The sequence below is a fragment of the Mercenaria mercenaria genome, chromosome 14 (genome assembly GCF_021730395.1).
Source record: "Mercenaria mercenaria strain notata chromosome 14, MADL_Memer_1, whole genome shotgun sequence".
In the NCBI taxonomy this organism is placed as follows: Eukaryota; Metazoa; Mollusca; class Bivalvia; order Venerida; family Veneridae; genus Mercenaria; species Mercenaria mercenaria.
Window position 1 is genome coordinate 442,569 of NC_069374.1, and position 72,089 is coordinate 514,657.

Consider the following 72,089-nt stretch of genomic DNA (forward strand, 5'->3'; position numbering starts at 1 on the left):
CCAAGCCATTGATTAAACTGGGGACCATATGCCGCTTTATATGGAACTGCACTATGTACATCACTGAAGGCTCAATGTGCACGCCTTTGAATACAGTTTGATGCTTTTTTTTTTCGGTCTTAAAACATGTGTAAATGTTGATTTCTGCTAAACCTATGCGTTCCCATTACCCTATGAAAAGCCTCAATCAAAACCGAGCATGAAAATTTTTCTTTTATTCCTGTTGGGGACCTGATTTTTTTCACCTTTTTTAGATCACCAAACAAAAAGTCTCAAGGTGGCTATTGGCCCGTCATTGCCCAGGTGTGCGGCGTGGTCGGATCCCCCGCGCGTCACATTTGCGTTGTGAACACTCAGAGGCCACTTTGTGCCCCAATCTTATGAAATTTTGGTCAAAATTTTGTTTGATGGTTTTAGGTAAAGTTTGAACGGTTTTTTTGGGGGTCAGAAACTAGGTAAAATGGTCAGATCAAAGGAAAGCTTGTAACCCCGAAGCCACAATGGAGCCAATTTTTTGAAAGTTTTTACTTTTTTAAAGAATGATTCCCTTGATGATTTCTAGTTAAATTTTAAATCTGGGTCATTGGGGTCAAAACCCTGGTCAACCGTAAAATCAAAGAAAGCTTGTAAACACTCTAAACGTCACATTTAGCCAATCCTTATGATACTTGGTCAAATGTTCGTCTTGGTGATCTCTAGGTAAAATTAAAAAAAAGGGGTTTTATTCAGGATAAAAAACTAGGTCAGTAGGCCGACCCAAAAAAAATTTTATGAACCCTCAAGGGCCATATTTTTGTGACCCAATTTTATAAAATTTTCCCCAATAATTCCCTTGATGATTTCTAGGTAAAATTAAAAGTCGTGTCATTTAGATAAAAAAAGTGGCCAATAAAAGGAAAGCTTTTTAAACCTCTAGAGGCCACAGTTGAAACTCAATTTTTATGAATTTTTCAGATGTTTGTTTATAATCTCTAGGTAAAATTTTGAATTGTTTCATGTTAGATCAAAAAGTAGGCCGTCAAAGGAAAACTTGTGAACCCTCTCATGGCCATATTTTCCCCAATTTAATTAGTAAACTTTGTGGGAAATGTTTTTCTTGAGTTTTCTAGGTCAAATAAAAACTGGAAAAAGGGGGTCAAAAGCAATCAGTGGGCCAAGAAAAGGAAAAGGGGCGGAAACTTCTAAGGCCAAAGTTGACTCACTCTTTATAAAACTTGTCAGAATTTTGTTTTGAAATCTCAAGATCCGTATTAATCTGGGTCTTTTGGGAGTAAAAACCCCTAGGGCACTCGAAAAATAAAAGGAAAAGTTTGTTGTGATAATCCAATAAACTTGGTTAAATTTTGTCTTGATGATCTTTAGGTAAAATTCAAACTGGTCATTTGGGACAAAAATTAGGTGGGAAAACCCGATAACCCAAAGGTGACGATAAAGGGGCCATCCTGGCCCCTTTGTTTTTTTTATACGTTTAGGGCCTTTAAAAAAATTAAAAAAAAAAAATCTATCTTTGTAAAACGTTATGTTCATTTTCCATGAAAACAACTTTTTTGTTAACTTTTTTTTTTGATTTCCCACTTTGCTGAAAACAAATATAATGACTGCGCTGAAAACGTTAAGAATAAAACAAATACAGAAATTGTGGTAGTTAAGTTGCCTACTACTGACTTTCGGGATGACAACAGCAATAAAAAATTTACATCTGCCCCAAACGCCTACCTATTTTCAAGCCAACGGTTCTCAGTCCGAAAAAAAGTCAATATAATGACAATTTAGCCTTACATAAGTTGCGTGTTGAGAGTTCGCTTACCAAAAAGAATTCAAAATTAATGGGGAATCGATCCTATGGGTTTTTTCGTCGAAAAGGCACCCCTTACGTGTGACAAAAAGGGGCCGAAAGGGGCGACAGTAACCATCAGAACAAATAACACCCTTTACAATATTTACAAATTTTTTTTAATAAGATATTTTTAAAAAATGAATAATATAAAAGAAAAAAAACTGTTTAAAAGAAAGAAAAAAAAGAAATTCGAAACTCTAGATACAAAGTTTTTATATCCATTCTAATCTACGTGCACGGGTTTTTAAAGAAAATTGTGAACTTTAAGTGCAAAACAAAACAGTTCTAAATTCAAATACAGCCCCTTTTAAAAAACCCGTAAATAGTTGATTCCGTAGGCTCCCTATGGGGGTGGTGATTATCCTGACTGACTTCGAGGAAAAAAAATCATCGTCTTTGCGGTTTCGGCAAACCGGGACAAAAGCTCTGCGCGGGGATATCCATCCAGGCGAGTGGACAAGTAAACCTCGGGCTTTGCTTCCGGGTTTATGACTCCCCGGGAAAATCGTCTGCAAAAGCTAAAATATATACTATGGTAAGCACAAGAAAAACAAATAGTCAGGGCATAAAACTGCCCCTTTTGGGGTACACCATACCTCCGTAGGCCCCCAAAATAAACTGCTACTTATACAAAAACAAAATTTGTACTAAGTTCAGACGCAAATGATTAAAATACGTCACTTATTACTTCCATTTTTACAAAGATTACTTATTTAAAAAGCTAATTAAAAGTATGAAAAAGATAGAAAATTTTTGATAAAACTTATAGTAATGGAAATATAACTGAAACCCATTATTTACAACTCAAATTAAAAAAATTTTCAAGTAAATCAAATTTTAATAATTTGGGCACCAATAATATTAATGCCAACCAAAAAACGGACATTGATGTGTATGAATGACTGTCACACAATTTCATATTACATAAAATTACAGGTACTAGACTTGCCATATAAATTTATAAAAAACAATAAAAAGCTTTGGCGTTCCATAATAACGAAATGTTTGACATAATTTTTTAAAAACAAAGACTTTATAAATATCATGTTACAAATTTCAGTACAAATTTTACATTTTAATAAAGAAACATTTAGATCCTCTTCTAAATAATTTACAAAAGCTAAAAAAATTTTAATAAATTACCCGAAAACCCAAAACTAAAAAATCATGTCCCAAAAAAGTAAATTTTACAGATTTGTAAATGAAAAAAAATTTTACCAAAAAAAAACGTAATGCAAAAAAAATAACAAAAACCCTAACAAATAAAAATTTCATACCCCTCATCGGCATAAATTTCTAGCAGAAAATAATTCGGGACATAGATTCGTTATAATGTCGGAAGGTGGTGTGGGGGGGCAAGGGGCTTCTATCCAGTCTTTTTTTTTTTAAAGGAGAATTCCCGCCAAATCTAAATTTCATGGGATTCAGGCTAACCCGTGGCTCCGACTTTTTGCCCTTTTCACGGGTTACGTATACCCGGGGAAAATCTAACTCTTTGGCGCGAATTTAAATTGACAATTTGGGGCCTTTTGGTTTTGGGGATAAAAACAAAAATTTAACTGAAGTTTATAAAATACAATTTTCTTTTACTAAACAAAATTTAATGAAATTTCATGGAAATTTTAAATTATAAATACAGAAAATTGAGGGGTATTCATCTAAAATCTGCATTTACCTCAATAATAAAAAAATTTACAAAAAGATATCAATACCTGTTTTACACTACGATAAAAAAAGGCCCGAGTCAATTTGTGACACCTCCCCCCTTAAAAAAAAAATTTTTTAAAATTTTTCTTAATTAAAAACAAAAGACATACAAAAATAGAAAACCCAAAAAAAGAAAAACACACACTGTCACTATCTGTACCCCCATAAATTACCCACCTGTTCCCTCTACTCAAATAATCTCCCCTAATTTTCTCTACCGGGTTTTGCTCTGATCTGACCTATATGGTGCATGCCAATCCCATTATCACCCTGGAATTGCAAGTTTCGCTTTTCAAATAATAGCCTGATGATCTGTCTCTAATACAAAGTCTTTCCCGAACAAATCCCGTAAAACTTAGCTCTCCCCATATACGCAAAACACCCCTTCTCTACACTGGTACTTTTTTTCCCCCTGGGTCAATTTTCTACTAGCATACGCACAGGAATTTTCCCCCCACCTTTCTGAAGAAATACGATAACCAAAAATCTAAGCTTACTCTCAATAAAAATCTGATCTAATCTGGAAACTTAAAAATAGGGGGGACCCTTTAAAGCAGTTTTAAAAGTTGAAAAAGCCTTTTTCTTGCTTTTCACCCACTCTACAAGATTTGGTGACCCTTTTTCGAAAAAATTTTGAGTGGAACTGCAATGGCGCCGAAATTTGAGATAAACTTAAAAAATATAATAAAATACACATACAAAAAAATATCTTTAAAATAATTTGAGAAATTGCTAACAAATCTACTACTTCCTTTTTACATGCTACTGGTAACTTGGATTTACCTTACTCTTTGTACTTTTTCTGAAAACCCGCTTTTGGACAAAAAACAAATTCCTTTTACTCTATCGAAAACTCATCACTCTTTCATTTGGATTAAACTTCATAATCTCTCTGATCCTCCTCTACAATCTGCTCCAACCTTACTTAAAATCCCTTATCTGGTATAGACTTCTATCATCCTTCTTTCCAGTACGTTTTAGCATGTTTGATGAAACTTTTTAACTTTCCTCTACTCTATCCTGTAATCTATCTATTTTCTACCTTACTACTACGTAAGGACCCTTCCAATGTAACAAAACTTATTATGTTTCTAGGAACAAACAATACCTTTAACCCGCCTTTAAACCCCCTATCTCTAGCCTTCATTGTAATCTTTTTGTATCAGCCTACTTTTTGTAAATGTTCTGAGCTATCTTACCTACCTCCCCCTTTTCTTCAAATCCATAACATCTGTAAGTGGTTTTAACCTCATCTTTCTCCTCTTACCCCCCATACTCTCTTAGCACTTTTTCGGTCCCCCGGTTTTTCTACCATAAAGTAAATCAAAGGGAGAAAACCCCAAAATTTCTGGGAATTACGGTAAGCAAACAACATAGCTTCAAAAACCTATCCCAATCTTAGGCCCCACTCACATACGCTTCAAAAATCTGTTTAAACTACCGTTTAAAATTCTCTACTAAAAACCGTTACACATGGGTGAAAAGGTGTTTTTAGTTTTAAATGCCTTTTTGACAAAATCACTAAATTCTGCCCTAAGTTCTGACGTAAACTGCGATCCACAATCGGTAAGCATTTTCCCCTGGGGACTCCCAATTTTACTGTACAATCTACTAAACCTCTGCTACTCTCCAGTTTCAAAACAGGTATGCATAGCTTCTGGTATCTGTACATAATCTACCTTAGTCAAAAAGTCCTGTTTTTCCCATCAGTCCCCAGGGCGGACCAACGTATACAGCAAATCTCTTTAAACGGGGTACAACAAGGCTTTTTTTCCCAAAAGGGAACTTTACTTACTCTACCCTTGCTATTACGTGACAATACACATGACTGACAGTACCCCTAAACCCCTGCCTTATCCGGCCAGTAAAAAACGCCTAAAACCCCACACTAGTTTTCCCTTTCCAAAGGCCTGACAGTAAAAGAAAACTGGCAACTTCATCACAGTTTCTCTAAACTTTAGGGACAAACATGTCTACTTTTGTCTAAATTCTGGGGGGTATACTTATAAAATCTATTCCTTTCTCAAAACCCAACGAACCCTTTACCCCTACACTGTTAACTACCTTCCTCACCTCTTTTTACAAAAATCAAAATGCTATCTTTCTTGCTTTTCTAAGAATTCCTCTCAATATATCAAAAATTTAGACGGAACTTTAAGCTTTACTTTCTTCTTAAATTTTGGGTTGCGCCCTAGTATCTAGCACGCAAACTACTAAACTGAGGTTTACCTCCCCTACTTACCAATTATAACTTTGGTAGGATTATCTCAACCAAAGCCTCTCTGTACCCCTTTAAAACGGACAATCAAAACTTTTAGCTACATCTCCTATTTCATCCATCAATGTCTTACATCTAGGGTTTTTCTCTAAAAACTGACTTGTTTACTAATCCCCCTTTTACTAACACTTACAACCTGTATCCCCCATGCGAAAAATCCCTAACATTACAAGTACCGGGGTTTTTTTTGGACTGTCTTACACTAACATACCTAAATCCCCAACTCACTTAGTTTATAAACTATTCCCTCTCTGACCCTTTACTTTCTTACTCTACTCTATTTTTTTTTTTTCCTCACCCCTACTTAATCGGTCACGGCCCCACCCTATTTTTTACTTTCCTTACTTTTCTATTTTTCCCCTTTACTACTTTCCCGTTTCCCCGCTCTACTTCTAACTCTGCTGGCATTTGCACTGTTACCGCCGACTTTTTCCCTCCTACATAATATACTATGCCCCCATTTGACCCCACTTATACACTTCATACAACCAAGGGGTTTAAAACCTCCCCTCTATTGCAACATTTCTACACCTCTATTACAGTGCTACATTTCACAACAGGGTACTGTCTTGAGGTATTCAAAAGGTTTTTTAGCTCGGCCTTATTGGTTCGATTCACGAATACTTGGGACCCACGGTCTTTGCAAAAAAATCTGCTCTTCTGCTCACCCTACTTTTAAATAAATTTTTATACTCAAATTCTGGTATAGTTCCTATTACAACATCTAAAAATTTGGGCCCTAAGAAAAAAAATTTTTAAAAAATCCTTCGACTTTTTTTCTACCTTCGTTAACTTACTAAAACTGTCATTTTACACTACGAACACTATATAACATACGACCACTATAAAACAAAACCCGGGGGAAATAAATAAAAAAATCGGAGGGAATACTGACTACACTAGTTTACACAAGGTCTACGTTACCACTGAAGCCAAAAAAAAAATACATACTCTACTATAACTACACCCCAAAAGTCCCCCACTAAAATAAAATACCTAAGTTGCGCAACAGTCTATGTGTCAATCAAGGGTTTCATAGCAACAATCAAAAAGTAAGCGACATTTGGCTGAAAAAAAACCCAGCCTTATCAAATATAATCAACTGTAAATAGGTTAAAACTTTGTGTAACAAAAAAAACAAATAAATCAAAGTGTTTTTCCTAAATAAAGTATAGGTATAAAAAACAACTGTGTGCCTAAAACTTAAAAGTAGGTAAAATTATGCAAAGTAAACAATTGTAACACACACAAAGAAAATACTGTTCTAGTAGTGTCATACATAATACAAATTAGGATCACTGGGAAATAGGGCCGACAAGTAAAGGGGAGTAGGAAACTTCCCTTTTCAAGGGCGGTCACTCTCAGACAGATAATGGTGGCTTAATCATAGAGTGCACAAATAAAACCCCAAAAAAAAAATAAAAGGGGAAAGAACTCACCCCGAAACCAAGTGTCGTAAAAAACGTCTATCGTCTGTGAACAAAAGTGGGGTTTGCTGAAAACCGGTCTGTCCTTGTCTTGTCTGAGGTAAGCGTCACTTGAAAAAAAGAAATAAAACTATTATATTTTAAAAAATAAAACAAAAAAAGGGAACTTTACAAAATTTTTGCTGCAGTTAAATGGGTGTTAAAAATGTTTAATAGACTGTGTCTGGCGACCAAACCCCTTTTGACCCTTGTACGGAATGGCCGTCCGGCGACAGTAAAAAATCGAACATACCCGAAAATCGTCTGGGGAGAAGCTAAAAAATATAATATGGAACCCAACAAAAAAAATAAATCAGGGCATAAAAAATGCTCCTTTGGGTACCCATCCTCCGTGGCCCCCCTAAATAATACGGCTACTTAACAAAAAATGTCTATAAGTTCGCGTAATGATTAAAATACTCACTTATTTCTTCCATTATACAAAATTTTACTTAAAAGCTAAAGTTAAAGTATAAAAAAAAAATTTAAAAGAAAGATAAACATTATAGTAATGGAAAAGAAACGCAGCCCCTTATTTTCAACTCAAATTAAAAAAAATTCAATGTAAAACAATTTTAAAGGAAATTGGGATCCTATAATATCTAAATGCCATACACTAAAAAGGACATTGTAGTTATCAATAGACTGTCACACAATTTCATATTACAATAATATATACATGGTACAACTTTCCATATAAAATTTATACATAACAATACAATGCAGTAATGGCGTTCCCTAATAAAGAAATGTTTGACAAAGTTTTTGAAAAAAGACTTTTAATATCATGTTCCAAATTTCAGTACAAATTTTCATTTAAAAAATGAAACATTTAGACTCCTCTTTCTAAATATTTAAAAAGTTGAAAAATTTTAAAAAATTTCCTGACATACCGAAACTGCCAAAATCATGTGCCAAAAATAAATGTTACGAATTCTGTAGAATGACAAAAATTTTCCAAATAAAAATGTAATGCAAAAATCATACAAAAAACTAACAAATAAATTTTTACCTCGATCGAGCATAAATTTTCAAAAAAATAATTTTAGCATAATTCTCTTTAAAGCGGAAATGGTGGGCAAGGCTACTAGTCCAGTCTATTTAAGGATAAGTCCCGCCAAATACTAAATTTATGGGGTTCACGGGTAAGCCCTAGTCCCACTATTGCATTTTCACGGGGTTCACAATTTTGCCGGAAATCAACTTTCTTTTGGGGCCCAATTTAAATTGACAAATTTTAGGGCCCCTTAAAAGTGGTTTTGGGGGTAAAAAAATAAATTACTGAAGTTTATAAAATATCAACTTTTTTATTACCGAAAAGAATTTAATGAAAAATTTTCATGGAAATTAATTATGAAATAAAAAAAATGAGAGGTATTTTTATCGGAAATCTGCATTTACCCCAATAAAACCAAAAAATTTTCAAAAAAATGATGCAATACCTGCTTTACACTACGATAAAAAAAAGCCCGTAGGGCAAATTTTTTTACTCAACATCGATACGAAGGGGATAATTAAAAATACGGAATTAAAAAATGTGTCCTTCCAGCACATGCACATAATGTCAGCCTTTGATGTTTGGAAGAAAACGCACTTTTTATGTCTAATATAATAAGCGTCGACATAACTTGTCCGAACCGCAACGTCTTGCACATCAGTACAAATGTGGGCAGTGTTGTTTTTTTTTGGGGGGGGGGCTTAAAAATTCTTTGTTTCCGGTAACATGCTAAAAGAATTAGTAAAGGTAAGTCGGATCTTTTTACTTTTTCTTTTTTTAAGCTCACCTGAGCACGAAATGCTCCAAGGTGAGCTTTTGTGATCGCCCTGTGTCCGTCGTCCGTCGTCGTCCGTCCGTCGTCCGTCCGTCCGTCCATCCGTCAACAATTTGACTGTTAACACTCTAGAGGTCACATTTTTAGCCCAATCTTAATGAAACTTGGTCAGAATGTTACCTCTAATAAAATATTGGATGAGTTTGATATTGGGCCATCTGGGGTCAAAAACTAGGTCAAATCAAAGGAATAGCTTTTTAACACTTTAGAGGTCACAATCTTGGTCCAATCTTAATGAAACTTGGTCAGAATGTTACCCTTAATAAAATCTTAGACAAGTTTGAAATTGGGGTTATCTGGGGTCAAAAAGTAGGTCACCAGGTCAAATGAAAGGAAAAGCTTGTTAACACTCTAGAGGTCACATATTTGGCCGAATCTTAATGAAACTTGGTCAGAATATTACCCTTAATAAAATCTTGGACGAGTTTGATATTGGGTTATCTGGGGTCAAAAACTAGGTCACCAGGTCAAATCAAAGTACAAGCTTGTTAACAGTCTAGAGGTCACAATTTTGGCTCGATCTTAATGAAACTTGTTCAGAATGTTACCCTCAATAAAATCTTGGAAGATTTTGATATTGGGTTATCTGGGGTCAAAAACTAGGTCACCAGGTCAAATCAAAGGAAAAGCTTGTTTACACTTTAGAGGCCACATTTAAGACTGTATCTTCATGAAACTTGACCAGAATGTTAATATTGATGATCTCAAAATCCAGTTTGAATCTTGGTCATGTAGAATAAAAAAACTAGGTCACCGGGTCAAATCAAAGGAAAAGCTAGTTTACATTGTAGAGGCCACATTGATGACCATATCTTAATGAAACTTGGTCAAAATGTTAATCTTGATGATCTATAGGTCAAGTTTGAATCTGGATTATGTTGGGTCAAAAACTAGGTCACCGGGTCAAATCAAAGGAAAACGTAGTTAACACTTTAGAGGCCACATTTATGACCATATCGTAATGAAACTTGGTCAGAATGTTAATCTTGACGATCTATAGGTCAAGTTCAAATCTGGGTCAGATGGCGTCAAAACCTAGGTCACTAGGTCAAATCAAATGAAAAACTTGTTCACACTCTAGAGGCCACATTTATGACTGTATCTTCATGAAACTTAGTCAGAATGTTACACTTGATGATCTTTAGGTCAAGGTGAATCTGGGTCATGTCGGGTCAAAAACCAGGTCACGGGGTCGAATCTAAGGAAACGCTAGTTAAGACTTTAGAGGCCACATTTATGCCATATCTTAATGAAACTTGGTCACAATGTTAATCTTGATGATCTTTAGGTCAATAGGTCAGGTGAGCGATACAGGGCCTTCATGGCCCTCTTGTTTTTATTGTTAGACTTTTCGGAAATTATTTTTGCGTCAAAAATGATTACAAATAAGGAGGTTATACCTTTAGAGCATCAGTAAGTTGATTCTTAACATCACTGACCATATTTATGGCATAAAAAGTGCATTTTTGCAACTTTTTGTTAAAAAGTTAAAACAAATATACTCCAAGGCCATAAAACATTTAGGGTCGGGCCAAAAATATAGGGTAGGTCGGGAAACCGGAAACAAACCATTTTTACGCTTTATTCCAAAATCTACCTTTAAAATGATACAGAATCGATGCTGTCATAAGACTGTTCTTTTCAAATCTTATGTGATGAGTTACATTCGGATCGATTCCTGATTGAGGTAGTGCCTTATTTCATATTTCTCCTGCGGCATTTTATTAACGGTTACTTGGAAAGTGGAGCACTTTCTAGTGACATGATAATTAAATATATGAAATATTGCTGAAAGTTTTTCTTAAAGAACAAATACATTATGATTAATGATATTAGTCTAAGGAGTAAAATATCTCTCTTTTTTATTAAACCATAAAACAGCCATGTTTAACGACACATCCAGATACTTCCAGACCTATCATCTCTTGCATTCAGTTCCATTGACTTGGGGGATTTTTGGAGGAAATGGTCCCTTTTCAAACGGACACCCCCTTAACTGAATACACAAAAATATTCCTTTTAAGTATTCCCGAAGAGAGAAAGCAAATGAACAGAGTTAAAAAACATTGTCGTTTGAGCGAACTAAGTACTGTCACTATATCCTTCATGCTACTACTGGATACTTTTTATAGATTTCCAAAGTTCGAACTTTACTACCTGACTGATTCCTTTTTTTTTTATTAATTTTATTGTTGTTTTTTTCTTCAGCTATTATATTGAAAGATGTTTGAAGCGAAACGATTTGTTTCTCCAAAACTGGATTGCTATTCACAAAGAGGACAATTTTGATATTAATGAATGCACTAAATTTTACCAGTACATATTATAGGTTGTGTGCTCCAAGCAGTCATTCATGTGATAATGGGCAACTTTACCTGGTTAAGATTAACAATTTTTAAGTTTTATTAGACTAATTGATTAATTGATTACACAAAAAATATTAATCATTGTCTCTTATACCTATATATATGAAATATTCATTTATATAAACAAATAGTACACGACATCGGATGCACAATCAAGTAATTGTTTTAAAATCCACAGCAACCAGTAAACTGACGAGCCCAGAAAACGACATTTTTCTTGGACTTTACAAGCACTAAGTCAGATGTTCTCTTTTCCAGGTCTTTAACGATGATCAGTCATGGCTAGTAAAGACAAAGACTACAGGTTGATCACACTTATATCAGACATTTGTCCTTTGCCTTTGAGAAAGTATTTCTTAAACTTGGCACAATCAGACGCTAGTCCAGGCGTACCTTTTACTACACTTGATACTTACATGACATTTCGCAAATTAGATGTTGAGAAACTTGTGAAGCTTCCACCAAAATCCATACGGAAAGATCAATTTAACTTGATATATCCGAATGCTGACGAAACAAAATGGGACGTAAGCTTACTATCGAGTCTATTACTTGGACTGTTTGGGAGACAGATGCTAAATGGTGAGGATCAGTAGATAAAAATTATCCGTGAAATTCGCAACAAGCGCCAACACAAGCCGGGAAACATAGTTACAGAAGATAGTGAATTTGACACAGTTTGGAACGATATTGAGACAGCGACTCTAACGTTAGCCCAGATTGTTGGAGGAAGAACGTATGAAGATGAGATAAGGAACCTTATAGAAGATGTTAAGATTAACAATCTTCCGAGACTTGGTGACACACTTAAATCTTGGTACGAGGATATCATTGTTCAACTTCGAAGTGAAATTGAAGAACTCAAAGACACATCCAATAGGTCGCTAGGGATCCTTGAGGCAACCACAGTAAAGCGAAAATCTTCCTCAGGTAAAATTTTATTATATATTTAATAATGATGTGTATCATTTGATTTTAGTATTACAAAGAGCTGTAGCTCAATATATAAATAATAGGTTTTGTATTCATATTTTTAGTATATCACATAAAATTAGGTATGTGAAAATAGCAAAGTATTATGCCATTATTTCATGATATGTTTTAGCAATAGTGTGTAAAAGTTTCATTCAATTTAAAGATCGTCGAATCGTATCAGTTTCACCTAAAAAGTAAACATTAAAATTGTAGATAGTTTTAGTCGTTTATATATACATTTTAAACTTGGTCTCCCAGCCTGAATCAGTTAACAGGTATGAACAATTAAATGAATCGATGACTCATAAATCAGACTCTTCCAAGACGTTTCCTTGAGGCGTGGCCTTGCTACAATGTGCTGAAACCTTTCACAAATGTTGCTAACTATTCATTCTATGATTATGTCAATCCTTTTTATTTGGAATGGTGTAATCATTTTGATTTAAGAGTTTGTTTTTGTCCACTTCAAAGACATAACATATCAGATTTTACAAATAGCAGGTGAATACAAGAGTATGCTGTTTTACAGGTGGGAAGAGTAAAAGACAGAAAATAGATGACCCTGTTCTAAAGAAGTTAAGAGGTATAATATATTAACTACAGTATATTTTCACGTGCCAAAATACGCACAGCAACATTTCTTTAACTCATTAAAAGATGATGAAAGGTATTTTTGTCCAGTCATTTTTTATTTTGATATTTAACGCCTCACGAGTAGACATTGTTCTTCTTATTTAAGTAATGACCTAGCTTCGTCCTGGTACTTATTTGCAAAACCAGTATTTAACTCAGGTTACTCAAATAATGCTCTTTTGTCAGCAGACTAATCCGAAACCACCCAAACTGTCCAAGAGTGACCTCTGCTTAGCCTAGTTGTGCATATCGTCGGCATTTTCCAATTCTATCAGTGATTTTAAGCGGAGAATTTTATGACGCATGATTCATCAAATTTTATGATGTTTTGGCCGAGTGATGAGTGACAAGCCTCATTGGCATATTGTCGGCATGTTCCGGTTCAATGATTTTCAGCTGAGTTATGACCTTGTTTTTATCGTATTTTATCTTGTCCGCGCAACTGCTCCGACAACACTAAAAGGATTTACACCAAATTTTACAGACGTGGCCATTGCCAAGACTAGTTGCACATATTGTCAACATGTTTCGGTTCCATGTTTTTCAGCAGTTACGGCCCTTGATTCGCAAATTTTCACAATGTTTTGACCACTTCTGTTTTTTAATTGGGCGGTTTTCCATCAAACCTTGATCAGTGTCTCATCTTATGCATATTACTGGCATGTTTTGGAGCAGTGATTTTCATGGAGTTTTCACCCTTTATTTGTCAAATTTTAGGATATTTTGGCAACTTCTCATTCACCATTGTGCAGGTTTCCACCAAACCTTACAGGAGTTATCATTGCTAGGTTTATTCATATCATTGTCAAAGTCCGGATCAGCGATTTTCAGCCAGGTTATGACCCTTGATTTGTCATATTTTACAGTGTTTGAACCTCTTACTGTATATCCCTTGGCTGAATTTCACCAAACCCCACGTTTGATTAGTGCGAAGCGTAATAGTGCGTATCAGTGGCATGTCCCGGTTAAGGTAGTTCTGCACGTTTGGATCGAATTTTTTTCTGCAATGTAGAATTTGATTAAACTCTGATTTTTTTTTTCAAAACTTCTACCTAGACATTTCAGCAAATAAAAAAGATGATGTGTTTGATTTTTTGCTAGACTGATTTGAAAAATATGGACCTCATGCAATATTTCATATTGGGAATATATGGGAAAATCCAAGCTTTCATAACATTTTCGCGAATAGAATTTTTTTCTAAAATGTAGATTTTGATGAAACTTTTCACAGTTGTGAATAAAGACATGGCATATAATTTGATGAAATAAAATTTATAGGTCCGTGTGCTTATTTTTAAGATGTTTGACCATGATTAAAGTGAACCGGACATTTCACGCTAATTTTAAGACATTATTTTGAATTATTTAACGTGTCATATATTTTAATACTTTTAAAATATTTTGACTTTAGAAATATAGAAACAGTGCTATTGTAATAAATTTACTCACATGTTGCGATTAATTCATTAAATGATCTTAATTTCCGTAGGCCGAATCCAGGCTTTATTCTACCTTTTCTGGATAAATGACGTTACGCCATCACTTCCGGTTTATAAAACGTGTAGAACTACCTTAAATGATTTTCAGTGGAGGCATGAGCCTTGATTTGTCGAATTCGACGATGTCTGTACTATATCCTTTATACCGCTGAATGAAATTCACCAAACTTCACAGAAGTGATCACTTCCGAGCCTAGTTGTGTATATCATTTGAATGTTATGGTTCTGTGATTTGTGCTGGAAATTGTCTGCGCTAGTGGTCGGAGACATATGTTTTTTGGAAAAAGGATTAATGTCTTGTTTTTGATAATTGTTATTTGCTGCTAAAACAGTTGGTATTTTATTGTAACAATCACTTTATTCCTATTGATCATTCAAGGATTTAAACATTGCATACACTAACTGCAGGAAACATTTATTTGTCATTTCTGATTTATTTGTTGTATGCATTTGAATGTACTAAAAGTTATAGAAAGAACTTGTTCCTGTGTCTTTCATACTGATTTTATGTTTAATTTGTCATACAGGTCATTTTGAGCAAACACTGGCTAGAGAACTTCCTGAAGATTTTGAGCCGCACGAAGAAGAAGGCGCAGTTCGGCGTAAATTGCAAGATAATCACTACGTCGTGGTTAGCGGCCATGAGAACACTAGTTACCTTGCAACTGTATTATCTGCCATCAAAAGTTCGGGCAACTACCTCATGCCCAGATGTGTTGAAATAAAAAAGTTAGACGATTGGAGACATGTGGACCCGGAGGAAACGGATCTTGTGATATACTGCGAACCTTTCCATGACCGTGTTGTTATAGACGACCCTCGAAGCCGGAGAGAATTATGTGATACATTTCAAAGCATGCAAGATTCTGCTAAAATGCCAGACAAAGAATCTAGAGTAGATGTTGTGATAGTGTCAGAACATTCAATGGTTGAAGCCTGGAAGGAACACAATGACATGCAATTATTTGAAGATGTCGTAGAGCTGTATCGACCAACAGCAGAAGAAACCCCACTTGATGTCGAAAAACGTACTTAACTTTCTGTCGTAACAGTAACATTTTCATTCCAGTTCTGATTCGTGCTTAAATTGATAGTGTTAAAAATTATTTGTATATTTTTGTTTTGCTTTTTAAATTATACCGTCTTACCCTTGTCCATGTTTTAATATATCAAAAATATTTTTATTACAGTTTCCTATCTGATATTTCTTTTATTTTCAGGCTATAAATCGTGCAAGAGACGTGGTGCTGGCGATGTTCTGGGAAATATGCTAGGTTAGTCCTTATATAACGATGAAACAACTGTTTGTGTGCAGAAAATTGATAAACAACTGAAAACATCTTTTTTTGGCAAATATTCCGTTTTTGCAACTTACATTCACATTTTTTGATATGCATTCATCATTCATTAAATACGATCTAAAATGGTGGTTAATGTTATGATGCCCATGTCACATGTGCACATAGAGCTCGTGTTGTAAGCCCGTAATTATGTATGAAAATCATTATCGACTTATACTCACACCCTAAAAACGACTTGCGAGTTATAACTATGAAGAAAATTTTACATATGCAAGTGAAATGTCGATTTTATAATAAATAGGTTAGTTGCTTTTAGGCATACAGTCAATTTTACGAAAGTCGCAAACATTTGTACAATACTACAAGCAAACATGCATACAGTCAGGACATCACATCGAATCCTCTTTCATTGACGGTTATAAACAAATTGGAGGTTTCAGCAATAATTTCATTTAATTTTACCAAACTTGCATTGCTTTTTATCCATGAAACAATGGGATTTATATGTAGATCATTCGTAAATCAAGAAAATGAGTACTTTTGATGCCAACAATGTACAAATTATGGACAAAATCAGGGATCAATCGGGTTTTTGTGCTATAATTTTACCTGTAATCAGACTAACACATTATATAAAGAAACATATCATATTCCGCTTCCAATGAAATTTAAATTTGCACACAAAGCACATTAATCACTTTAAAATAGGTTTTTGCAACTTTAAGCGGTCAGATGATACATGTAGTTTTGATCGGTCGCAACAGGATGAGAAGGAGTACAGTCGTTTATAGGGTGTGATACTCGTGTCAGAAACAGGCGTTTTTCAATCTTTTCAGTCACCGGAACTATACCGGGCAAACTGCAGTATTCATATATAGGAAACCTCATGTGAAATGAACACGTCAACGTTTTCATTTACGTCAACTTAAAACACATACAAAAGTATTAGAATCTCAAATAAAAACAGCTCAGACTTAATTTTTGAACATCTGTCTCAATTTTTAACTAACTAACGTCGCCGCGACTTTCACGGATATTCGGTATTCTAAAGTCTCAGTCACACTACAACGTATAGCGTTAATAGACGTCCAACGTATAGCAAAATTTTTAATCCGTTCGTGTCCGTTTGAATGCGTTTTTTTTCCGTTTCTCAAGCGGCGCCTGCGCTCCTTGTCCGGCGATGTTCGTTCCACCCGGTGGAAGGTTTTGAGCATATTCAAAATTTAGAACGTACACCACCGGACAAAGTTGTCCGTTAGATGTACGGTTGCAATGCGCTGATATGCGTTTTGTTCGTTACTCGTGCGTTTCCTATTCTGTACTTGTCCTGTTCGCATCCGCTTTTGTCCGATGGACCTGATTCAAGGCCGAACTAATATCGGACATGTAACGGATGTAACGTATGTTCAACGGACGATAACTAACAAAAACGTTTTGTCAGTTTCTCTTGCTTTGTTGAACGCTGTTAATCCTATATATGTGCCTTAATCTTGCGGTCATTGTGCGTTTTATGCGCCCTATACACCGATCGCGAGATCACCGAGCAGCAGCGGGGATACCTTTCGTCACCTGATAACTTTCTGCAGCATTTTGTCAATACGTGTGGCGTCCGTTAACGGTATACGGTGTAGTGTGACTGACACCTTACCTGTATATCCAAAAGGGCGGACGTTACATGAATTACAACACCAGGTATACGTTCATATGAGGTAAAGACCATGCACCGAGTAGCCATAAAATGAATGTTTTGCTTTTATTTTTCTTGAGTACACAGTAATTCATAAATACTGCTATAGTTAGCGAACGTTATTTGTTTTTAATGCGTGTACATGTATGTTTGTTTCGCTAAAATTGTCAGATGTTTTATTTTTATTTATTTTAGCTCACCTGAGCACAAAGTGCTCAAGGTGAGCTTTTGTGATCGCCCTGTGTCCGTCATCGTCCGTCCGTCCGTCGTCAACAATTTGACTGTTAACACTCTAGATGTTACAATTTTGACCTAATCTTAATGAAACTTTGTCAGAATGTTACCCTCAATAAAATCTTGAACGAGTTTGATATTGGGTCATCTGGGGTCCTGGATCAGGTAGTAAAAGAACGGACAAGAGAAAACAATGTATTTGATTTATTCTTGACAAATCAACCTTCCCAAGTTCATTCCACCAAAATATTACTTAGTCTTGGATCGTCAGATCATAATACTGTCTTTCATGAAATGAACATCAAAATTGGCAGACCTCGGCAAGTAAAACGTGAAATCAAACAATTTAAAAAAGCCAACTGGGATTCATTCAAGTCTGATCTCAATGAATACTTTAATAATGTTTTTGTTAAACTCTCATCTAATGACCCAAACATATTGTGGGAAAAATTTAAAAATAAAATCAATGAATTATTGAGTAAACATATACCAACTATAATGACTAAACCCAGAAGTGATCTATCCTGGGTGACAAAAAAGATCATTAAAATGATACATAAAAGAGATAAATTACATACTAAATGTAAAAACGCTAAAGGAAAAGAACGATACAGCAAAATGAGACAGCGACTTACTATTCTTAAAGCCACTATCCAAAGAGAAATACGCAAATCTTATTGGGAATATTTAGAATCGGTAATCTTTTCTAATGACTCAGAATCTGGTAAAAACAAAAAAATCTATTCTTTTGTAAAACATAAAAAAACAGACAATCATGGTATAGCACCTTTAAAATCTGAAGGTAAAACTTATACCAAACTATATGATAAAGCAACAATTCTTAACAAACAATTTGAATCTGTTTTCTCAAAACCTAAACCAGTCAGTTTTAAACAACTTTGTTAATTAAACCTCTTTGAAAGTGACAAATTTCAACAAGTTAATAATATGTCTGACATTGATATAACTGTAGAAGGTGTTTTGAAAATGCTCAAGGATCTAAATCCAAACAAGGCGTCTGGTCCGGATCAGCTGTCGCCAAGATTACTTAAAGAACTTTCTCTCGAAACAGCTCCTTTTCTTACTAAAGTCTTCCAGAACTCACTGAGAACTGGTATAGTTTCAGAGGACTGGAAAACTGCTATTGTTGCACCTGTATACAAAAAAGAGTCCTAAATATAAAGCCAGCAACTATCGACCAATTTCTTTGACTTGCATAGCTTCCAAACTAATGGAGCATATCATGGTCTCAAACATCATGCGCCATCTCGACAATAACAATCTTCTCACACCTTTCCAACATGGCTTCCGTTCTAAACATAGCTGTGAGACTCAACTTTTATCCTTCACACAGGAAATTTTTGACAATCTCCAATCTGGAAAACAAACAGATCTCATTGCAATGGATTTCTCGAAAGCTTCGATAAGGTCGATTATAAACTTCTTCTCTATAAACTTATGAAACTTGGTGTCAACAAAACATCTTTATCCTGGATTCAGTCTTTCCTTAGTAATCGTTCTCAATCTGTAATAGTTGAAGGCTCACACTCTGATTCTTTACCAGTTCTTTCAGGGGTTCCCCAAGGTTCAGTGTTGGGTCCTTGTCTCTTCCTTTGCTTCATCAATGACCTTCCCGACTCTGTTAAAAGTAGAATACGCTTATTTGCTGATGACACCATCATATACCTCACTATCGACTCATTAGTAGACTCCTATAAACTTCAAGATGATTTGACAAAATTAGAAGAATTGGAACGTAAATGGTCTATGGAATTTAATCCTGATAAATGACAAATCATAAGAATCTCTAAAAAAAGAAAAAATATCATCTTTCCATATAAATTACATAATCAAGAACTAAAAATCTCAGAAAATGCTAAATATCTTGGGATTACTATTAGTGATGACTTTAGTTGGAATAAACATGTTGAATTTACATCTTCAAAAACTAGTAACATCCTCAGATTTATAAAAAGAAATGTACAATGTAATAACCGTAATATCAAAAGAACTGCCTACGAACCATACGTTCGCCCTCAACTAGAATACTGTAACACCATATGGCATCCATGGCAGAAAACCTTAACATATGAAATAGAAAAGGTACAAAGAGCTGCAGCCAGATATGTTATGAATGACTACTCATACCAAAGCAGCGTAACATCAATGCTTGAAACTCTTAAATGGCAGACATTAGAACAAAGAAGAATACATGTATCTTTAATTATGTTGTATAAAATATCACACAACCTCGTCTCTGTAGATCATAACCACCTGACAACCTCTAGAAATTTAAACTTTATCATTCCATCTTCATATGAATTCCTTCTTTCCCTGCGCAATCAGATACAGGAACGCCTTACCTTATAACATAAAGGACAGTGTGAACCTTCAGTGCTTCACATCTGACCTAGATTCGTATATGTACTAATGTCAGCATCCTGTTTTTATTTTTAACAAGCTGTATATATTACTGCTCTCACTCTTTTAACAACATGAATAGCATGTATCATGTAACATAGCAACATGCTTTTAACAACTGCCCCGACCTCCCAGTTATGATCAGAGATTGATTGTTGGGAGTATGTCCGTAGATGTAGATGGGTCTAAAACTAGGTTACCAGGTCAAATCAAAAGAAAAGCTTGTTAACACTCTAGAGGTCACAATTTTGGCCCAATCTTAATGAAACTTGGTCAGAATGTTATCCTCAATAAAATCTTAGACGAGTTTGATACTGGGTCATCTCAAATCAAAAACTAGGTCACCAGTTCAAATCAAAGGAAAAGCTTGTTAACACTCTAGAGGTCACAATTTTAGTTCAATCTTAATGAAACTTGGTCAGAATGTTACCCTGAATAAAATCTTTGATGAGTTTGATATTGAGTTATCTGGGTTTAAAAACTAGGTCACCAAGTTAAATCAAAGGAAAAGCTTGTTAACACTATAGAGATCACATTTATAAATTTATCTTCATGAAACGTGGTCAGAATGTTAATCTTGTTGCTTTTAAAGTTCGGTTTGAATCTGGGTTATGTAGAGTTAAAAACTAAGCCACCAGGTTAAATCAAAGGAAAAGCTAGATAACACCCTAGAGGCCACATTTATGACCATATCTTAATGAAACTTTGTCAGAATGTTAATCTTGATGATCTCAAGGTCCAGTTAATATCTGGGTCAGGTGGGGTTAAAACTAGGTCACCAGGTTAAATCAAAGGAAAAGATTGTTAACACTCTAAAGGTCACAATTTTGGCCCAATCTGAATGAAACTTGGTCAGAATGTTACCCTTGATATTGGGTTATCTGGGGTCAAAAACTAGGTCACCAGGTCAGATCAAGGGCAAAGCTTGTTAACACTGTAGTGGCCACATTTATGATCATATTTTAATGAAACTTCGTCAGAATGTTAATCTTGATGATCTGTAGGTCAAGTTCAAATCTAGGTTAGGTGGGTTCAAAAACTAGGTTACTAGGTCTGATCAAAGTAAAAGCTTATTAACACTCTAGAGGCCACATTTATGACTGTATCTTCATGAAACTTAATCAGAAGGTTAAACTTGATGATCTTTAGGTCAAGTTTGAATCTGGGTCATTTGGGGTCAAAAACTAGGTCACCGGGTCAAATCAAAGGAAAAGCTAGTAAACACTTTAGAGGCTACATTTATGACCATATCTTAATGAAACTTGGTCAGAATGTTGATCTTGATGATCTTTAGGTCAATAGGTCAGGTGAGCGATACAGGGCCTTCATGGCCCTCTTGTTTATTAAATGTAGAAAGTACAGAAAGCATATACATTTTTGGAAAGGCCTTTTAAATCTCCCAACAGATAAATAATCATTCCTGTGTGGTTTAGATAAGCCTCGATAGCCTAGTGGTACACCACGGGAGGTGGTGGGTTCGATGCACTGTCGCGTTATACCAGAGGCGTGAAATATGGTGCCAGTAGTTCCCTTGCTTGGTTCTCGGCATTTAAAAGGAAAACTCGCTTCTCTTCTCTCATACTCTCGTTGCGATTGATTCCATCGGGAGTCGAAAGTGTCGAGAGTGATTGATATAAGTTGTAGAACTTGCTTCACAATTTTATGGAAGAGCGGAGCGCCATGCTAATTGCCAAATGCTAAATGACAAATAGTAAATGCAAAATGCTATGTGCCGAATGCTGAGTGTCAAATATTGACTGTAAAACGGTAATTGCCAAACGATGAATGCTAATTGTTTATTGAAAAATGCTTAGTGTTAAGTGTTTATTAAAAAGAACTTAATATATGAATGTATGAATGCATCCTTCAAATTGTCATTGGCCTTTGTTACATATTAACTTTTGTCTTTATCAAAAACTTTTTTCTAAATATTTTAAGTGAAACAGCTTCGGTCCAATGTTCTAACTGCCGGTAGAACATGTTATTGATTTAAGTCAGACTGGTAGAATATTATTTATCTTAAATAATTAAAGTTACATTCATTAGGTTAAGAGATCAAAATCATATACTCGTGAAATTAAAGAATTTAATGATAAGCGTTTAGCATTAGCTATTTTACATTTGACTTTTAGCACAAAGTATATGGCATAAAGCATTAAGTAGTTAAGTAATTGACATTTAGTATTTCATAACTGGCATTTAGCATTAACTAAATGTCTTTTAGCTTTAAATATTTGGCATTTAGCATGGCGCACCGGCCTTCCATAACAGACTTATAGACACTAAATAGGAAAACGGCGCGGAGCTATTTTCCTTATTTTCTTTGCCTTTTTTGCTGAAATCACATAACAGATCTCTGCTTGAAATTTACCGCCTTTTACGAGTTTTACTGTTGTCTGACTCAGTCTAGGAATTATGGAATTCAGTCAATTCACTGGCAGCTTATATTCCGTATTAGCTCAACTACACACTGTAAAACTTATTATTAGATGACATATTGGGTTGATTTTGATGACATATGACGAAATTCTTTCAATCTGTAAATACTGACTAGAATACAGTAGAACATAAGGCTTTGAAAATTTTAGCAAATAAAATTTCATAAACCTTTTTATTACATCGGTATTTTCAGTTTCCGTATACATATTACAATAAGTGCTGAGATGTAGATGTTAATCCTTGTTAAAGTGCAAACTTCCTAGCGGAAGTGTAAATCATTTCTGCGGTTATTTATAATATGTTATATATTCTTTTCCATTGAAAATTATTACTTTCATATTGTATGACCAACATCCGATAAAAGTTACGACAATGCTGATTGCTGTTTTGACAAGGTAACGTTCCTTAGATGAGGTCACATTTGTTCCATCTGGTGAACAGAATCACCTAAAAGCTGACGTTAACATTAAAATACAGCAAAATGCGTGCAATTTATAACATAAACTTGATAACAAATTAAAAGAAAATATAATGTAAATTTAAGAAATATTTTTCCGGAGTTCATGCGAACTGGACGACAGAATAGGATCGGCAAATTAAACATGACTGATTCGCTAGCGCGATGATCCTATTCTGTCATTCCTTTCGTGTGAACTTCGAAAAAAATCATTTCTTTAGTGTCATCGCGTTAAAAAGTTGGGCGTTATTTTCAAGTATACTTTTGACTTTTTTTAATTTAATTCATTTAAGAAATGAAATTATTTTTTCTGTGTCCATGTAAAATGAACGACAGAATAGGATCGGCAAATCCACGAATCGCGCTATGAACGACAGAATAGGATTGGCAAATCCATGAATCGCGCCAGCGATTCATGTTTAATTTGCCGATCCTATTCTGTCGTTCATTTCGCATGAACACCGAAAAAAAATGTTTCGTTTCTTATATTTACATTATAATTCCTTTCCATTTGTAAACTATATAATATTATAAATTGCATATAATTTGTAGCATTTAACATTAAAATCAGCTTCCCGGCCATTCTTTTCACCAAACGGAATAACAGCGACGTCATCTAAGGAACGTTTTCCCTGACTATACGCGGACGTCGTCAAAACAGCGGTCTGTTATCACTTAGCAGCGGTGACATAACTTTCGCGCCTTTCCTTTTGCTGTTCATACGAAATGAACGTCAAAAGTTTCAATGGAATAGAATAGGATGAATGTAAATATATGATATTAATCAGAGCCGATGTGTATGTAGTGAAACATTACAAGCTTTGAATCAAGCAAAATCTCGCAGGCGTGCTTTCTGGTCTAAAGTCGCATAATATCTCCGCTGCAAAACTCGTAGATATCTCTCGATATAAAATAAATTACCTACAATTATCACTGGTTTATTTCATGAAAGAGAAATAATATAAGATTCGTTCACTGGTGGTAGCTGCAGATGGAAATATCCGGTCCGCGGGTAACTATTTTGGCGTTAACGAGGATCTGCCGAGTTAACGAGTGAGCAGTTACCCGAGAGACGTTGCAGTTGTTCCGTCTACGTCACCAGCACCAGCTTGACGTCGTTTCAAGTATTGAAGGCGTTGCTCGAATTGACCTTGTCTGCAATAGGCAAAGAACAAAAAAAAATATTTAAAATCTATATTTCAGCAGAAAAATAGCTACCGTGATGAAAAGAATCTTATGTCTGTGTATTTCCGCATTGAAGTTTATAAACTCGTTGAATAGCAATGATACATGTACAATGTCAGGACAGTCTAACATTTTACCTCGTTTAATAAATTCAATTTTTAAAAGACAATCGTGTATTAACATCTTAAATGATGATTCATTTCATCTTTTAGCTTATTCAGATGCATACATTAAACAATGGAGAACTGACGAAATAGACCAAGCATTGATGGATTCAGCGAAAGAGAAGTTCAAGAAAAAGGCACTCGTAATCACCGGACCTAAGGGAAGTGGGAAGACCAATTTTGCTGTGAATCTTGTGTCCACTTGTTATGAGGAGAATCAATGTGTAGTTCTTACAGAAACAAGTGAATGGAAACACGTGATCCTCGGTGAAGTCAGCGTAATAATTATTGACGAATTTGCAGGCAAATTCAAATATAACGCATCCACGACTGAAGGATGGCTAAATAAGTTTGACTTGATCTATGCTGCTGTGGTCCAAGGAAAAGTCAATGTGATAGTAACTTGTGAAACAACCCGTTTTAAGAAGGTATTAAAGACTTATTCTGGACATGCTCTGCTGAACCACAGAATCCAGATGCCAGGTAGAGGTACTGGAAACATTACAGTTAAGGAGGAACCCCTATCTCCATTTTCTGATTCATCAGATACTCCCGAAATGGGTAAGTAATATAAATTTTTCTCCATTTTGTCAAATTTTTGCAAAAGAAAACTGTGCACTGAAAATTAAAAGTAGTTCTCCAATTCATCTTGTTTAACGTTTCGTATACGGTAACTAACAAATGAAAGTGATTATTAAATTTTGTATCGTAAACTGTATACCTAAAATGTGAAAACTATTAGCTAACCTGTCACATGTGCACGATAGGTGACCAGTTTGTTTTGTACCTTTAAACAGTATTTTTCTATTAGATATTTATCTTATTATGCGATGCCAAATCGATTTGTAGTTCTTCGGAATGACCTCCTCAAAAATTTCATCTTTGAGAAAAAAAATAAAGTTCGCTCGTTGTTACAGAAAAAAAATGTGAACAAACTGCCGAGCAAGAACAGCCAAATGATGAAGTAAACGGAATTCAAACACAATACTTTTAAATTTAAATGTGTCCATCTGTCCATGTCAGTTCCATTCAGTTTTCTATTTCAGATGAAGCAGTTGTCACTTATTCAAGGGAAGATAAAAGGTAACTGAAGATAACATTATCATCTAGATATGTTTTTATAGAATATGATAGTAACATAAACGGCGTGCACCAGCTCCGTTCATAAACTAATATATTTCGATTTATTTGTGGTTGAGTCCATTCAATAACAGTTTAACAGAATTCCGCTTAAACCGATGCTAGGGGGTTTGAGTGTTGTTGCACATACCATTAACTCTCATGAACAGCTCAGTCAAACCAAGCCTGCTATTATATTACTTTGTTGCATTCTATGCTTCTAAGGGAGATTTATAAATGATAGACTTTATTTACAACTCGAGAGATAACGAGGTATGATAATTTATTCATCATCTATCCGCATCATATTTATCATAAATGCAAAGTGGCATTATTATATTTTCGTTCTTTTTTTCTTCTTCTCATTTTACATAAGTGTGAGTCTCAGATTGTTCTTTCTGTACATATGTAGAGCTAGCTAATAAACACTCAAAATCACCATGTCTGTACAATAGATAGGATAGTATGTTAATTATTTTCTTTGGTGTTTGTGTTATCTGACAACGGAAGGTAAGTGCATGAAAGACATTGTCTCCCGCTGCAATGCGTTTTAGCGCTCTAATGGTTTAACATTATTTGACTGGATGTCAAAATGTTAAAATTAATTGTCTTGAAATTTATTTAGAGGGGATAATGGTTTTAGTTGGAATCAATATGTTATTTTAAATAATCGTGTCACAGTGGATAGTATGCAGGTACATTGTACAAGAATTTTGTAGATGCGAAAGTTAGATAATGCTTATCTTTACCTTTTGGGCTAAGGGATAACTGGCTCAAGGATTTGAGATGTGTGTTAAAACTTTAAATGTGTCAGTGTCATTTTTCAACATGACCAGTGACAAGGTCCCCTTTCAGAGACTCGTCTACAAGCATAGATAATATTATGTAATTTGAGCTCTATTTTGTATTGTTTTATTATCAGGTATAGTGTTTTACTTATAGGCATGAAAACTTACTTTTATCTGACTTCAGTTGTGTAATTATCTCTACATGCAGAATGCGGTTATAAGATACACGTGACTGTCATTATATTTCTTCTGCATAATTCCAGTTCTGTATTGATATCAAGTTTGAAAAGTGAGTACAAGTAAGAATAGATACTGGTGAAATGCGTAGTAAATCAAACTAAATGTAACATTGTTTCACTATTTCAGAGAGGCTCCAGGGCGAAATGTAAAAGAAAACTTGCCCGAATATAGGTCAATCAGAGACATAAACATTGATATAGCTCTGTTTGACTATTGTGAAATGCCAGATGGGACGGTTGTCTGCATTGGATACTCTAGAGCCGATGTTTTAAAAGAATATATAACAAAGCTTAATTTGAGAAATTGTACGATGGAGGGACCTTTTAAACTCGATTATCAGTTAAATTGTATATCCTTTCCCGAAGGACAGGAGATTATTATCTTCACGCAGGAAAAAAACAAGATGCAGCATGCGACCGTTAATGACTCGGGCATAGAACTTGGAGAAATTAAAAACATACCGGTTAATCAAGGCTGGAAGAAGGTGCGCGTACATGGAGGGAAATACATTATATGCACGAATGTGTCTGTTTGTATTTATGACCAGACCTGGAAACGTATTCGTGAAATTACGCACGATCGCGATAATAATCCTTTATTTTATGACACCTTACCCTCTAGTGAAAGCAAACAAAGTAAAAACAGACATATTACAGATATTACAACAGGGGAAGAACTTTTCTTTGTCAGCTCAAGGGTGAAAATTGTGGTTTGTAATTATGATGGAGATGTAACGCGGGTATTTCGAGCTGAAGCAAAAGGCATTGCCGTTTATAGCGAGCAACTGCTACTCACATGGTCAGATCACATAGTTTCAGTCTATTCCGTTACAGGAGTATTTAAAAAAATGCTGCTTCATGAAAACCACATGAGTAGTTTGTTTTATTCAAAAAAGAATAAAATGTTGTTCCTTAGAAAATTCGATAATGAAAAAATAGTTTGTATTGAAGATAGCTCTACTTGAAATTGACATGATTTATAAATGGCAAAAAATGTGATATCCTAACTAATTACAAAATCACTTTCCACCACAAGAAGTTATGATATTCGTACATATATATTTACTACCGATAAAATTTAAGCAATTAAACTATTAAATTTGAATGAGAGATTTATTCTGACGCACCTTGGGTTCATATTCATCAACGTTTAAAGTATATATTATTATTATTATAATAGAGTTACACCTTTCATTTTGCACGAGTGATTGTTATATAAGTATAAACTACGAGGTCTTAAGTATGCAGCTATAGGTTGCTCAGAAAAGTTTTATGGTACGAATATGCTAAGCTATAACAATAAGTGCATGTTGAATGTTTCCGAGTTTCATTCTTTGAACGTTGATGCATGCGTGTCTAGTTGTCAGAAGTGTCTTAAATTTTTTTACCTTGGCGAAATCCATCTCCGAAGTTGTGTTATTGCAATAGTAATAAATACAAATATTTTTTCTGGCGAGTATATCCTAATTTTATTCCCGAGTTAAGAAGATATGAGTATAAACAGCAGTTTGTGAAACTGGTATACGCATTCAATATTTGGTAGAAAAAAAAAATCACTAGGTACCTGAAAACCAGTACAGCAGACATAAAATGTCTATTTTCAATTTTCTATTTTCAATGTGTACCAGTATAAGAATATTTTACTTGTTCAAATCGTGCATTTCAGATTTTCATTTTTGCAGAGCCTGTCTTTTGTTTTGTATCAAAACATTACTTTTGAAAAGACGATACTTTTATAAGCTTTTGTCAAACAGAAATTTTTCGAAACTTGATGCTCTTTGGACATCAGATTTTGTTTAAAGATGTGCTAGTCCAAACAGTAGGCCAGTCTATACGATCATTCCGACATAAACCTTTACAAAAAATACTTCTTTTAGTACTAGAAGGGCGCCCGCCCGGTTAGCTCAGTAGGTAGAGCGTTGGTCTACGGATCTCGGGGTCGTGAGTTTGATCCTCGGGCGGGTTGTATGTTCTTCGTGACTATTTGATAAACGACATTGTGTCTGAAATCATTAGTCCTCCACCTCTGATTCATGTGGGGAAGTTGGCAGTTACTTGCGGAGAACAGGTTTGTACTGGTACAGAATCCAGGAACACCGGTTAGGTTAACTGCCCGCCGTTACATGACTGAAATACTGTTGAAAAGCGGCGTTAAACCTAAAAACAAAAAAAAAAAGTACTAGATGGTCAAATGTACTGAAACTCGTGCTTTTTGTTTAATATTATTTTGTTTAAGTTAGATTAAGAGTCGCATCGATATATTTCAAGTCATATGGCGGTATTCTCAGCTTTGACGGCAGAGAAAGATGCCGGGTATACCTCAAAATATTGTTTCTGGCATGGACAGGCACCTGGGTAGAACCAACAACCTTCCGTAAGCTAGGTGGATATCTTCCTCACATGAAGACTTCTACATCACAATCGAGGTTTTGAGCCCATATCGGTGATTGTCAAGTGATCATAACCACTTGGCAACGTAGGACCCCGACTGCAAATTTGGTGGTTCTTCTTAGAATACAAACAAATTAAGTCGGCATCTGAAGGATTCTTGTTGCTAGGAATAAATAGGAAACATTATGGGAGAAAACTTTCCTGAAATCCAAATAGCTGTAGCTTAGTATTTAGTTTATTCTTTTTAACTTATTTTTAACGTGTATCAAACTTACACACGTTATGACCATGGGATAAAAATCATTAACCTGGAGTAAAAAGTGGCCACTTGTTTTACATCTAGACATACCGTAACGAAGTTCAATTCCTTCGATTATGACGATATGTCTTGACACTTTCGATTTGTAACATTTATAATCTATAATAATTTATATGAAAACCTAGACTTTGATAATCTATTTCATTGTCATTGAAAAATAAATTCAAGATATCAGCTGCAACATCAGATACTATAGACGGATGTGCATTTAGGCGTTGCAAATACTTCGCGTATTTTGTATTGCTTGAAATTTTATGGTTGTTTTACGTTGTTTTTTGTTGCTGTTTTTTTTTTCAGTAAAACAACCGAAATTTCAGGTTGAGATCATTACAATACATCTTTTTATTAGGTTAAGTGTGTATTATTCAAATACGCTTGGCTGGTTTGGTATTTGGACCAGTTGAATAGAAATAAGAATACGTATGAAGATTTTGAATTACTTAATGAAATTCGTAAATAAATTGTATTTCAAACTGACCTGGGTTTATTCTTTATAATTAGTATTGTAGTGTGATTGTCAGTAACGTGTCATACAAAGTGTTTAAAGTCTTCCTTCGGATTGCGATCAACATGTGTAAGTTTTCTTTTTTTTTCCAATATTTATGTCATTTTTTATAATTGCTCATTATTGTTATTATGAAGTAAAACCAGTGATTGGTCGAGTTTTATGCGTTATTTAATCATAAAACACCCATGTATAGTTCATCATCATCTCTACTTACCGCTTAACGTAATCAGAGATGCGTTTCAGTTTGTGCATCTCAAATTTCCCTTATTTTTGTTTGTTTGTTTGTACAGCCTAGCAAATTGATGTATATGTGTGTAAATGTTTTTGTGTATCCTCATGTCACAATTGTATTTGTTCTGGGAGTATTAAATTAACTGTAAACTGTAACCTCATTCTTTATTGTTTTTTATAGTCTTATCTACTCATATAGCCATTCTGTAACAGAATTATAAGAGACTTATATCAATATTGCACAAATTAAAACAACATTATATATTACAGGATAAGATAATAGAACGTTTGCAAATCGTTATATAGCACGTGCTATACCCTGTGTATCAGTTTCTCTCAGTATGAAGAAAAAAAGAAAAAAGAAAAAAAATATGTATATTTTTATTAGTTGTTTGCAAAATATGAAGAACACTTTTTACTGTGTTGGTCAAAACATGTAAAAGTGGAGGAATTTCAGCTGTTCATTTTGTATTTTACTCATCGTTAACAAATATATGTATATTGATTCTGTTCTTTATATACGTCAGGAGTCATACCTCTTTAATGTACTTTATAATTATGAATACTCACAGAACTTATATTTATTTGTATATGAATGTTCCAGTTGTACAGATATGTGCATAATGAATCTGCCATAATTGTAATTTTGTGTTCAAACGTGCTTTAGTCGAGACCTCATACTTCGTCGCCTTGATCGCAGACGTACAAAGTCCACCATGAGGTAGCTGCCATCCCCCAATGAAGGCTTCATAATTCCTTTTCGCCCAACACGTCACTTCCATTCACTTAGACTAGCCACTAGACTGATAATAATATATTTCTACATTTTTCCTTTTTTGGCGAATTTAATTTCATAGAGACAAAAGCCAGTCTATTTTAGAGACTTTCACAGAGGAATGATGTTGAAATTATCATATATCATGATATTGGACATAGAATATAGACTGGCTCAGTTCACTACATTTAATAATAAAAATGTAAAAAAGATATATCATAGTCTAGGAGCTAGTCTACCATTCACTCAGTTACAAGATATTCACGGCAACTACAGATTATTTAAAGTATTCTTTCTTCCTCAGAACAGAGTATCACTGGAATTATCTCCCTCCTGCTGTTGTCCGCCTCCCAAGCCTGAGCAGTTCAATGCAACCATTTGCTGTATCGATCCTGTCTCACCTTAAACTGTCTGATAGCTGCTTATAAACTTTTATTTTTAACAACAGGAATGTTCTTGTTTTCTTTCATATGGCGAAATATTTACCTTCCAGTTTGTATCCCACTTTGGGATGACTTTTTAATCGAAAGACTGAATATATCTTTTTTACACAATAAAAACATAATATTTTACAACAAAAGCCAAAACTGTACATAATAAAACTAGCATTTCTTTTAATCCATAATCATATATGTGCTTTCATATACAAAATCAGTACTCTGGTTAAGAATCAATTAAACGTTTTAGCCGCGTAATATTATGATACATTATTACAATAAACGAGATTTCTAGTACGTTCATGGTCTTAAACACGTCAACACAGATTCGTATTGTGACAATTTTATATATCTGAACACTAGTTGTGAACTATCTATGTATTAAGTTAGTCATTGACAGACATGTCCACTTAATATTGCAACATGTTTATATGTATCATGCGCACATAGCACTTACTTTTCGCGGAAATTATGCTCGTGGTGTGTGTTCTGTGATAAAAGTTCTACTATCTTGTTGGCATTTATTCTGTGATTAAATTCAAGCTTATATTATCTTGTTAGCGAGTGTTATTTGATTCAGTGCCAACTTCTATTACCAGTATCTTGTTGGCAAGGGTTCTGTGATATTTTTTTTCAAACTTCCGTTATCTTTTTAACGTGTGTTTTGTAATTAAAATCGTGTTATTATATTTGGATTAATATAAATAAGCTGGATGTATTAGAGTTGAAAGTTCTCGTAACATATTAACGTGTGGTAAATAATCAGAATCTTGATCAGAAACGCGAATGTTTGCACACGCACGCACGCACACACACACACACACACACACACGCGTATAATGAAAACATTTCAGGTAAAGCGTTTTAATAACATTATAACAAAATAGTAATATAGAAATCAAGCTTTTGACTGTAAGCGATACTTTTCTCGACTGAATTTTAATCGTTGATAGTGCATCAACATACTTATATAAAATGAGCCGCGCCATGAGAAAACCAAAATAGTGGCTTTGCGACCAGCATGGATCCAGACCAGCCTGCGCATCCGCGCAGTCTGGTTAGGATCCATGCTGTTCGCTAACAGTTTCTCTAATTCCAATAGGCTTTGAAAGCGAACAGTATGGATCTTGACCAGACTGCGCGGATGCGCAGGCTGGTTTGGATCCTTGCTGGTCGCAAACCCACTATATTGGTTTTCTCATGGCACGGCTCATATAATTCTAACAGTTCAGGGTAGTCCGTTTACTTTCATACTTTGTTAAGGTAACCTTATTCGCACGTAGACTATACGTTTTCAGTGTACTCGTCCATTCATTAACCTAAAATATATATATGACATAGTGAAATCCTGATAGGTATTACATTTTTTAATATATACTCATGTTGATTTTATAATGTTGAAACACTTAAAGCCTTTTTAACTAACACGGAAAACTACAGGAAAAATCGAACAAGTTAATACCAAGGGCTTCTTAAATAACAAGATATACTTAAAGCCATTTTTACCAAAAATGGGATGGATGATGAATTGCACATACTTTATCAATGTACATGTCCGATATTATCCGAACGTTATCGCGTGATACCTGTCAATTAATATTCATGCTTTGCGCAATCTTGATCAATGACTTGTCCCTGGACATTACATTCTTATGATAATTGAATAATCATTAACATTTTCATAAATCCCCTTGTCCTATTTCTTAATTAGCCAAATTGTATTCAGTTTCAACGATTGCTGTTGTTTAAAAATTGTACATATAAAATGTGCATTTGTTGACAATAAACAAACAATATTTATTGTTGTGTTAAGACAGGAACACAAAGGTTCAGAGTGCACTGATCTGTCAACACTTCATATATAATTATATCAACCTGTGCCGTTACTTTTAAGTTCAAATGGAGATCGATGTTGCTTCTAACAGAAAGACAGTATTAAGGAAAATGTGATGTAAACTTCGACTGCAGAGCTACATTAAATCACTTTAAAAAATGTTTGCGATGAAAAGAATAATTTAAACAGATATCATAGTAATGATAAGTCTTCTACGCGTTGGAGATGTTCAAAGAGAATTGTCATATACCTATTATTTCAATAACAAAGTTCAAGCAATTTTATAACACTTGTCTTTGGTCTCTTTCTACGAGAAATATCAAAAACAACTTCAGAACTTTTCCTTGACCGAATAGTAACTGCTAAGCATTTGTCTCAAATCCAGGTCTTTTTTCTTCCTAGATGAAAGTAAGGAATCGGTAAGAAAGTTAAATGACCCAAATTCTTGAGAAGAAATTGAATTTTTATTTCTGAAATCATTGCAAGATGTGATCATTGTCCCACAGGGAGTCGTTTCTATGTTTCTGGGGAAGCTTGTATAACATTGATTAGAATTTCCATGAATTTGATTTGCATATACATCATGATAGGAAGCGCAACATGTCACATCTTGTCACAGGATGGGATATCACGTATGTTCCATGGAATTATATTTGGATATTACTTGTTATGATTTTAAGTAACGTTCTTGGGGGGGGGAAATGACGCGTATGTACATATTACAAAATTACAATTGAGTAATTTGTAAGTTTTTGTTAAATGATTTCAGTACCTTTTCTACCTTAACATTTAGATGTTCGACATTTAGATGTTCGGCTATTTGATGTCGTCTGTGGTGAACAATAGATGTTGGCACTGTTGGCGCCCTAAAACAAATCTAAAAGTTAAATAAAAAGTAAATGATAAAGATTCAATGCTTACGTTTCAATAGAATAAAGTAAATCATTAAGGAACTAGCAGCTCTTTTGCGATATAGGGCTCATGATTGCTATACAATGACGTTTCGTTTCTTGAAAGCCTCAATGTTGCCGTTATCCACTAACAAACTTCAGTATACAGAAAACTATAATTTATACTCTGACGATATTTGATTGCTCCTACGATAATGTTCCAATTTTACAGACAAACTGTTAATGAAACAGTGAGAAGTAAGCGTTAATGTCCAGAAAATAAATCAGTACAAGCATGTTTTGATAACTATTGCAAATATCAGCAATTTGTGGAATAAGGAACAAACTTTGTACCATATTCAAATAAAAGTTTTCAAGATGGAAAACCACCGCTTTCTATCCTTACGTACAATGAACTTGGCCGACAAAAGAAAAATCATGCTGCGGCGGCGAAGCCCTGTTGGTGACGGCGACAGACCAAAAAGCATCCTGAAAAAGCGTAAGTACACCATATATTTACTACGATTGTTTTTATTCATCAGGCAAAATCCGCCTACAAGAAGAAACAACAACAATATAGACTATGTTTGCTGCAGTCACATGCTGAATTTTCAAAGGCTTAACGATGTTACCAAGTTTTATCCGCCATTTAGTTTAATCTAAAATTAATTTGACAGCCAGGGACGGACCGATTTCTAATGTTGGCATAACTTTTGGTCCAACCCTTTTTTATTATCGCACATTCGCAAAGTTACTGAATACTTCTTAATTAATGTAGGCCTACAGTAGTAATATATATGTCTTGTATAATGATAGTTTGCTGTTGTATATATATTTACATATGTATCTGTATATTATTGTCTGTACATTTACCATAATGTCTTGTGTGATGATTACAATAAAATATGATTAAACTACAAACTTTTATAAAAGTACGCAGACACCAATCCACCAATTCTTAAATGGCGGTCACTTCATTGCGTTCCTTTCTTTCTTTTTTCTGCACGATGAGCATACACTTTTGTTGTTGCACAATATAGGTCAATAACAAACATGTTGGTTATTTTGCTTTTAATAGACTTTATGATGGAAACCCGTGCTATAAAAATTAAAGGTCGTTAGATATATTGGTATTAAACACATGACTTAATCGTTTAATTCTTTTAAAGACCCGCAGCGATTACTTCCCCTTACTGTACATTATAATTGATGCAGGGAAGGTAATGTAACTGCTTTGAGGAGCTTGTGAAGATGGAAGTTACATAACTTTTGACCCAACCCATTTGTATATATATAATTATGACATATTTGATGTATGTGATTGTTGTTTCTGTGTTTCTATATAGATGTATAATAAATATGATTAAACTAAGTAACATAATCCGGCCCTCCCCTGAGCCTCGCATTTTATTATTTTATTCAACTCGTTTAATACTGAATTCAATAGGGAAAGTCACAAATGTAATAGGCAGTGGCTACGATTACGATATTCTTTTTATCACATTTTAACGTTTCTTGTCGGAACATCAACAATTCTAGATAGTCTACAACTAGCTGCATAGACATCACTAAATCTCTAATTCAACCTTTCATTTGCTAATGTATATTAATTAAATACATTTTAGAATTCGAGAGAAAGAAAATGTAAACTGGACCGTCGTCGTTTTTCCGGTAGTAAAGAGATGCTAACTCAATAACTTGATTAAGACTGTTGAAGTCCGCAAAAATTAACCGCGAGTTATTTCCCGCCAAGATGTCAAAACAAAGAAAATAGAGTTTCGTCTTTCAATAAAAAGTGCTTTTTTGACAGGTAAAACGTTATATTATGTGTTTATCACACAAGTCTTACTGTATTTGTATGCTAATGCAATATGTTCATGGTTTGAAACTGACTAACTTAGTACTGCAGTTGTAAAGAAACGTATAATGCTTATATACAGTGAACTTGCCTATTCCGAACCAGTCTGTAATTTGACTCATTTCCAAGTTTTTAATCAGCCGTCGCGCATACGTCAAGAAAAACCGTAAGCTATGTTTTGGTTTTATATCTAATACATTAAACTAATAATTAATTGCTGGTAAATGTTCAAGTTATTCTTACATAATACATATTTGCAACATTGTCCAAATGCTATACTTTTTCTTATGTGGAAATTTGACGAATGTAAACAAAAATGTCAGATTCAAAGAGCGCTTGCGTTCTAGTTTTTTAATGAAATGAAACGGAAGGGAGATTAAAAAGAAGGAAATTTTATGCTCTTTCCAGTCATATATCCCACATTAAAAACAATTTGACCATTGAGATGCCTAAAGAGGAAATATAGATGGCATACATTGTGCCTATTCCGAATCACACATTTTCAGTTCTGTTCTGCTGCACGTTGTTTAAAGATTGCAGAAAAAATATCGATTCAATGTGTCCAAAATATTAATATATGTTATTGTTTTTACCCATGGCCAGATGTTAAAGAAAAAGGCGGAGGTATTATTATACAATATGACTATTTAATTCACATAAAGGACAAGACCGCCCACATGACTGTTTTAAAACAGAATGTTTCAATAATGCCAAAGAAGGATGTCATGCCTATCGTTTTAGTCATTTAATTGGCCTTAAATGCAATTATTTCTATTCCTGACATAAAATAATTTCAGTTTTCGATTCAAGATGGTAGTTTTATGTTGTTGTGGATAGTAGTAAGAAAATCATTTCAGGTCATTTGTGGTGATTCGGAATAGGCGAGTATGACCCGGATTACGCACAGTACCAGTCTGATCAATTACAGAAATCTGTTACAAACAATGTTTTGTTTCGAATTTCTTTTCACATTATTTTAATCGTGACATATTTGTCCAGCATTTAAGATGAAATTTATATTTAAAATATAAACTTGACGAAGTAAAACGATAAAAAATTAAAAACTGGTTCGGAAAGGGCAAGTTCGCTGTATAACCTAGCTTCCTAAATTTCTAAAATGGACTGGTCCATCATTAAATTTAAGCACTTATTTATTATTCGAAGGGGTGTTTATTGAAAACGTACTGACCGAATAGAACAGTGCAGATCATGATCAGACTGCATGGTTGTGCAGGTTGATCTTGGTCTGCACTAGTCTCAAAGGCAGATCTCACTTGCCGACAGCAGGCTAAAGGTTAATTATATTCCAGGTTAACATGGATTTACTGCAGGTTTGTAAAACAATGAACATAAGCTATGTAAAGTTTTTGAGCCACTCAATTTTAAGAACCTCACCCTCAGCAATTCACTGTTATCCACAGCATTGTCCCAAATGAAAATGCAACAAATTGCACAAGGATATTTATATATAGGCCTAACTAATGAGGGAGTAGACAGAATTTGAACATGGGACTATTAGCTTCGAGGGAAAGAGTCTTTGAATTCTTGAGAAAACTGCATTTTTTTTGTAGGTGAGAAAACATCAGCTTTTGGTAATAAAATCAATTAAGCAGTTTCTTTCTAAAATTTAAGCTCATGTTTGGCTAGAAACATTCAGAATCTACAAGAAAATGCCTATATGCACACCGTTGAAGTATGTACACTGTTTAAATTTGGTATAATATTGCGTATTCTAGCATAAAACTGCTGTTCTTGTCACTTTTCGGGAGTGTTTTAACAGGACAGAAAACGTGTGTAAACAGAGAGATTATCGCGCTCACGTGCTGTTATAACACCTTTTTATATATGCGCGTTCCGTGGCAAAGCGTAAACGTCATTTGGCCCCAAAACGGATAATTCAAAACGAAATGACGTCAACGTAAAAAACAACTCAGACATTCTCGTGCATTTCGTGTAAAATTAATGACGTTGAGAGACATTGTATCCATTTATCAGTTTTTACGCGTTTTATGCTAGAATAGCATTTCGTGTTATAACATTTGCAGAATCCCTTGGGATACGTTGGTAACGGGCTTGGGTACCAACCAATCCCTCAGGAATCTGCAGATGTTATAACACGAAAAAACATGCGTTATCCCTACATAATATACAGATTAAAGCTTAAGGCTAGGGTAAGTATAATATTACCATGTCAAACTTAGTTAAACGGTGTACATACGTAAACTATGTACATATACATAACCACACTACAACTACTGAAAATCTTGTCAAAGTAAATTTACTGCATTTATTAGGACTATAAATTTGTTTTTATAAAAAATGCTGTCCAAATATCCAGGGAATTCTGCTTCCAATTCGCATGCACATGCAACTGTCTTATGAGGGACTCTGCAGGTTTCTAAAATAATTAGCAACCATCCAACACAAAGTGTTAAGAAAGTCCATATTCTAATATGCTTGTCTCTGTTAAAACACTCTTATATTATGTTGGAATGACGTCACGTTTACGTGTGATGACGTCAAAGTTTTTGTTGCGACCAAGAAAGAGGGCGTCTGAGTATATTTTGTCTACTGTTTTCGATTAAGGGTTACAATTGAAATAATTCATAGCAAAATTGTGTTTTAACACTATCTATACACTCGGGCGGTAATACGTCATACAAATAATTTCACTCGGGCTGCATCCTCATGAAATTATTACGCCTGATGTATAACCGCCCATCGTGCATAAGTAGTGTTGAAGCACTATTTTCCTATAAATTACTTCTTTAATACATTTTCAGTGAGATCAGATTTTAAGCCATAAAGAAAATAATTATTACTTCCCTGGTGATACCAATTTTATTAGAAATCCGCTGTTCCCTTATGAAAAACCTTCCCTATTGTCAGTGTGTGGTCAGTTTATGTCCAGTGTGTTTCCAGTCAATAATACTCTAAAATCCAGTTACTTGCCAGCCTATTTCCAGAGCTGACAATAAACTGATCCAGTGTGTTGCCACTGAATAACCATCAGTGTCCATGTGATTGTCAGCTGATTTCCAGACCTGAAACCAGCTTGTAAAATTTAACTTCCGTTGCGTCAGTTTATATACAGTTTGTTGTCAGTGATGTTTGAAATGACTTTTTAAAAACAAAATTTCTTTGATTTTCATTTAAAACTATTTGAAGGAGCTAAATTATATAGAGGTATCTGGAAATAAACATGACAACAATCTGGCAACAAACTGGTATGCAATGTCAATCTGGCAACACACTGGATACACAACGACAACAAGCGGCTTTTTGGACTTTCCAGTCTATGTCCTTGTATTGTCAGTGCACAGCCAGTCAACTGGAAATATTTTTTCTGACAACACACTGGCATATTGCCAGTGCGTTGTCATTGTATTGTCAGTGTATAGTCAGTCACACATGCCAGGCTCGTTTACATGGACAAGAGAAACACTGTAGAAAAACTATCATTATTAAATTTTTAAAACTAATTCCTTTATGCATACAAAGTTATGAGCACTATACATTAGTGTTTTTTTGTTTTAGGTTTTAACGCCGTTTTTCAACAGTATTTCAGTCAATGTAACAGCGGTATACATTAGTGTGGCAGAGGGACTAGTTTTGTTTGTTTGTTTTGGGTTTAATGCGTTTTTCAACAGTATTTCAGTCATGTAACGGGGGGCATTTTAACCTAACCAGTGTTCCTGAATTCTGTACCAGAAATAAACCGTTCTATGTAAGTAACTGCCAACTTCCCCACATGAATCAGAGGTGGATGACTAATGATTTTAGACACAATGTCATTTATCAAATAGTCACGGAGAACATAAGCCCCATCCTAAGATCGAACTCGCGACCCCATGATCCGTAGATCGACGCTCTACCTACTGAGCTTAAGATGGACTAGTATCCCAATATAGCGCTTACTACTCAGTGTTACTGAGGAAAAATTTCTTTATTCCCAAATTGATTGTCATAGCATTGTCAGTGTAGGGGAAGTTAATGTTTCATTGTGTCAGTATATATTTTTTTCTTTTATCTTTATTAAATGTTTAATATGAATTTTAATGTGACTTAAAACCTTCATTTGTTTGGGTGACTCAATTTTAATACCAATAAAAATTTTCAATATTTCAGTTACAATGATATAATATTGAAACCAAAGGAATGATTATGGAAAATCTGCAAGTTTAATTTTACAGGGTAGTGAAATACATGACTTTTAAAATTTCTGTACCTGTTTAGCAAAATACTTGTTGCGGACAGAACCTGGGGTTCAATGAAAACAAGTAACTGTAAAATTGATGAAAAAGTACCTTTACAATGTGCCCATCAGTGCTGGAAAACTATTAAAACTGAAAATAGTTTTGGAGGGAAATTGCAACACTGGGCCATTTTGATAAGGTGTCTTGTAGTATTTGTTTTGCTGTAAAAAATTGCTAAGATGGGTTATTCCCAGTGTATTGCCATTGTGTAGCCAGTGCTTTGTCAGAATCTGCTCTGAGAAAATTTATACCCAATGTACTGTCAGCCCAGACAGAAAATCCATACAATATGTCACTTATGTTAATTTTTTTTCCCCGATTATCAAAGAAAAGAAGTTATTGGACATGCCCCTTTGTTTTCATTTTTTTTTTTTTTTTTTTTTTCTTTTTTTTACAAAATTATAGATTGAAACAAATTACACACTTGTTCAATGTCATGACCTGACATGTACTAAGCGGGTCCCATAAACTATACTTTTTTCCAAAATTAAGCGGGCTTTTTCCAATAGCATTTTTTGCTTAAGTTTTTGTATGCAAGCTGGTATCTCAGTACTCATTCAATTCGATTATAGAAATTATGTTTTTATTTCCAGTTTCTTGCCATTTTTCCTTCCGATTCTCCAGACACTGGAAACAAGCTGACAATATTGTCAGTGTGTTTACATGCTGAAAGTTAGAGCCAGTTTATTGTCATATAGTTTGGCAGATTATTCCCAGAAACTGGAAATAATATGGAAATAGTGTCCATATTATTTTCAGCTAAACTTTTTTTCTTGAAAGTTTTGTTCCATTATAGGAGTCAGATTATTTCCAGTTACCTTTTTTTTTTGACAGACTGTTGCCTGACCATTGACAGTTACCTTGCAGCTTAATGCCAGCTTGTTTCCATATTTCATTTTCGTAAGGGTTGTTATCAAATTTAATACATTTCCGTAACTGATTGTAAGCACTTCAAAAACTTTTCTGACCTTATGAACTATAAATGAATTGAACTGAATTAATTGTTTAACTACGCATAAGACCACTGTAAACTTAAATAGGTATGTAAAATGACCAGCTTTATTTTTCTTATTTTTTTTAAAAATGAGTGAAGATGAAAAACTGTTGCTCCCAAAAAAAACAAAACTGGATTTAATGTGGAGCTGGAATTTGAATTGATAACAAGTGAAAAAAATTATTGCAAGATTCAGTAGTTAGTCTAGGTCTCCCTACCTTAACTTAACTGTCATCATTTTTGTTTTCTGAGGGTCACATCCATTTAGTTATGGTGTAACTATGCAATTCTAACCAGCATCTAACCTAAACATCAGCATTAACCTTCTGTAAATATGCCAAAAAATGTCCATCATTTTCCATTATTTTTCAGGGCATTGTATGGTATGCATTCATACATCTGATGGAAAATATGATGGACATTAAACTCTTGCCACAAAACGCAGGTACATTTTGTTGATGTGCTGCTTGTTAAATACAATATTTTATCACTTTGGATTTTGTCTTTAAGTTGTTTGTTTGCGCGCTTAATTATGTTGATAAAAAAATTTCCAGTTTTGAGACCCAAACTCCAGCTGAAAAATAGCAAACCTCCATGCAGTTTTGGGATTCTGAACTTATCATTATGTATAAACAAATATTTCTCTTTTTGTCTGAGCAACTGTGCATGTATCACTAATTTGCATACATGAGACACATATAGGCCGCCCTTTGAAAAAAACATAGTGGGTTTGCGACCAGCATGGATCCAGACCAGCCTGCGCATCCGCGCAGTCTGGTCAGGATTCCATGCTGTTCGCTAACAGTTTCTCTAACTGCTATAGGCTTGTTAGCGAACAACATGGATCCTGACCAGACTGCGGGGATGCGCAGGCTGGTCTAGATCCATGCTGGTCGCAATTTAGTCACTATTTTGGGTTTTTCCCTCAGGGCGCGCTCATATATAGATGTTTAACCCTTGTTTTGTATATTGTTGTGGAAGTTTATCCTTCATAAGAATCTCTGAGTAACTTACATTTATTCATACTTTTTTTGCATTAAAGCTGATTTCTTTTTCAAATGTATTTGAGGTAGCAGGACTTGAATTTTGCCTCCGTCAGTATTTGTTGTAAACAGAATTTCCTGATTTTGGATGTCTGAAAATTTTAAGGTGAGAGATAAGATTATTAATTCTTTAGAAAATTTATACAGCCGATACATGTAAAATTCTGATGTCAGTTGGAAAACTAACTGCTGGTAGCTTTGTATTTTCAATGGAGACACCTTTTCGGCGGAAATTCAAATCACGGAAGGGTTCTGTCCTTTTTGATTGATACTCGGGAAACATTTTCTTTATTTTGTGAAAAAACGAGCTGGATAGGCCCCCATTCTGTTTATGTCCTGACGTTCAATAAGGACTATTAAATTGAGAAATGAAATTTAAAATTGGACATGGTTCTTGCAGCGGATCATTGTAGGCTTTTCAAAAGGTGCAAAATTAAATGATTTGGCATGGTATTTTTCATGGATGATGTAAACCTTTCGTTTTGGTAACTTTCTTATTTCTTGTATGAAAATCCTGATCTTGCCATGGATTAAAGCACAAAATATGCACGCAATTTATAAAATGGGCCCCCCTAATTTTGCTCACAGGGGAAGCGCAATACTGCGACTCGCTACATGTAAGACTGTCCGGGGCCCAAAATTTTCGCACTAAGTGTACCCTGCTACCCTTTAAAGGGAAAAACTGCCAAAATAAATTTTGAAAGAACTCTTAAATTGTGCGGTTTCAAATAAATTTAGAACCTCTTCTTCGATATTTTTAACTTTCTGGGGACTTAAAACGCTACCTGACGGCACAGCAACTCAAAAAAAGTTACCCGGGGAGGACACATAAAGCATAAAAGTCAAAATACACGCTTACAACTTTTTAGATTTTAGCTCCGTAACAAGGTTTGGTACAGTAAAAACACATTTTTATCGTTATTAACCCGCACAGCGCATTTGGCCCACCAGTATGCATTTCGTCAATCTGGGAATGGGCGGATGGTGGGGACCCCATGAAATAGGAAAATAGGGCGTGGGGCATTTTATTTTCGCAAAATGGTGCAGAATTGCCCATATATTCATTCCTAATGACAAAATCTTAAATCATGTCAGAAAATGGTAAAAACGGATGTATTGTACGTTCTTTGTCTCGTAGCGACGATTTGTAAATTTTGGCTGAATTTGTGAATTAGGGGTGGGCAAGTTTAGAGTCTCTCATACAGACTTCTTTTTATGCTATTGAAAACATTTTTATTTGGTTTAATTTGCGAAAGACATATAAAAGTTCAGAACAAGTAAAAACCCTCTTTGTTTATTATCTGAAAAATCTTAAGGTAGCAGGGTACACTTTTGAATTTGGCCCCCGTCAATATTTGTTGTAAACAGAACTTCATGATTTTAGATGTCTGTAAATTAAGGTGAGAGATAATGATTATTAATTTTTTAGAAAATTTATACACCATACATGTTTAAAAATTTTGATGTCAGTTGGAAAACTAACTCTGGTAGCTTTGTTTGTTCAATGAGACACCTTTTTGCGGAAAATTCAAATCACGGAAGGTTTTGCCCTTGTAGATTGATACTCAGGAACATTTTCATTATTTTTTGAAAAAAACGAGCTGGATAGGCCCCCCTTCCGTTTATGTCCTGACGTTTTAATAGGGCTATTAAATTGAGAAATGCAATAAAATTGGATATTGTTTTGCAGCGGATCATTGTAGGTGTTCAAAAGGTGGGAAAATTGATGATTTGGCATGGTATTTTTCATGGATGGTGTAAAACCTTTCGTTTGATAACTTTCTTCATTTTTGTATGAGAATCCTGATCTTGTCATTGATTAAAAGCACAAAATATGCCGCAATTTATAAAATGGCTACCCTAATTTTGCTCATAGGGGGAAGCACAATATTGTGGTATCACTTTGCCTTGGCCCCGGGGGAAAAAATTTGGAGGGGGCCCTTAAAATGTGCTATGGACAATGTTTGATGAAGATCCAGAAGGGGTTTAAGAGAAAAGTGTTTAAAGATTCTTCTTTTTTTGCTCTTCCCCACTTAAAGGGTTGTGCCCTATTTAAAAAACAAGGGGGCCCATAGCGCTCACCTAAATTTTAAACAGGTTTTCCGAAATTTTTTTATAGAGGCTCACGAGGGAAAAGTAATTATCAAATTTGTTTTGGGAAATAAATTTTTCTGAAAAGATTTTTGTAAATCTTTTTATATGTATATTAAAAAACTTGTAGTATATGAAAATTGACACCCCCTCTGGTGGCAATTTTTAGAAAAAGTTGAATAATTTGAACACGTTGGATACGGCAGAAAAGGAACATGAGACAAACAACCCAACTTGTTTCATATAAATCAGGTTGACCATTTAGTTCTTTCAATGATTTGACCTAGTGACCTAGTTTATCACAAGTGATTAAGATACATTTTTTCCTAGATTTTAAACAGAATACAGACAACCATTCTCCCCAGAATTACAAGATAAAATAGAAATTTGGGGCCCTTTTTTGATGGAAATTTAAATTTGCAAATCTGTAAAAGACCCGGGAAAATATGGGTCTCGGGAAGTTAACAATGCTTTTCTATGATTTGACCTAGTTTTTTACCTCAGGCAAAACAATTCTAAATATGACCTAAATTTTTACAGAGACAAACATTCTGACAAAGTTTTATAAAGATCAAGTCAAAAATGTTGCCTCTAGAGTGTTAACAGCTTTTATATAATTAAACCCAAAAATTAGTTTTGTTCAGAATGGTTTTTCTATGATTTGACCTAGGGTTGACCTAAAATTACCATGTGTAGTAAAATAACATACTTGATTTGGTTTAGAATGGTACACACTGTATACATGTATAGAAAAAAAATGGTATAAATATGTACTACCACTAAAAACTGACTGCCCTTTTAACAATCAACCGTTACTGCATGACATTTAATTATGAATGTGGCCCTATACGGAAAACTAATTTATATATCTAGTAAAGTTAAATATATTTGATCAGGATTTTATACATTTGAAGTAAATATCTACAGATAAAATATTTTACTGGAAGATGGCCACTGGATATTTTTTAACCTTTAGCTTGCTGGCGGCAAGTGATTCCTTCTTTGCGACCAGAGCAGCCCAAGTTCGCTGCAGGGCCCGCACATCAGTGCAGGCGATCATTGTCTGCCAATTCTCTTTTTCAGTCAGAAAATTTTCAGTGAACACCCTTTGAAAAAATTAAGGGGTGGTACTGCCCAAATTGGGAAACGGCCGCCCATTTTGAAATTCAGCAGGGAAAGGGGTTAAAGCCCCCGAGTCCCCCAAGTTTAAAAATTGACCTACTTTTTATAGAAAAAAAACATTCTGAAAAGTGTTATGAAGAGGAGTTAGCAAATATGGAAAATTTGTCCACCCATTGAGAGATTAAGACCACTTAGTCCTTTCTATTGGTGGGCTTTTAACCACTATGTCATTTATGAGTCAAGGGATAAAGAGCAAGGGGGATTACCAGGATTTCTAAGTGATTTTCCGTGATTCATTGCGATTCATCGCAACCAGAAGAGATTTTTCCTTGCACTCGCTGCTGGCATTTCAATGATTATTTGCAGTGTTACATAAAATCATTGTGACTTTTTGCTCTCATTGTTAGCAGTTCAATGTGGAAAAATCATCTTGATTTTCCACGCAAGACAAATATTTGTGAAGGTGATAAATGTCAAAGTTAAACCCGGGGACTCTGTTTTCCCCCTCTTTTGTAAATCAGACACGCTTTTCGTTACACTAAAAATAAGAACAAAGCTGTCAAAAGAGAAGCATGCTCGATTTTTTTGATGCCGGATAGTGAAAAGGGCAATTGAGGAAGCGGAGATGTCACTGGATTTTAATGCTCCAATGGGGACGAAGTATTGTCAATGGCTTGGGTCTGTGTAAAAAGTTTAAAGTAATAAGAGAGATAAGAAAAAGTGTATCAAAATATTAAATAAGTAAAAAAGGAACATGATGAAAAAGCATCAAAATGAAACTAAAATTCGTAGCAAAAAGGGGCATATTTTATGAAATATTGGTGCAACAGTTATGGCCCTTGTGTCAAATGATTTGGGTGACAATTACTTATAGTTTAAATCAATCCATTTAGTAATAAATGAGATATATAAAAAGTACACCAAAACTCTAACCTGAAATTCTAAGTAAAAATTGGGATAATTTGTGATATACTGGTGCTAGAGTTATGGGCCTTTGTCAATGATGGAGGTGATGTTTTAAAACCATTGTATGTTTGAATCAAATCCCCTCTGTAATAAAAAGACAGTGAAAAGCATCAAACAACCTTTTTTTCTAAGTAAAAAGGAGTAATTTATAAAAATCTGATGTCAGGTTATGGACTTTGTGTCATATGACGTGGGGTTTATGATTGGAACAAAATGTTTTAAGTTTGAATCAAAACATTTTTGTAATAATGAGATAGGGGGAGAGGCATTAAAACTTTAAACCTGAAATTTTTAAGTAAAAGGGGGATAATTTATGAAAATTGGTGCAAAAGTTTGGCCATTGTGCCATTTTGATGTGGATGAGATAAGGAATAAGTTTGAAACAAAAACCATCAATTATTACAGAGTTAAGAGAAAGGCACAAATCTTTTAAACCAAAATGCAACGTTGGGAAGGCGAAAATGCCGGGTCGAGCAGTATTTGACAGCCGTTTGTATGTAGAGCTAAAAAAAAATTTGAAAGGTAAAATAGTTAAAACTTAACAATTGCTTAAGTTGCAATTTTTTTGAAAATAAGTACCCCACCCTTTTTTTATTTTTTTCTTCCATTTCAAATAATTTGCAATGCGTTTTAAAATTTTTAAATGTAAAATGCAATAGTGGACCTTTGAGCCTTTTTTTTTTTGTCATTGTTTTTTCACTTTTATAATCAACTTCATTACATTGTAAGAAATTACCCGGTAATGTAAAGATAAAAAAAGGAGTAAGAGTTCTTCCCCTCTAAAATATTTATTTTTTTTACTTTGTCTTGCTTTTTATACGCCCGTTTGAAAAACCCGGCGTATTTGGGAACGCCCCCGGGGGGCGGGGGGGTGGGGGGGCGTCACAGACCCTTTTCCGGAGCATATTTCTACATGCATAGGGATTTGATGAAATTGGCACAGTTGTTTTGCATCATGAGACGGGTGTCCGCGCAAGAACCAGGGCCCCGGTCTAAGGTCAAGGTCAACTTAGAGGTCAAAGGCAATTTCAAAAAGACTTTTTCCGGAGCATATCTTCTTCTGATGGGGGGTTTTTGATGAAAGTTGGACAAAATTTTTCATCTCATGAGACGGAGTGTCACGCGCAAAAACCCGGTCCCCCCGGTCTAAGGGCAAGGTCACACTTAGAGGCCAAAAGGGTACAAGAATGAAAAAAAACAAAAATGCTTTTTCCGGAGCATTTTTCTTCATGCATGGAAGGATTTTGATGTAGCTTTGGCACAGTTGTTTATCATAAAAGAGGGGAGTGTATGCGCAAGAACCAGGGCCCAGGTCTAAGGTCGGGCACACTTAGAGGTCAAAAGGTACAAGAAGGGGAAAAATTTGTCCGGGCATATTTCTTCATGCATGAAAGGGCTTTTATGTAGTTGGCACAATTGTTCCCATCTGAGCGGGGTTCATGCGCAAGAACCAGGTCCCCCAGGGTAAGGTCAGGGCACACTTAAAGGGCAAGGATACAAGAATAAAACTTTGTCCGGGGCTATCTTCTTCATGCATTGAGGGGTTTTGAACAACTTGGGACAAAAAGTTCACAAGCGAACGGAGTGTCATGCGCAAGAACCAGGTCCCCCAGGTCTAAGGGAAGGTCACACTTAGAGGCCAAAAAGGGCAGATACAAAAATGAAATTTTTTTTTCCCGGGGCATTTCTACTTTATGAAAGGAGGGATTTTGATGTAACTTGCCAATTGTACACCATATGAAGGGGGGTGTCAGCACGGTCCCCCTTTTTTTAATTCTTCCTTTTCTGTTACTATAAATAGTTATATTGTAATTTTTCATTACAAGTTAGGAAAAAACAGACACTTTTTGTAGTACAACATGCTGTTAATCCCAATCCTAAGGGTATTTTTGGGTACTCTACCTGAAAGGGTTTTTGTTGGACTTGTAATTTTTTTTTTTTTTTTTTAAAAAATTAATTCCTTGTTGTTACTATAAAAAACTTACTTGTAACTTTTTTTTAATTGGGCCCTAGGGAAAAACCAAGACCCCTTTTTTGTGGTACACATTGATGTTTTTTTTCAAATTTTTGGTGTATTTTAAGGTATCTACCCGGTAAGGGTTTTTTTGGGGGACTTAGAAAAATAAAAGAATTACAATAATTTCTAAAAAAAACAACATTGTAAACAACTAGAAAATTAAAATTCCATTTGCAAATACAGGTGCTAGTGTAAAGAAATTTGCTGTGACGGGCGTATATTGTGACATTCTGGCACTCTTGTTTAATTTTCGTATGGCAAGGCAATTTTTTTTAATAACTAGATATTAAAATTATTTGTGTAGGATAAACAAGACATGATCTTAAAGACCCACCACAACCTAGTGACCTATATTTTTCACCCACAAAAACTTCATGAAAATCATTTTTACAATACAGGTAATATACAGTTATACTACAAGGTTTCAGGTGGATAATTTAGGCCCTTCCTGAATAAATGTGTTTTCACAACTTCATCTGCAAACTTTTTCAGTCTATCGCTTTTCAGTATAGTTTTAAGAACATAGATAAATAACTATCTTACGCTGTAGAAACAAATTGTGATTGGAATTTAACTAAATACACTGATTTCTGTACATATTGCTACAGTAATTCAAAACAAGAGATCACAGTGATCTTGGCGCCCACCATTGAGCCATTTTTGAATGTTCTAAATTTCAAGACTAGCTCAAGGTCAAAATCAAGGTCAAATTTCATGCATGTGTTTCAAATTTGAAAGCTGTAGCTTGAGAAATGTGAAAGTAGGTCACTAGATCAATTTCAAGGTCAAAGTTCATTTTGGTACACAAAACTATGCATGCACTTCAAATTTGGAGGTTGTAGCTTGAGAAATGTGAAAGTAGGTACAAGGTAAAAATCAATGTCAAATTTCAATTCAGAACACAAAAATATGCATGTGGTCCAAATTTGAAGCCTGTAACTTCAGAAATGTGAAAGTAGGTCAATCTCATGATCAAAGTTCATTTCGGTACATAAAACTATGCATGTGGTCCAAATTTGAAGGCTGTAGCTTGAAAAATGTGAAAGTAGGTCACTAGGTAAAAATCAATGTCAAATTTCAATTCAGAACACAAAACTATGCATGTGGTCCAAATTTGAAGCCTGTATTCAAAAATGTGAAAGTAGGTCACTAGGTCAATGTCAAGGTCAAAGTTTGTTTCGGGACACAAACCAATGCATGCTGTCCAAATTTGAAGGCTGTAGCTACAGAAATGTGGTAGTAGGTCACTAGTTCAAGATCAAGGTCAACTCATGTCAAGGTTCATCTTACTACTTAAAACTATACATGTGGTCCAAAATTGAATGTTGTAGGATAAAAAGACGTTTTTCCCTATGTAAGTCTATATGAACCTTGTGACCCCCGAGGCGGGTCATATTTGACCCTAGGGGAATAATTTTAACAGACTTGGTAGAGAACCACTAGACGATGCTACATTACAAATATCAAAGCCCTAGGCTTTGTGGTTTGAACAAGAAGACTTTCAAAGTTTTCCCTAGGTAGAGGACCACTAGATGATGCTTCATACCAAATATCAAAGCCCTAGGCCCTGTGGTTTTGAACAAGAAGATTTTCAAAGTTTTTCCCTATATAAATCTGTGTAAATTATATAAATAAATAAAGGGCCATAACTCACTCAAAAAATGTTGAACCAGTCTGATTTTCAGGGGGACACAACTAGGGTACAAATACATCAGAGACCAATCTTATGAAAATGTTAAGACAATTTTTAATAAGCACATTGTCTTGGCCTAATGTATGTTACTGTCAATTTGTAACTTAATACTTGTATAAATGTATATCCTTTTTCAATGCAAATCATGTATAATTACCATCATGGAAATATGAAAGAATACAGTTATTTTGGGTTGCCTCTTTAAGTAATTATTAACAACGAATTCAACAGATAATATTCTACAGCCGAGTGAGTTCTGCTTCATGCACTATATCTTATATATAATGTATATTGAATTGTTGACATTAATGTATGTATTTTCTTTGTTTGAAAATAAATGGGGCTACCCTTCAGTGGGGCCTGAAAACCTCAAAAAAATATTCATAATGAACGTGACTTACAACAATAACCTCACACTTTTGATGAATACAATCACAACAAATGAGCCGCGCCATGAGAAAACCAACATAGTGGGTTTGCGACCAGCATGGATCCAGACCAGCCTGCGCATCCGCGCAGTCTGGTCAGGATCCATGCTGTTCGCTATTGGTTTGCTTAATTATGAAAGGCTTTAAAAGCGAACAGCATCGATCCTGGATCCATGCTGGTCGCAAACCCACTATGTTGGTTTTCTCATGGTGCGGCTCAAATACAGTGCAACCTCTGTTGAGCAACACCCTTTGGGTGTACAAAATGTTGACTGTTACATAGAGGTTGTTGTTCTGGAGAGGTCAATTTGATAGTATAATTTTGATGATGTTATAGACAGGTTTTTGCTAAAACGAGGGCCACTCTGGAGAGGTTGTACTGTACAGTGAAAATAAATTCCTTACAAAAAATTCTGACTTTGCAGCAGCTAGCGGTGGAGGAGAAATGACTTCAGACATGCATGTTGTCCAACTGGAGGTGGAGGAGAAATGACTTCAGACATGCATGTTGTCCAACTGGAGGTGGAGGAGAAACGAATTCAGACATGTTGTCCAACTGGAGGTGGAGGAGAAATAAATTCAGACATGTTGTCCAACTGGAGATGAAGGAAAAATAAATTCAGACATGTTGTCCAACTGGAGGTGGAGGAGAAATAAATTCAGACATGTTGTCCAACTGGAGGTGGAGGAGAAATAAATTCAGACATGTTGTCCAACTGGAGATGGAAGAGAAATAAATTCAGATGTGTTGTATTCTGTCAAATCATATCATTTCAATATATTTTGAAAACGTAAAAGAAGACTGTTATAAGTTTTTGATTTATTTCAGGGATCTAATATATAACCAAGAAACATGCAGTGAATAGGAAAGCATGCACATATTGGCTAACATTTTCATACAATTTTCCATGCAAATTATGAAAAATAACGTCAACAAGGAAAAAGTATAAGATATGGAAAGAATGTTCAAGTATTTGTAGGTAAGAAATAAAAACAGCAGGGTTATTTGGAAAAATAGTAGAATATCACATTGCTGTTAAGTAAAATAAAGGAGAAAAACTATAGAAACAAGGCCAAGTGGATTAATACCTTACTAATGCATTAATCACAGTCAATTTTAGTTAAATCACACTCCAATTTAAATATAACATAAACAAAATCTATAATATACTGGTAAACTTTAAAAAATCACAGTTAACATCAATAAAATGATATAATCATACACGATATAACAAAATTATATAAAAAATATATGAATGTATTAAGAGCAATGTAGAAAGCTATAAAAAGTGGTGAATATAAACATATAAATGCAAAAAAGACAAAAATAAGACAAATATTTAAATAGCATATAAAGTGAATCTAATGACATGTCAAGTAAGTACTATTCATAACTTTATCATCACATCACAGTACATTAGGGGTCCTAACTGACAAATCAGAGAGCTGCATTTTCGAGCACCGGCCAGTTTCCACTTGGGTATTGACCATATGGCATACAGACACTAAATAGAAAAATGGCGCGAAAAAAAATGGTAGTCGCATAATGGCAAATAGTCCTCAGTTTTTTTGCTCTGTAGAGCTATTTTCCTTATTTTCTTTGCAATTTTTTTGCTAAAATCACATGACAGATCTATGCTTGACATGTAGGTAGCATTTTCATAATGAAATAACATGACAAAATTTTTCATGGAAACTTAGATCATACACCACCAGTATAATTTGGGGTCTCATTTTTTAGCTGATTTTGCAGTTTGTGTGTTTGACTGAAATTATTTTTCTGGCATCAAACATGACCCCCTATTTTCTTTTGATTTTTAGTTAGCACTGACAATATTCTTCAAGAAAATGTAAGTTACAGAAATTTAAAATGGGTCCTGATGTGTGCTGCGGTCATTGGAAATGGGTCAATTTCATAAAGAATAAAGAACAACAACTATTTAGTGTGTTATAACCATATCGACATTATTGATAAATCCCGTTTTCCGGTATTTCCGTACATAGGGTCAGGGGGGCTGGCGAGATTAACCGATATAAAGACCGTGTACAATATTAGCGATTATTTTTGCCAAAAGATAAGGATTTAGGAAAGTTCTTACTTTCTCACAATGGAAATACTATTCTACGACCTCGGCAACATTTTTTTGCAAAAATAATCTGTTTATCTTGAAAAATGCGAATAATTTCACACCTTCGGTATCGAGCCACGGAAGCGGCAGTGTAGAATAAAAGATAAAATTTCAAAAATAAAGTAAACTTTGGGGATATTTTGCTACATCTTAATTACAACAATGTTTTATGGTAATCTGCAATACTTTTTTATTCATTATCTTTGCTTAAAACTTGAAAAATGGATAATGTAAACACTACTGCCATGTAGCGTAATGGCCGATACCCCCCTCACCGTGAAAACGGGAACGGGTGTTTATTGGTGGTTAATACCGGAAAACGGGATTTATCCTATAATGTCGATATCGAGAATAACAAAGTATATTTACAATGAACATAGTGACTTTAGACATAAATATCACACTATTTTAGAAATCAAATTAAGATCTTTCACTGCACATGCACCAGATGATGCTACAAACAACAAAACTTTGAAGCTTCATTGAAATACTATATCAATCTAATACCTTTATGTTAGTTAAAAGTTTGAGATTTTAAACAGGGAGCCTATGATAAAATCCGAGTAAAATGTAATCAATACCCAAGTGAAATAAGTATCATTCCGCAATGTTTTGGACACGTTAATATTATGAATAACTAATCTCAATCATTACATAATGTATGAACATGTGAAATCCATGCATATATAAAACTCTAATTGCTTCTATCACAGTAACTAGTAACTACTAGTATAGAGTAACAGTTCAAACTACTACCCTGTTAGTTTTCATCTTCTGAACGAATTTCTATCAAAATTCTCTGTCATTTTTATACATTACTAAACTCTAACAATGACTATCCTTAACAGTCCAATTCTTCATTGTGTGGTGGGGGGTGCAAATGTTGTATGTCTGGATCTTGAATCACTTGAGTGAGCACAAATCTTTAAGAAATCATGCTCATGTATGCAGTTTTTCACTGTATTTATAAGACTGGTTTTGTATATTTTTTTAGCTGTAACGTGGCATGTGTATTTGTCCATTCAAATGCAGAACATTATCTTTAGAATATTGCACACATTTATCTATTAATATGTTTTCTATATACATGTATCTTATCGCTATGACAACCTTTACCATTTTTGATGATTCTTCTCATATACTTAAACTAAGATAACATCCCTTTGTAAACCACTTTACATGCTGATATTTTCAAATGCTTTTGCTATTCCATTTGTCTTAATGGTGTTTTCCATTTCTGCTATTTCATCATTGAAGCTTGATGTGCCTGTTGCCAGCATACCGAAAAGTTTGTCCAGCTTGGTCAGGTCTGGACGATTTAAGTCAAAGACAAATCTGAGAGGTTTAAATCCCAGTTCTTCTAGTTTAGGAACCATATGACCCTTAGACTGTTGGTACGAGAAGAAAGATACGAAAACCAGTTTAGCCGGGTATACCTCCTCGTGGTATTTCTTGAACAGGTCGTCGAACCTGAATATAAAAATTTTGAGATTACTTCTCAAACTGCATCATTAGTAGTCTTTGAATAACATGCAGATAATCTGTTGGGTTTCATGACATATCAACCAAATGAAAACCATATATGGCAAATCTTAAGCTATACTGGTTGGATAAGCACCTAAGTTATTTAGTGCAGAGGGTTTTTTCTCTGTTTTTTATAGCAATGACCCTGACCTTAAACTAGTCTTGTTAGAAATAACAAGTTCCCAAGTGTGATTAGGCTCTAATATTTCTAAAATTCACTGAAAAGCAGGCAATAATTTTTCTCATTATATTTGTTTGTTTGTTTGTTTTGGGTTTTACGCCGTTTTTCAACAGTATTTCAGTCATGTAACGGCGGGCAGTTAACCTAACCAGTATTCTTGAATTCTATACCAGTACAAACCTGTTCTCCACAGGTTATTGCCAACTTCCCCACATGAATCAGAGGTGGAGGACTAATGATTTCAGACACAATGTCGTTTATCAAATAGTCACGAAGAACATACGCCCCGCCCAAGCAAAATAAATGAAGCTGTAACATTGAAAACTGGTCCTTCCAAATCATATATGTACTTGTTTTGAAAACACTGTGTTACATCTGGTCATAGTTATATGTTTTCAAACATAAAATGTGCAACTGAATTCCTTATAAACTGTAGAAGAAGCTGAGCTGACAAACTTGCACACAGTAATCATGTGGTTATTTTCAATAAACCAAGTGTTATAATTCCTGTTGAAATCACTCTAAAGGGCCACTTTAAAAGTATCTGATACATCACTTTATAGTTATCATTTTCAAAAATTATCATCAAATTTATTTGTAAACTGTAGGAGTTGTACTAACAAGAGCTGTCCGTAAGACAGCCAAGCTCGACTATTCGAAATATTGTCCCAGAAGCAGGAAAATATTACCCAAAAAGGTTAAATATAAAAAGATTTTTTAAGTTCAAAAGGGGCATAATTTGACCAAAATGCATTCACTTAATATGGGACTTGCTGCTATCAACTAGTTTTATAACCCCGAAGGCACATGTGAAGCTTCAATTCAATATCTGCATTATTTTTTGGAGATAGAAACTCGCATGTAAAACTTTAACCAGAATTTTCAAAGTCCAAAAGGGGCATAATTGCCCAAAATACATGCCAGAGTTATGGGACTTGACCCAGTGAGGTTGGTAATTGATCTAGAAAAAGAAAAAAAAAGTTTCAAATCTATATGCCTTTTTAGTAATTGCTGTATTTTATTTGGGCACGCAAAATTTTAACCAGGATTTTCTAAGCCCAAAAAAGGGGGAAAATATTTGGGCTCAAAATACATGTAAGAGTTATGGGACTTGATCCAGTGAGGTTAGTAATTGATCTAGAAAAGAAAAATAGTTTCAAATCTATATGCCTTTTAGTAATAGCTAATGTACTTGCACGCAAACTTTAACCAGAATTTGCTAAGTCCAAAAGGGGGCATAATTTGGCAAAAATGAAAGTCAGATTTATGGGACTTGATGCTATCACTAGTTTTATAACCCCGAAGACACATGTGAAGTTTTCAAATCAATATCTGCATTAGTTTTGGAGATAGTAACTTGCATGTAAAACTTTAACTAAAATTTTCTAAGTCTAAAAGGGGGCATAATTTGCTCAAAATACAGTCAGAGTTATGGGACTTGACCAGTGAGGTTGGAAATTGATCTAGAAAAAGAAAAAATAAGTTTCAATCTATATGCCTTTTAGAATAGCTGTTTGTACTTGCACGCAAAACTTTAACCAGAATTTTCTAAGTCTAAAAAGGGGCATAATTGGCCAAAATGAAGGCAGAGTTATGGGACTTGCTGCTATCAACTAGTTTTATAACCCTGAGACACATGTGAAGTTTCAAATCAATATCTGCATTAGTTTTGGAGTTTGTAACTTGCATGTAAAACTTTAACCAAAATTTTCTAAGTCCAAAAGGGGGCATAATTTGCTCAAAATACATGTCAGAGTTATGGACTTAAAACCCAGAGAGGTTGGTAATTGACCTAGAAAAAGAAAAAATAAGTTTCAAAGCTATATGCCTTTAACTGATGGCTGAAATGTACTTGCATGCAAAAATTTAAACCAAGGTGTGACCCCAACGCCGACGCGACGCCAGGGTGAGTAGAATAGCTAGACTATTCTTCGAATAGTCGAGCTAAAAACATGCATGAAAGTGTTTTAATGAACAAAGGGCTATAAATCTTTCTATAACATTCTGACCAAACAAAACAACAACAAACACTTCATGATAAACATGACCTGAAAGTTTCATCAAAATCCCTTGCAAACTGTAGGAGGAATTGCATTTAATGTGATATGGGACGGATGGGACTTACGCGATGTTATGTGACGTGACAAACAACTTCATTCCGGAAAATAGCCCCCCTTCACTTTGTGATGCAGGGTATAATTACACCACGAGCCGTCTGTAAAGACAGACTGTCCCCCCTATCTGAATGCATGCCAGTGTAATCAACCTGAACATGGCAAAACATTTTTACAATGCTTTAAGTTTTCCAAGGGCTGCAGTTTTTGTAACACATTATTCCACATTTGCTGAATAACAGCTCTAGAGTTTGAAACTCGTGCGTAGTTTAATGAAATACATACATTATTAAGCAAGATGTTCACTGATACAAATGCACAAAAAGTTAACCTGCCACAATTTTTTCACAGAAAACTTTCATGGACTGCCATTTCTTGTAACCCATCTAAATTTACCAACATGACTTGGATTGTAGTCAAGATGGTTAGAAACACTCATGTGTAGTGTGAATTGTATGCAATGGTAGCAGAAATATGCACTTAATGCCTTTTGCACATCACATACACTTTAAAGTGGGGTTTGTGAGGGGGATGCAAAATGTGATACAGGGATGAGTTAAAAAAATATGCTAAAAATTAATATAACTGTAATGTAACTGTGCAGCTAGTTTAGAAGAAATCATGTTGGCAGAATGATAACATCTGGTACTATTTCTGACACCAGTTGATAACTTCTGTGATAAGCTATAAAGTTTGAGATATTCTGGCAGCCATGCATTTTGGACTTTGGCGACCATACAAAATTTTCACAATGTGTGTCGGGCCTATGTGAAGTGAAATATACCATACATAAATATCACGCTTGCAGATCTAAATTTAATGCAGATGTGCAAAAAATCTCTAAAAAAGTAATCACTGTAAATGCAGGGGCAGATAAGTGAAATGCTCATTAGCATTGTCATTTCGATGCCGCCTCCTATTGGATACACTTTTATTTTGGACCCTGTAAAGATGGTTTAAAGAATAGTTTCGGAATGATAAACTGAATACAGTGAAAAGTTTGTAAAAGTACCAACGATATTGCACAAAAAGTTTTAGTGAATAAACAAAAAATGGCAAAAAGAAAACATAAAAATGTATGTAATGCAATTTATTATGTGATATAAAACAATGTTACCTGTCTTTCCTCTCCTTATTTGTAGAGCAGACAATATTTTTTTTTATTTACAATTTCGTCAAAATGTTGATCCGATTTATTGATAAGGGAGGTTACTCTGTATGTCAAGATTTCTATTTCTGACCTTAGCATGACCTACTTGCCTATCTCATTTTCTATAAATAGAACACACCGCAGATATGCCATACTGCAACGCGTGAATTGCGGACAAGGGAGCGTTCATGTATTTTACAATAACATTTCAGTAAACTTCGAAGAGAATACATGTATTAAGAAACAAGAGGGCCATGATGGCCCTATATCACTCACTTGTTATCATTGCACTTGAGGAGAAGAAGGTCCTCAGAAAAAATATCTAAGTCCAAAGGACAGGAGCAACAAAGGGAAGAAATTTAACCGAAAAGAAAAATAAAATCTTACAAGGCATAGATATGTCAAAATACACCTAAAAATTGGAGGTACCATCCATGTTGTACCACACAAAAGTGGTCTCGGTTTTTCCCTACGGCCAATAATAAAAAAAGTTACTAAAAATAAGCTATTTAAAAGCTATGTAAAAGGGAAGTAATTAAAAAAAAAAAATATTGTAAGTGAACAAAAGAAGGATCTGCCAAATAAATCTGTTGACATAAATGAAATTTCAGATCAGTATCTTCATTAGTTATGGAGATATAACAATTTTAAATTGAAACAAGAGCCATGTTAGACATGGCCAATCCCCCCGCCGGGCACATTATAACTGAAGGCTAAAGTTCCTGGCAAGCTAGTGTCTGGAAGTATTCATTTTGGGAGAAACTTTGAACAAGAGGGCCAAGATGGCCCTAGGTCGCTCACCTAAGAAACACTCCATAACAGTGTAAAAAATGTTTGACCTAGTGATTTCATTGGAAACAATATTCTGACCCAAATTTCATTAAGACTGGACCAAAAAATTGGTCTCTTGCGATAAAACAAGCATTTTCTTAGATATGACCTAGTTTTTGACCCTAGATGACCCATGTTTAAACTCGACCTAGATTTTATCAAGGCAATCATTCTGACCAAAATTCATGAAGATCAACTGAAAAATACAGCCTCTATCACATACAGAAGTTTTTTCTTTGATTTGACCAAGTGACCTAGTTTTTGACCTCAGATGACCCATATTCAAATTTGACCTAGATTTCATTAAGGCAATCAACCTGACCAAATTTCATAAATATCAATTGAAAAAAACAGTCTCTATCGCATACACAAGATTTTTCTTTAATTTGACTAGTGACCTAGTTTTTGACCCAGATGACCCCTTTTCGAACTTAGGGCTAATTTCATCAAGGTAATCATTCTGACCAAAATTCATGAGATCAATGAAAAATACAGCCTCTATCGCTACACAAGGTTTTTACGTGATATTTACCTAGTGACCTAGTTTTGACCCAGATGACCCATTTTCGAACTCGGGCTAGATTTCATCAAGGTAATCATTCTGACCAAAATTCATGAAGATCAATTGAAAAATACCGCCTCTATCGCATACACAAGGTTTTTCTTTGATTTGACCTAGTGACCTAGTTTTTGACCCGAGATGACCCATTTTCGAACTCGGCCTAGATTTCATCAAGGCAATCATTCTGACCAAAATTCATGAAGATCAATTGAAAAATACAGCCTCTATCGCATACACAATGTTTTTCTTTGATTTGACCTAAAGACCTATTTTTGACCCGACATGACCCATTTTCGAACTCGGCCTAGATTTCATCAAGGTTATCATTCTGACCAATATTCATGAAGAAGAATTGAAAAATACAGCCTCTATCGCATACACAAGGTTTTTCTTTGATTTGACCTAGTGACCTAGTTTTTGACCCGAGATGACCCATTTTCGAACTCGGCCTAGATTTCATCAAGGTTATCATTCTGACCAATATTCATGAAGATTAATTGAAAAATACCACCTCTATCGCATACACAAGGTTTTTCTTTGATTTGACCTAGTGACCTAGTTTTTGACCCGAGATGACCCATTTTCGAACTCGGCCTAGATTTCATCAAGGTTATCATTCTGACCAATATTCATGAAGATTAAATGAAAAATACAGCCTCTATCGCATACACAAGGTTTTTCTTTGATTTGACCTAGTGACCTAGTTTTTGACCCGAGATGACCCATTTTCGAACTCGGCCTAGATTTCATCAAGGTTATCATTCTGACCAATATTCATGAAGATTAATTGAAAAATACAGCCTCTATCGCATACACAAGCTAAATGTTGACAGACGACGGACGACAGACGACAGACGACGGACGCCGGACATCGAGCGATCAGAAAAACTCACCTGAGCATTGCTCAGGTGAGCTAAAAACCGTTTAGTTGTGGTCCACATCAGGGGTTTTAAAGATGTGGAAGAATGAATTATTCAGTGGTGAGGTGGTTTACTGCTAAATTTTATTAATTTTCATGAACAGTATAGCTGTATGATGTTTTTCTATATGGCTACTGTAAAAGGAATGGAAAGCTAACAGGGAACAAGAGTGCCAGAATGTCACAATATATGCCTGTCACAGTAAATTTCTTTACTCTAGCAGCTGTATTTGCAAATGGAATTTTAATTTTGTGGTTGTTTAGTAATCATTGACTGTAAGTCTTTTGTTTTTCTAAGTCCACAAAAAAACTCCTTAACAGGTAGAGATGTCTTAAAATACACCTAAAATTGGAAAGTAACATCCAGGTTGTACCACAGAAAAGTGAGAAAAGTGGTCTTGTTTTTTCCCTGTGGTCAATTATAAAAATGTTACAACATAAATTATTTATAGTAACAACTAATGGAAGTTAATCTTCAAAAAAAAAAAAAAAAAAAAAAAAAAAAAATTGTAAATCCACACAAAAATCTTTACTAGATAGAGATTGGTCAAAATACACCTCAAAATTGGATGTAGCATGCATGTTTACTACTGAAAAGTGGTCTCAATTTTTCTCTACGACTAGTAATGAAAAAGTTAAAATAAAAGCTATTTAAAGTAACAACAAAGGGAAGTAATTCTAAAGAAGGGAACTGCGCATGACACTTCGTCTCATGATGGTGTATAATTGTGCCAAGTTACATCAAAATCCCTCCATGCATGAAGAAGAAATGCTTTGGACAAAGTCATTCTTGTATCTGACCTTTGGCCTCTAAGTGTGACCTTGACCTTAGACCTAGGGACCTGGATCTTGCGCATGACACTCTGTCTTGTGGTGGTGAACATTTGTGCCAAGTTATATCAAAATCCCTCTATGCATGAAGAAGAAGTGCTCCGGACAAGGTTTTCATTCTTGTATCCTTTGACCTCTAAGTGTGACCTTGACCTTAGAACCAGGGACCTGGTTCTTGCGCATGACACTCCACCTTGTGGTGGTGAACATTTGTGCCAAGACATATCAAAATCCCTCCATGCATGAAAAAGATATGCTGCGGACAAATTTTTTAAAGAAAATATGATAAAGGGGAATAACTCAAAAAGTAGGCAAGGTAGAGTTATTGTTCTTGCACACTGCACTTCCTCCCAATGAGTTCTATCAGTGTATGAAGTTTGAAGAAAATCCCTCCAGTACTTTTGGAGTTATGCTCCGGACAAAATTTTTAAAGAAAATATGATAAAGGGGAATAACTCAAAAAATAGACAAGATAGAGTTATTGTTCTTGCACACTGCACTTCCTCCCAATGTGTTCTATCAGTGTATGAAGTTTGAAGAAAATCCCTCCAGTACTTTTGGAGTTATGCTCCGGACAAAATTTTTTAAGAAAATATGATAAAGGGGAATAACTCAAAAAATAGGCAAGGTAGAGTTATTGTTCTTGCACATTGCACTTCCTCCCAATGTGTTCTATCAGTGTGTGAAGTTTGAAGAAAATCCCTCCAGTACTTTTGGAGTTATGCTCCGGACAAAGATCGTTGCGGACGCACGGACGGACGGACGGACGGAGAGCATTTCTAATATCCCCTTCGCCTTTGGCGGGGGGATAATAAAGGGAGATAATTTGACGTAAAATCAGTCCATAGTTATCTACCATGATTGTCTCAGTCCAACTAATAACAATAATGAAATTTCAAATAAGTACTTACTGATATAAATCCATTTTGATTACAATCAGGTATAAAATAACTATGGAACCTACGATTGGATCTGATTTGTCATGGAATCCAAGATTTATTGTTGTTGAAGATACTTTGGAAGTTTGTATAAAAAAAACTATAAATGAAGTCTCTATATGGCTGCAAAAGCCAAAATAGCAAATTTTGGACATTTAAGGGGCCATAACTCTGGAACCCATGATGGAATCTGGCCAGCTGAAGAAAGGAAGCAAGATCTTGTGGTGATACAAGTTGTGTGCAAGTTTAGTTAAAATCAAATCATAAATGAAGCTGCTATTGTGCAGACAAGGTCAAAATAGCTAATTTTGGCCCTTTCAGGGGCCATAACTCCGGAACCCATTATGGGATTTGGCCGGTTCAAGAAAGGAAATAAGATCTTATTATGACACAAGTATTGTGCAAGTTTGATTGAATTCAAATCATAAATGAAGCTGCTATTGTGCAGACAAGGTCAAAATAGCTAATTCTGGCCCTTTCAGGGGCCATCACTCTGGAACCCATAATGGAATCTCGCCAGTTCAAGAAAGGAACCAAGATCTTATAGTGATACAAGTTGTGTGCCAGTTCGGTTAAAATAAAATCATAAATGAAGCCGCTATTGTGCAGACAAGGTCAAAATAGCTAATTTTGGCCCTTTCAGGGGCCATAACTCTGGAACCCACAATGGGATCTGGCCAGTTCAAGAAAGGAACCATGATCTTGACCTTTGAGCTACGGACCTGGGTCTTGTGCATGACAGGTCGTCTTACTGTGACACACATTCATGCCAAGTTATTTGAAAATCCATTCATGGATGACAAAGATATGGACCGGACACGCCCATCAATGCACTATCCTTTAACATCTAAGTGTGACCTTGACCTTTGAGCTACGGACCTGGGTCTTGCGCGCGACATGTCGTCTTACTGTGGTACATATTCATGCGAAGTTATTTGAAAATCCATCCATCGATGACAAAGATATGGACCAAACACGCCCATCAATGCACTATCCTTTAATGTCTAAGTGTGTCCTTGACCTTTGAGCTACGGACCTGGGTCTTGCGCGCGACACGTTGTCTTACTGTGGTACACTTTCATGCGAAGTTATTTGAAAATCCATCCATCGATGACAAAGATATGGACCGGACACGACATCAATGCACTATCCTTTAATGTCTAAGTGTGACCTTGACCTTTGAGCTACGGACCTGGTCTTGCGCGCGACACGTCGTCTTACTGTGGTACACATTCATGCCAAGTTATTTGAAAACCCATCCATCGATGACAAAGATATGGACTGGACAAAAAAAATTGGGACAGACGACAAAAACGGTTCAAAAAACTATTTTGCCTCCCTTCGGGGGCATAAAAAGTTACTAAAAAAAAAGCTATTTTAGTTAACGAAAAAAGGGAAATTTTTTTAAAAAAAAAAATATTGAAATTGAACAAAAGAAGGCTCTCCCAAAAAAATTTCTGTTGACAAAAATGAAATTTCAGATCAGTTTTCTTCTTTTATTTACGGAGATATACCAATTTTAAATTTGAAATAAAGGGGGGTTTAATTTTGAAATAAAATCAGTCCATATTATTTTCCTGATTTTTTTTCTCGCCCAAATAAGGGACAATAATGAAATTTCAAAAAGTCCTAAAAGTATTTAACCGATTTAAATCCTTTTTGGTTTATACAGGGGAAAGGTTTAAAAAGAAAATAAATAACTTGGGGGAAACCCACGATTGGATCTGATTTTCATGGAATCTAAGGGTTTATTGTTGTTTAAGATACTTTTGGGAAATTTGTATCAAATAAAAACCCTAAATTTAAGGGCTCTATATGGCTCCCAAAACCAAAATTTTGCTAAATTTTTGGGCCCTTTTAAAGGGGCCCTAACTCTAGAACCCCTGGGTGGAATTTGGGGCCCGTTTAAAAAAGGGGAAACCCAAAAATTGTGGTGATTTCAAGTTGTGTGCAAGTTTGGTTAAAAACAAATCATAATGAAGTGCTAATTTTGCAGACAAGGTCAAAAAAAGTAATTTTGGCCCTTTTTAGGGGGCCCTAACTTGGAAACCCTTTTTGGTCTCTTGCCGGTTCAAGAAAAGGAAAATGAGTTTATGGGGGACACAAGTTTTTTTGCAAAATTTGATTAAATTCAAATCATAAATGAAGCGGGTATTTTGCAGACAAGGTCAAAATAGTGTTTTTGGGCCCTTTTTTGGGGGGCCCTAACTCTTTGGGAACCCCCTAAAGGAATCTCGCCCCGTTCAAGGGAAAAGGGGTTTTGGTGATAAAAAGTTGTGGGGCAAGTTTGTTTTTAAAAAAAAAATCATAAATGAAGCTCTAAATTTTGCGGGAAAAATAAAAATAAACTAAATTTGGCCCCTTTCGGGGCCATAACTCTAGAACCCATAATGGAATCTGGCCAGTTCAAGAAAGGAACCAAGATCTTATGGTGATACAAGTTGTGTGCCAGTTTGGTAAAAATCAAATCATAAATAAAGCTGCTATTGTGCAGACAAGGTCAAATAGCTAATTTTTGCCTTTCAGGGGCCATACTCTGAAAACCCATAATGGGATTTGGCAGTTCAAGAAAGGAACCGAGATCTTATGGTGATACAAGTTGTGTGCAAGTTTGGTTAAAATAAAATCATAAATGAAACCACTATCGTGCAGACAAGAAATTTTGACGCACGCACGCACGGACCCCACGACGATGGAGAAGGGTGATCAAAAAAAGCTCACCTTGTCATTATGTGACGGGGAGCTAAAAAAAACCGGGTCTACTAGGGTGTTAACGGGGCAAATTGTTGAGAAGCACAATGACAGACTTAGGATGATCACATCAGCTCACATTGTGCTCAGGTGAGCTAAAAATCATACAAAAATGAAAAGTTACTAGATTGCAACTCAGTGTTAGCAAGACTGTAACCCGGCAAAACACTCATGTAACAATCTATTTGCCCCACGGCAGGTTAAGAGCTCAGATAGGGAGACATGTTAGCCTTCTTGTGCAGGCTTGATTTTTTTTTCTATTTGTGTCAATTGTAATTCTGAATTTTCTTGCTCTTGTACCATGCTTGGTTAAAACAAAATCCCAATTTCGCTTTTTTATACAAATTACAAAGACTTGCATACACTTTATTTATTGAATAAACTGTCCACATGTTTAAGTTTTATCTATTACATACACATTTATTATCATCACAGATCATATAATTTGTTTTATCCATACATGAAATAAAGCTGAACTGTGAATAACAACTTTTAATAACAGTACTGGATGCTTTTCTCAGGCTTTGAAATAAGTATTGTCAAAATAAAGAAAATGTGACTTGCTGTAATCTGTATTCGACAATGTACTATTTCTCTTGCAACAAGAACAAATAAACAAGAGGGCCATGAAGGCCCTATATCGCTCACCTGACCTATTGACCTAAAGATTATCAACATCAACATTCTGACCAAGTTTCATTAAGATAGGATCATAAATGTAGCCTCTATAGTGTTAACTAGCTTTTCCTTTGATTTGTCCCGGTGACCTAGTTTTTGACTCCACATGACCCAGATTCAAACCTGATTTAACCCTTTCCCACATCGATACGTTTATCACCGTATCTATCGATTACCAAACAGAAACGTATTGACCCGTGTTTATCGGTTCCCCGATAGAAACGTATTATACCGATTAACGGCCATTTGAACAGAATCGTTTTATCCCGTGTCTCATAATCAATCGCTTTATTTTCGTTCTTTTCCTAAAGAAACAAATTCCGGATGTTTACTAACTCAAAATATGGGATTTCGTCATCATTATTTACGTACAAGATCATGTGGTTACTATTTAAATTTATCGAGTACTTTGCAAAGAAAGACACCGGGGTTTTTTCCTACATGTGCACGACGCTACGTCATGGAAAATTACTGGAGAAAACTGCTTGCAACTGGCCGGTCCGCGGGCTTTCCTCGTTCTAAAAATAACAACCATTTAACATCAAAGTATTTTTAAATGTGTTAGGTCATGAAGGTCACGCGTGATACATGCAGATTTCCCTAAACAACAATTTGTATATACGATGGCTTGGAATTTATGGCCTTACATAACGGGAAGTGTTAATCAAAACAGAAGGACCGCGGCTTTCAAATATTTTATGACACCCCATAGAGTTAATTGCAGCGGAAGTCAACCGTGATGTACCGACGTTTGATCATCAAAATATTACGTAATTATTATCCTAAAAATATTTTAATTTTTAGCACAAGAATACTGTAGTCGGTTACGAGTCTCGATCTCAGCGATCTTTTTGCACTTTCAGAAATTTTACGATCCGTTATTTTTGTAGTGTTATTCAGTTTGATGGTTGTTTTTTTATATAAATACTTACTGATTCCGATTCGCAAGATAAGTCTATTAACTATAAATCAAACTTTCAAACATCAAAATGAAATTGTATATGAATTTCAATGTGAAAGTAATCCAAAACAGAATTTTATGCCTAAAAATATATATTCCCGTACTTTAACACTTTATATCCTTTTGACTACCGCTATCGTACACCGACGCACTACCCGAGACGCCAAATGCAGACTATATTTTTGGGGTTCTCCATTACCGCTACTGTTTTGCAGGCGGGCTACCGCAGACGACTAATACGTACCAGAAAAATGGGGGTGCTCATTTCCATAGCGCATAATGCAGTATTTGGGTAAAAATTGTATTTTTTCGCAATTGAAAATAGAAGGAATTAACAAAAATATACTACTTTTTTATGCTGCGGTAATTTTATGTAAAACGGTTGCTACACTATGGTAGTTATGTCCATTGTGTGGTTTTTGGTTTATAACTACACTGTGGCCAACTTATAGTTTCTTTTTTCCCTGCAATAGTCTACTATGGTATTTATTTTGCAGATAAAACAAACAGTTAATGTTTTTTATTAAAAGTCACATATTTAAACGGCCACTGCATCCTGTGGCGTACATGCTATTTTTTTGTGAATTATGTATTAATACGCTGCGGCACTCTCTTTGGTTTCGCATGCCTGCATTAAAAACTACTGTGGTAATCGGGGGAATAAATAATGCCTACAGGATAAGTTTTTTTTACTAGTATAATCCTTTCGCAGGGTAACTTTCTCAGCACTGTGGAAGTGCACTTAATTTCATTTAATATGTATAACTACACTATGGCACTGCCTTAAAATTAAAGTTTCTCACAAAAGTTTTCTATAGTTCTTAGTAACAGGACGGGGTTAAAACTACACTGCGGTACTATATTGAAATTCGTTTTTCCCTGCAGTCTACTGTGGTAATTATTTGCGGAGTGGTTTGGTTGCTTTTACCACTTCCCCCCTATGTCAGCCCTCCCCCTCCCCAATCCCGTTAACAAGACATATGCATCCCCACTCCTATACCTAGATCCTCACTCCCTGTAATTACTATAAGTACTCCTTTTCCAGGCACCATAGTGCTTTGGAATTCCCTTCCAGTACAACTTGTGCAAGCCCCAACCCTGAACCAGTTTAGGCAGGGTGTAACCAAACTTGCACCACAATACTTAACATGATAGACCTGTTTCTTTAAACTGCTTTTTCTGTAAACCCTTTTCTTTTTTTTAACACTTCAACTGTATTCATGTTTGCAATACACATCGTGTATTACTTTTATTTCCTGTCCATTCTACTTTTAAAATTCTTGTACGGCGCGCAGCTGCACGTAATACTGTAAAGGGAGTGATGCAGTATAAAAGATAAATAGATAAACATTAGTTAATAGTTGTATTAAAGAGAGGCTTTAAATATTCGTTTTAGCAGATGCGTTTCTGCATATCTTTGGAGTTTAAAGTTTTATTAGAGGAAAACAAATAAGTAGAACTAACGAGGAAGGTTGTTGAACATCTGGTTGAACCGTATAGTGTTTCTAGACACATCCCTCTGGCACAGGCTTTCCCTTGCCGGGCTCAACCCACCCTTTGTGGGTCTTTTAATAAGGGCAAAAATTTTCTTGCCATTTTGATTTGAAACCACAGAATTAGCCCGTCAAAAGGATGTTTCGGCAGGAAAAATGTAATACATGTAATTACATTAAAATTCGGTTTCGGTTAGTACAATGAAAAAAGGACAGCATATGACACGTCAAATTAAAGAGGGAAAACATGGTAGCTAGAGTAGGGAAAGGGTTTTACCGTTCAGGAATTAGGAAACCCAAACAAACGCAGGTAGTTGATACCATTGACCGAGAGTTTGCAGACTCACATGAAATTATCTAAATGTCAGGGCGAAAAATGCTTGTCAGTTTTGCAGTATGAAGAAACTAAAGCCCGCCGGTGGTCTCCAAACACGAACGTCATCATTTGGTTGTAGCAGTGTAAAGACAATTTACACAGGTATAACAAAAACTCTTCTTATTAAAAGTTATATTGATCTAATGAGTGTTTTAAAGTTTTCATGGTATTATTGAGTCATTGCTATGTTACGTGAACTTACTTTCTTTTACTCAATGTATTAAAAATTTGGGGTCTGAGTCAACAAGTCGCTCAAACCCAAAAAATGTACTCAAATTATCGCCTGGGTCAAATTTCTCGAATATTTTAGCATGTCAGAAGAGGAAAGTCTGTTATTGCATTATATATTCGACTGCTCTTAACGGGTTTTAATTTCTTTTAGTACAGGATAAAATGTTTCAAAAAATCCAGCCCTTAAGTACAAAAGCCAGTTCCAGAGAAGTTGTGCAATAATTGTAGTTGAAAATCAAAATGTCTTGTTAATAAAATATTTTTTATATATATTTTCAGGGTTAATCCCGTGATCTTTTAAATAATACTTTCAGGGAATGCTTTCTTTCGTATCATGCGTCCAGAACTGGGATTGGCTAACTAAAGGACAAGTCCATACAGACCTCCAACCCGAAACGTCTTTTAAAACTTATGGCAAGAAGAGCAAAATTGGACACTCCAGAAAATCGATTTTAATTATATTTAACCATTGCAAATCACTAAATGTTATAATTTGATACGTTTTGTATTGCTCATTGTTACTACATTTTAAATAAGAAATCCCTTCCTTCAATTTAGCTACATAACGGTTGCAAAAAAATCACCGAAAGGTTACGGTAAAATATTAAATAGAACACCCCGTTTAAAAAGCCAACAAATTATCTTGGAAATCGACGAAAAAGAAAGGGCTGTCTGACTAGCGGACATTAAGCACAAACTGGAGAAAAAAACGACAGTGTCTAAGATTAGTGACAACATTACATGGTGTACACATTTTTACTATGTGTCGTGTGTTATGTACGTTATGTTTTTAGTACGAATGAGAAAGTTTGATTGATTCATCTTTTGATAATTAATTTTCACATGTAATATACTTTTCTAATACGAGCTGTCTCAAGGTGATTAGAGTTTTGAAATTCAAGAAAAATATGTTTCATAAAGTTTGGCTTCTTGTGAATTTTGATACATTGTAATATGGTATAGAAATGATAATCATACAACAGGGCATATTAAATATAGACACATAACTAACTTATTAAAAAAGTTCTTTCCGATGATATGTTTATCACAGTGAATTTTGGACATTTTATCTTTCTATGCGTCATTAACAATGCTAATTACCTTACCCCCACCCCTTGCCTTTAGACAGCTATTCAAAAAATAATGTATATATAGATTAACGGTTATTGTCGTAAGTTGTTGACAAAATTGCTTCATTCCTACTCAGTTTAAACGGACTACAGTACAAATTCAACAAAAAACAGGGGAAATTTTTTCATGACTTTTAGTGAACTTTGTGTAACTTACATTATGCTCTATGTTACCCTTTGCGAGATTTGTAAGTAATGAATGATCCTCATCTGTTATAGCTTTTACAACTTGCTTTCGTTTAAATATTTTTTTTTCTGTCAAAAGTTTTTGTTTGCTTTTAATGTTTTACTTTTAGTCTCCTACCCGTTTTTCCGGATCGGACTATAGGTAGACTGCCTATCATGAACTTTAGTCCAAAATACGTTGTTCAGGTTGTGTTTGCATTTGATATATGATTCTTCTTACTCATACCCTTCATAGGAGATTGCCTGTACTTTTAGTGTTTTTATTCAGTTGTTAATTTTATTGTTTATGTTATTATTTTCTGTTATAAAAATGTTTTTGTTGTTTTTTACTTTTAGTCACCTACCAGTTATGTCAGCAGATCGGACCATGTAAACGCGTCAACTATATGTTTTTTAGGTTCATTTAAATTTATTCATATTCATAATCTGTTTTTGTGGTGTATACGATGCAAGTGCCAAAACAAAACTCAAAAATGTCGAATGACACTACGTGGTAAAACTTATAATAGTAGCTAAAAGTGTCTTTTTCTTAGTTTGTTTATGCTATATTGACTTTCAATAGATTTTAAAATAACTGAATTTATTAATAGCATTATATCTAAATTAGAGCGTATCCCAGTTGCGAGCTGTATTCCGTTGATACTTTTCTTTAAAGTCACAATTAGGGTTTCAATTGTTTAATCATATAATGAAGAATTTTTAAGATTCATTTCACCGAAAGCACATTATGTACGGTTTTGGAAACAGATCATTTTAGAGTCTGTTTTTGTTTGAATTTACGGCCCTTTTCAACATTATTCCAGTTATATCAGTCAGCCAATTCAACTAACCATCGTTCCTGGGGAAAGACAAGTACTAAACGCCAAAGTCCGTAAACAAATGCCTACTTTCTCACATAAAATTTCCCAGTCGGTAGCACAGCTCGAAAACCCGCGACCCTCCGTGAGTGAGAGGATTCAAAAGATTACAAGTGCACGAATTTTATCTCCTACATTACGCACCCGGACTATAAAATAATTTTTTAATGAGATTCAAAGGCACATGTGAAATACTGAATACTGTCCTTTTTTTATAGCATTCCAGGAGTATCCTTGCATTTTAATGCATTAATGCATGGAGCCCCAAAGTCAAAATTTTCCATTGTGTTCTTTGGGGTAATTTAAATGCATTCTTACCTAAAGTTTTTGGTTTTAAATTTGAAAAGTACAATACTTCCATAGTGGATAATTTACACACGTTCTTTGTATGCAAATGGAAGAAGCGATGCGTTTTATATGTATTACCGTTGCGGCGTAAAAACGATGAAGGTTCTGTAGAGAATTACCAGTGTATATATGTATGTTCCATGTGCAAATAACAATTTAAAAATATTACTGCCGTAGTGTATAAATGTACACTATTTCTGATTACCACAGGGAAATTTTGTATTTCATGGAAAAAAGTTCAGAAAACCGTGTGTCACAGTGAAAGTATACTGGTGAAAAGTCTGCAAAACGCATCAGTGGCAGACCCGTGGTTTTCAGACTTCTAGAATGCCGGAGCCGCTAATGCAGAGTAGTAAAATAGCTTCAAATACCGTAGCGTAGAAATGAGTAATTAATTAGTTTTAAAACTGAGTTTGGTAATTACCGCGACGAGCACCATCAAAACTAATGGGTATTTTTGGAGAGTAATGATCCCTTAATTGTCTAAAAAAGGATTTTCTTATCAACAAATTTCGATAACAATGATTTTAGAAAATTATGCGCCGAGACGTTTTTGGGTTTTGTTTTTAAATTTTATGGAGACCTGTAATTTGTTGCGTAATATTATTTAGTATGTCATATGAATGATTTAACTAATTAGTTTAACTGATTTTATACCGTTTTGTTAATAACATAAATGAAAGTTTACACTTCAGATCAAATTCTGCAATAAATAAAAAGCATTCAAATTCCCCCAAGATACAAAGAAAAATTAAAAAATTCCGGTAGTCCTACGCTGTACGATGTCGGTAATCTGGACCCTAGTTTTGATGGTACGTTTTAGGCGTCTGCGGTAGTCAGTCGGTGTATGATAGCGGTAATAGCGACCCCCGTTTTTATGGTACGTATTTGTCTGCTATGGTAGCCGAAAGGATATCTTCGAAACTCAAAGAGAAACTACAATAAATTTTGTATCATCGGAAAGAGAATTTAAATTGCTATAAACTTTTTATTGACAAAAATAATGTCAAACTTACAGAAAATATTAAAATAATGACATTTTTAACATAAGTGTGTGTAATCACAAAATAATGCCAACACCTCTGTTCAGATAAGACAGTCACCTTTATCAGCCATATACCGATTATTGATTATTGATTATCACTTATCAGTGTTATGTAAAAGAGGTTACTTTGGCTTCTGTTCTGTGTGGTAAAGGGTTAAAGATTATCAAGATTACCATTCTGATTAAGTTTCATAAAGATATAGTCATAAATGTGACTTCTAGAGTGTTAACAAGCTTTTCCTTTGATTTGACCTAGTGACCTAGTCTTTGATCCCACCTGACCCGGATTTAAACCTGACCTATAGATCATCAAGATTAACATTCTGACCAAGTTTCATTAAGATATGGTCATAAATGTGGCCACTACAGTGTTA

General features: G+C 34.9%; 1 protein-coding gene across 1 annotated transcript; it reads left to right on the forward strand.

Moving 5' to 3' along the window:
- The first annotated feature begins 11,759 nt into the window (after positions 1–11,759).
- LOC123526276 (uncharacterized) lies at positions 11,760–30,232 on the forward strand. Its single transcript, XM_053522795.1, has 7 exons — positions 11,760–12,416; positions 12,991–13,044; positions 15,121–15,621; positions 15,814–15,867; positions 24,530–25,042; positions 25,528–25,564; positions 26,755–30,232. Exons 3-7 carry the CDS (start codon positions 15,297–15,299, stop codon positions 27,590–27,592), a joined length of 1,767 nt encoding a protein of 588 aa, XP_053378770.1. The 5' UTR covers positions 11,760–12,416; positions 12,991–13,044; positions 15,121–15,296; the 3' UTR covers positions 27,593–30,232.
- Positions 30,233–72,089: the final 41,857 nt, after the last annotated feature.

Excerpts from the sequence above, each read along its gene's own strand:
- LOC123526276 (XM_053522795.1), top strand. The coding sequence starts at position 15,297 with ATGCCCAGATGTGTTGAAATAAAAAAGTTAGACGATTGGAGACATGTG. Across the intron at positions 15,622-15,813 it reads CCCACTTGATGTCGAAAAAC|GCTATAAATCGTGCAAGAGA; the intron begins GTACTTAACTTT and ends TTTTATTTTCAG. Across the intron at positions 25,043-25,527 it reads ATCAGATACTCCCGAAATGG|ATGAAGCAGTTGTCACTTAT; the intron begins GTAAGTAATATA and ends TTTCTATTTCAG.